Source organism: Pristiophorus japonicus, chromosome 9 (genome assembly GCF_044704955.1).
Source record: "Pristiophorus japonicus isolate sPriJap1 chromosome 9, sPriJap1.hap1, whole genome shotgun sequence".
Lineage (NCBI taxonomy): Eukaryota > Metazoa > Chordata > Chondrichthyes > Pristiophoridae > Pristiophorus > Pristiophorus japonicus.
Window position 1 is genome coordinate 221,071,566 of NC_091985.1, and position 72,089 is coordinate 221,143,654.

Here is a 72,089-nt window from a genome sequence, read left to right on the forward strand (position 1 = left end):
TGATCTTGATCCTTTATTCCAAACTTCAGAGTGAGGCAGCCGCATGGTCACTCTGCTTTTATACGGCCCCTGCCACCAGAGTAGGAAACCCCGGTCTCCACCAATTGCACCCTCTAGTGGTGCCAGCATAGTATGTACACATTGTAAACCTTATTGACAGTACATCAGGTAAACAAGTCTCCATCTTATGCAACTATACAGTGACTACACAGAGAGTAAATCTATAGTGTGCATATATAACATCATTCTCCCCCAAGTCCTTTCTGCCAATTACCTTTGCACTGTGTGCTCTGGCTTAGCTCTCCCCAGACTTAAGTGCCAGTAGCCCTTGCACCTTGGCTGTGCTTTGGCTTGGCTCTCGCCCTGTTAACCCCCAAGTCCTTTTGCCACAACTTTGGGTAGTGGTTACCAGTTTGGATGGTCTGATGATGCAGTGGTGATTCCAGTGGGTTGTGTGTGTGATCCATGTGTGTGTCCAAACATCCATTCCCCACCCCCGCCCCGCCGCCCCCCCCGCCCCCCACAGCGAGATCATGCAGCTGGCCCATTACATTAACATATAGGATTAGACACAGTGAAAGTACAAAGAAAGGTTTTTACAGAAAAGTTTTTTAATTGGTTCAGGGACTTACATTAGTTACGTTTTACGGTCATGCGCCAGGATTGGGTAGATTGCATTCATGGTTCAGTCATGGTCAGTACTCAGGTAGCAGTACAGGTATGCAAGGACGCTGGTTCCAGAGAAACTGGATGGGGTCCTGGTCGTCTGATGGCGGCGCTGCACCCCCTGCTACTGGGGTGGGCTTGGTTCGCTCACTTTGCCAGGACTCTGGGCCTTTGCCATTGCCTAATGGTGGGCAGAGCCACAGATGTGTATGGCCTTCCTGTCCTCCTTTGAGGGCTGCAGAATCTTCTGCCTGCTCTCTAATGGTGTTTTGAACCTGGCTGTTCCAGTTCCCATTCGGGGAACTCGTTGGTTCTGACCTTTCGCTCCCGGACATGGCCGAGGTAGCGACTGGGTCTGGGGGCTGCGCCGTCTCCACCCGAGTGGTGGGCAATGGCGGCTGACTGCGCGTATTGGCGCCATTTCCGTTTCCAGGTCCGTGACGAATAGTGCCATTTGGGGTGCCTGCAGCATGGGATAGACCTGGGGCAGGGTATCAGCGTCTTTACCCTCCCGAATTCGCTCGTTTGCTACTTTTGGGGACACTCTATTCCCGATATTTTGCAACATTTTGTTCAAAATCTTAATCAGTTCGTTACATTGATTACCATGCATGCAATGTCTCTTTAAGTTCAGTTGGTTGCAGGTCTCCTTTAAGAGAACCCTGTTGGCTTTACCCCAATCAAGTCCTCGTGGTATGGCCATGGCCTTCTTTTTTTTCAGCCATGCTGCACCTCACTGCAGCAAGGACGCCATCTTGCCTCTGTCCTCAAGGTCAACTGCCTTGATCCTTCTCTCCCGCGATTCTGCCACAAAAGCTGGAAGAGTGCCTGTAAATTCGATCTTCCTCCCCAGGAGTCCTGCCACTGGAGCCGGGAAGGTGCTTTTAGATCGTTCTGGTCGGATCATTGTCACACAGTCTTGATGGATGGTCTGTGCCTCAGGCGCTGCGCTGGTCTGTTCTCTGGTGCCTGGCCCGAGCGACAGTGAGGTTTTGCTCTGCCTCTGAGCACGGGGGACATCGATTGCCGGAGTGAAGAGGTCTTCCCATTTCCACTGTATCTTCCCCATCCACCTTCTTTTGAGTAGTGTTGGACCATCACCTGCAACAATCCACAGAGGTAACTTGTGCACCACGCCATTATGGATTACCTTTACAACCGCACTACCAAGGACTGGGATCAGCTCCTTGGTGTAGGTGCGCAACTTTTCCTGTAATGAAACCAGCTCGGGTCGTTTTTTGTTCCATAACTCTCAAAGGCATCCTGGCTCATCACCGACTGGCTTGCTCCGAAGACTGGAACGCCATTCATCGCGACTTCTATTTTCACTGGAGGACAATTGGTGGTGCAGGTATACACTTCATACACTTCTTCTTGGGGTTGAGCTGCCACTCTGGCCAAATTATCATATGCCCACTGAGTAAGTCGTATTTCTTTTACACATACACTGGAGGTGGCCCTTCGTGATACAGGCTTTGCATACGTACTCAGCAAACCGACACTGGTTAGCCCTATGGTTTCCTCCGCAATGCTAGCATGATGCTACTCGATTAGCACCCCTTGGCGGACTCTGAGTTCTGGAACCCTGAGGTCTGTGCTCTCTGCCCTGGGCAGAGCCACATTCTACAGTCTTGCCTGTGAAAGGCGCAATTCTGTGTACAGTACTTGTCGGGTTTGAGTCCACAGGATGAATAATTTGCTTGGTGCTGCAGGTCGAGGTCATGAACGCCTGACTGATGCTGATGGCCCTCTGCAGGTCTACTGTGGTGTCGGCCGATAATAGCTTTTGAAGGAGGTCCTCGTGGCCAATTCCCATAACGAAGATGTCTCGCAATGCTTCGTTGAGGTGCGTGCTAAAATCACATGGTGCCGCAAGTCTCCTGAGGTCCGCAGCATATTTTGCAATCTCCTGGCCCTCAGGTCTGTGGTGAGAGTAGAATCTGTGCCTGGCCGTGAGGATGCTCTCCTTTGGTTTTAGTTGGTCGCGAATTAGTTCACTCAGCTCATCGTATGTCTTATCCTTGGCCTTCGTGGGTGCCAGCAAGTCCCTGACGAGGCGGGAGACCTCGGGCCCACAACTGGTCAGCAGTATAGCCTTGCGCTTCTCCGCCAATGAGTACACATCCCCTGCCAAGTCGTTTGCCACGAAATAATGCTCGAGTCTTTCCGTGAAGGCATCCCAATCATCACCCTCTCAGTGTGCCAAAGATAGCCATAATCGCATGAAAGTCTGTATACTCGTCATCAGTTATTATGTTTGTAATGCACTTATGAATGACTCCACGAGGCAATGTGTTGTACTCAAACTGTAGTGACGTTGGTCCTTTATTCCAAACTGCAGAGTGAGGCAGTTGCATGGTGGCTCTGCTTTTATACAGCCCCTGCCACCAGGGCAGGAAACCCTGGTCTCCACCAGTTGCACCTTCTAGTGGTGTCAGCATAGTATGTACACAGTGTAAACCTTATTGACAGTACATCAGGTAAAGTCTCCAACTTATGCAACTATACAGTGACTACACAGAGAGTATATCTATAGTCTACATATATAACAGGTTTGCCCAGTCTATATGCAGATTAAAGTCCCCCATGATAATTGTATTACCTTTGTTACATGCACCTCTAATTTCCTGATTTATACTGTGCCCTACATTACCACTGCGGTTTGGGGGCCTATAAACAACTCCCACCAATGTTTTCTGCCCCTTGCTGTTTCTTAGCTTCACCCAAACTGATTCTACTTCTTGATTTTACGAGCTAAGATCGTTTTCCTCTACCGTCTTTAGCCCATCCTTTATTATCAGGGCTACCCCTCCTCCTTTTCCATTTCTTCTAAAAGTTCCATATCCTGGAATATTTAGTTTCCAACTGTGGTCACTTTGCAACCATGTCTCCATAATGGCTATTAGATTAAACCTATTAATTTTTATCAGCGCTATTAATTTATCTATTCTGTTGCGAATGCTTTGTACATTCAGATAGAGTGCCTTTAGTTTTGGCTTTTTTCTATTTTTCTCTGATGTCTCCTCAGTCAGTAATGCCTCTCTGTCCATTCCTGACCCACTCTGTTTGTTTTTACCCAAAACTCTGCTCTGCTCTTGAGTCTTGGCATGTCTTTTGTTGCTTTTTCTCTATCTAAACCGTGCTGTACTTTCCTGGATCTCCCTGCCCCACCTTCATTAGTTTAAAGCCCTGTTTACTGCCCTAGTTATTCGATTCGCCAGGACACTGGTTCCTACCCAGTTCATGTCAAGCCCATCCTAGTGGAACAGCTCCCTCTTTGCCAATGCTGGTGCCAGTGCCCGTAAAGCAAACCCATGCCTCCCACACCACTCTTTGAGCCACGCATTTACTTTCTAATCTGCTTATCCTTACACCATTTGGCGTGTGGCTCAGGTAACAATCCAGAGATTATTACCTTTGCGGTTCAGCGTTTTCATTTAGACCCCAATTCCTCCAATTCTTTGAGCAGAACCTCATTTCTAGTCCTACCTATGTTGTGGGTTCCTACATCGTCCACAAAAACTGGATCCTCCCCTCCAAGTTCTGACTCTGATCTGCCCCAGGGAGAGGGCAGTGTGTGATGTCCCTGTGGGGTTCAGTATGTTCAGTGTCTGATCCTGAGCTGCCCCAGGGAGGGGGCAGTGTGTGATGTCCCTGTGGGGTGCAGTATGTTCAATGTCTGATCCTGAGCTGCCCCAGGGAGAGGGCAATGTGTGATGTCCCTGTGGGGAGAGTGAGATCAGTGTCTGACTCTGAGCTGCCCCAGGGAGGGGGCAGTGTGTGATGTTACTGTGGGGAGAGTGAGATCAGTGTCTGACTCTGAGCTGCCCCAGGGAGGGGGGCAGTGTGTGATGTTACTGTGGGGGTGCAGTATGTTCAGTGTCTGACGCTGAGCTGCCCCAAGGAAGGGGCAGTGTGTGATGTCCCTGTGGGATGCAGTATGTTCAGTGTCTGATCCTGAGCTGCCCCAGGGAGGGGGCAGTGTGTGATGTCCCTGTGGGATGCAGTATGTTCAGTGTCCGATCCTGAGCTGCCCCAGGGAGGGGGCAGTGTGTGATGTCCCTGTGGGGAGAGTGAGATCAGTGTCTGATCCTGAGCTGCCCCAGGGAGGGGGGCAGTGTGTGATGTTACTGTGGGGGTGCAGTATGTTCAGTGTCTGACTCTGAGCTGCCCCAGGGAGGGAGCAGTGTGTGATGTCCCTGTGGGGAGAGTGAGATCAGTGTCTGACTCTGAGCTGCCCCAGGGAGGGGGGCAGTGTGTGATGTTACTGTGGGGGTGCAGTATGTTCAGTGTCTGACGCTGAGCTGCCGTCATTCCTCCTGCTCTAGGGGGCAGTCACGCTCCTCTCAGTCGAGGTTAATTGGAGGGACAGCGTCATCTACTGGACACCGGCGGTATTTCAAGGCACATCATGTCCAGCTCCATCCCAGAGAAATTCAAAACCAACCAGCAGATTCAATTCATTTTATCATCAATTGTTCAACAAAGTTTAGCTCCATTTGTTGCAGCTTTCAGTATTTGAAGAAAGCTGTTTAAACAGTTAAACAGGATGCAAACACAATCAGCATTATTTTTATCTGACCCATTTCCCATTGATTAATTGGTCAAATATCCAGAATATTAAACTCCAGCCCAGTTATAGGGGTAATCAGTATCAGCAGAAAGAAACCCCAATTGTCAGAATGGACACGATTCAGTCTGGGATAACAGCAGAATCCAAACACTGCAGTCACTTGTGAACTCGCTGGTGTCTCAGCAGGTTGGATGATTGAGTGAATCCCTTCCCACACACGGAGCAGGTGAATGGCCTCTCTCCAGTGTGAACTCGCTGGTGTATCAGCAGGCGGGATGACACAGTGAATCCCTTCCCACACTCAGAGCAGGTGAATGGCCTCTCCCCAGTGTGAACTCGCTGGTGTATCAGCAGGTAGGATGACTGAGTGAAGCCCTTCCCACACTCAGAGCAGATGAATGATCTCTTCCCAGTGTGTACTCGCTGGTGTGTCAACAGGTTGGATAACTGAGTGAAGCCCTTCCCACACTCAGAGCAGATGAACGGTCTCTCCCCAGTGTGAACTCGCTGGTGTCTCAGCAGGTGGGATAACTGAGTGAATCTCTTCCCACAAATGGAGCAGGTGAACGGCCTCTCCCCGGTGTGAACTCGCTGGTGTACCAGCAAGAAGGATGACCGAATGAATCCCTTCCCACACTCAGGGCAGGTGAATGGTCTCTCCCCAGTGTGAACTCGCTGGTGAACCAGCAGGTCGGATGAGGTAGTGAATCCCTTCCCACACTCAGAGCAGGTGAACGGTCTCTCCCCGGTATGAACTCGCTGGTGTACCAGCAGGTCGGATGAGGTAGTGAATCCTTTCCCACACACTGAGCAGGTGAATGGCCTCTCCCCAGTGTGACTGCGCCGATGAACTTCCAGATCAGACGGGCAAATTAATCTCTTCCCACAGTCCCCACATTCCCACGGTTTCTCCGTGGTGCGGGTGTCCTTGTGTCTCTCCAGGTTGGATGATCAGTTGAAGCCTCGTCCACACACAGAACACGTATACAGTTTCTCCCCGCTGTGAATGGTGCGATGTTTTTTCAGGCTGTGTAACTGGTTGAAGCTCTTTCCACAGTCAGTGCACTGGTACACTCTCACTCGGCTGTGTGTGTCTCGGTGCTTTTCCAATCACACTGATGTTTGAAATCTGTTCTCACAGACAGAACAGACAAACATTTCTCCTTCCACATTCAAAGGCCGATGATATTCAGGTCCTGAGGAATCGAGTGATTCAGTCAGAACTTGATGCGAAGTTTGGTTTGAGTTTCCCGTCTGCAAATCCTTCCCTTCTAATACCATGGAAAAGGAGTTTACAAAAACCATTACTGCAATTACAGGACAGAAATTCAGAACAGACAATTCTAGATTCTATGAAACATTCTTGCCTCTCTTGTTCCTCCAAAGCTGTAAATCCCCTATCCCATACACTCTCCGTCCTCCCTGTGCTGAAATTCAAACACATCGCACGTCTGAAGACAGCTTGTCCTCCACTCCCAGTTTTCACCATCTACTTTGTCAGGGTTCTAAACTCTCCGGTTCACCGCTTTCTCCTTTCCTGAAGGTGCTGACTCTGGCTGGGTTCAGTTCTACACTCACTGGTTCCCCTCTCCCTCCCCTGAAGGTGCTGACTCTGGCTGGGTTCAGTGCTACACTCACTGGTTCCCCTCTCCCTCCCCTGAAGGTGCTGACTCTGGCTGGGTTCAGTTCGACACTCACTGGTTTCCCGTTCCCTCCCCTGAAGGTGCTGACTCTGGCTGGGTTCAGTTCTGCACTCACTGGTTCCCCTCTCCCTCCCCTGAAGGTGCTGACTCTGGCTGGGTTCAGTTCTACACTCACTGGTTCCCCTCCTTCTCCTCCCCTGAAGGTGCTGACTCTGGCTGGGTTCAGTTCTACACTCACTGGTTCCCCTCTCCCTCCCCTGAAGGTACTGACTCTGGCTGGGTTCAGTTCCACACTCACTGGTTCCCCTCTCCCTCCCCTGAAGGTGCTGACTCTGGCTGGGTTCAGTTCTACACTCACTGGTTCCCCTCTCCCTCACCTGAAGGTGCTGACCCTGGCTGGGTTCACTGGGACCCTGTAGCCCTGCCCACACTTTGCTCCTCTGCAAAGATGGCCACACATGCACTCTACATCTCGATGAATCTTGGTGGCAGCGCACAAACCTGCAGCTTTCCATTATTATTAAATAAACTTTTATTTATATAGCACCTTTAATGTAGTACAACATCCCAAGGTGCTTCACAACAGAGTCAGAAGACCAGTTAGCCTAACATCTGTAGCACGACATTTGAAAAAGCATAATTCAGTCAAGCAGCGTCAGCATGGTTTTTCTCCTGCTATGGCCCAGTTTCGGATACACTCTTATGTCCTTTCCTGTCATGCTTTGGTTTTTGTTTCCCCCAATGCTACCCTGCTCTATTGCCTTCATCTTGTTCTTTGAGCTTTTAGGTTTCTGCTCACCTGAAACCTCCACCCCCACAACTGATTAGTTAAAGCTCTCTCGGCAAACCTAGTTATTCGATTCACCAGGACCCTAGCCTCAGCACGTTCCAAGTGGAGTCCGTCCCAAATATAATGTGGGAGAGTGTGAGGTTGTCCACTTTGGCAAAATAATAAAAAAGCAGATTATTTAAATGGAGAAAAATTGCAAAGTGCTGCAGTACAGAGGGACCTGCGTGTCCTTGTGCATGAAACACAAAAACTTAGTATGCAGGTACAGCAAGTAATCAGGAAGGCAAATGGAACGTTGGTGTTTATTGCAAAGGGGGATGGAGTATAAAAGCAAAGAAGTCCTGCTATAACTGTACTGGGTATTGTTGAGACCACACCTGGAGTGCTGCGTACAGTTTTGGACTCCGTATTTAAGGAAGAATATACTTGAATTAGAGGCTGTTCGGAGAAGGTTCACTTGGTTGATTCCGGAGATGAGGAGGTTGACTTATGAAGAGAGGTTGAGTAGGTTCGGCCTATACTCATTGGAGTTCAGAAGAATGAGAGGCGGGTCTTATTGAAACATAAAAGATAATGAGGGGGTTCGACAAGGTGGATGCAATGAGGCTATTTCCACTCATAGGGGAAACTAGAACTTTGGGACATAGTCTCAGAATAAGGGGTTGCCCATTTAAAACTGAAATGAGGAGGAATTTATTCTCTCATGTGGTTGTAGATCTGTGGAATTCTCTGCCCCAGGGAGCTGTGGCGACTGGGCCATTTAATATATTTAAGGCGGAGATGGACAGATATTTGAGCGATAAGGGAATAAAGGGTTATGAGGAGCGGGCAGGGAAGTGGAGGTGAGTCTATGATCAGATCAGACATGTGCTTACTAAATGGCGGAGCAGGGTCGAGGGGCCAAATGGCCTACTCCTGCTCCTATTTCTTATGTTTTTATGTTCTCATTACACAGTACCAGATCTAAGCCTGCTCCCTAGTTGGTTCCGCAACGTACTGTTCAAGGAAACTATCCCGGATACATACGATGAACTCTTCCTCAAGGCTACCTTGGCCTATTTGATTTGTTCAATCAATATGAAGATTAAAATTGCCCATGATTATTCTCGTTCCTTTTTTACAAGCCTCCATTATTTCTTGATTTATACTCCATCAAACAGTGTAGCTACTGTTCGGGGGCCTGTAGACTATGCCCACCAGTGAGTGTAGTATTTATTCTGTATCTGTCAGTCTCTGGTTAGCGAGTGTGGCTTTTCCTTTATACCTGTAAGTTTATGGTATGGAAGAGAGGTTTTCACTCTGTACCTGTCAATTACTGGTAAGTGAGTGTGGGTTTCATTCTGTGTCTTACATTCTCTGGTATGTGAGTGTCAGATTTACACAGTCCCTGTCATTTTCTGATCTGTGAATGTGGGTTTTATTCTGTATCTATCGGTCTCTGGAATATGAGTGTGGGTATTACTCTATCTATCGGTCTCTGGAATGTGAGTGTGAGTATTTGTCTGTAGCTGTAAGGGCCTGGTATGGGAATGTGGGTTTCACTATCAGTCAGTCAGTCAATCTCAGGTACTGGAGGTGATTGTGATTCTCTCTCAATCTGTCATTCAATGTGTCTGAGTGTATCATTATGTTTCTCTCAGTCTCTGGTACTGAGTGTGAGTGTGGGATTGATTATGTATCTGTTAGACTGGTGATATGTGAGAGTGTGGGATTGATTATGTATCTGTTAGACTGGTGATGTGTGTGAATGTGAGATTCATTATGTAATTGATAGTCTCTTGTACTGAGCTATTCTTGCTCTGTGTGACTGTTGGATTTAGTTCCTTCTCCACCTGCTGTAGGCGGATGATAGTTTGCGATTATTGATGACTGTCTCAGGAGGAGTTTTGGTTCAATCCATTTCGTCCATTTCTCTTCTCTTGTATGTTAGCTGTTGGGTTTGAGAGTCATTGTACAGACATCAATATGGATTGACATTGTGTCAGAGTCTATCTGTTCATGTGTGTGAGTAAGGGAGTGAAATTGGATCTGCCGTTCAGTGCAATATGATTGGACTTTGAAACAACACATTATTGTACTGCTCCAAGTGACTGGGATTCATAACATAACTCTGGAAATTTGGATTACTGTGGGACTGACAGCTTCTGCTGCCTGTGACAATATGATTGAGATCAGTTCTGTGTCTCTGCGCTCTGTGAGTGATAATGTACTTACTGTGTGTGAGAAGGAGCTGCCTGCACTGTTCCTTGTGTTCCGGGTGGAGGAAAGATCACATTTATTCTGGCTTGGTGAAGTATTTTGCTCTGAGAATAATAATAGGAGAACACTATTAGTTATGATATGGACAGGTGATGGAGAGAATATAAAAATAAAGTTGTAATGAATGTATATGTTTATAATAAAGTAAAGTATCTGGAGAGAGGAATCCGTGATACAAACAGTGTCATTGTCTGACCTCACTGCAGTACAGCGACACTCAGGTTCACCACATCAGGTGTGTAGGACGGTTCTATCGTAAGTTATCAGCATCCAGACACAACCCAAACCCAGCACTGGTCCATGAATGGGAACACCCGATTGGCACAGTCCAGGTTTATATCTCCCACTCCCATGGGATTACCTGTAAAATTCTGAATCGCTTCCTGGAATATAACCACAGGTACCTGGGCTGTACAACAATTGTTCTCAGTCTATTGGAATCGAGTTAAGGGCCTGTGTCATTAACAGAATGTCACAGTGACCGAATCCTGATGTTTCTGAGGGGGCGACAATGTATCTCTCGATCACCTTCAACACGATTCTGGAGAATTCAACGCACCAAAACAAAATAACCCATTTTTGAAATGTCTCCTGTCACATTCCTCTTCTGGTGCCTGCAATAGATGCACTTTGTGAAACTCCTCACATCCTCACTCTCAGGCTGTGTTTCCACTGTTCAATGTCCAAGAACAACAGACACTGAGATTGGAACTGAATCAGGAACATTCATTACTGATTTGGGGAAAGAAAGCAGCAATGATTTGAAAGAGCGAGGTGATTTACTTTCTCTGTTACCTTACACTGTACACACGGCCCGAGAATGGGCTCCCACTTCCCCCACTCACTCCATGTTCCAGAACTAGTTCCTGCTCCACTCCACCTCTTACAAACAGCCCCCGACTGCCGCTGAACTTACCCCGACTCAAAGCCCATCTGCGGACATAATCCCAATGCGATGAGCTGCTGTAAGAAGGCTGCTGTTTGCTCCCTTACTCGGGCCTGGGATATCTGAGTTAAATGATCATCAGCCCAGCACAGAGGAAACGGCAGCGACTGACAGAGCTGGGGGAGGGGAGCTCACATGGGCCCTTCCCGTCGGTTTAAACACTGTGTGGGGAGGGGAGGGGAGGAGCAGCATGTATTTAGCGCATGCTCAGACCATCTTTTTGTCACAAATTAAATTAGCAAAAATAGGATTATTTCACAAGTTGCTTTTATCACTAATTTAATGGGCCACCTTGAGAACATGTTAGTTATCATCCGAATAACTGAAATAACGATTGTGTGAGTCTGACACTGGGGTACGAGTGCCTAAACTGTTTTACTCATTCCGTCAGCCTCTGGCGTGTGTGTTTCCCTGTCAGTTTCCGACAGGAGTGTATGGGTTTTACTTGCATATTATTGTTCAGATACATGGGTGTGGGTTTCATACTCTACCTGTCAGTTTTTGTGAAGTGAATGTGAGATTTATTCTGTACCTGTCAGTCTCTGCTATGTGAGTTGGGATTTATTTTGTACCTGTCAAGTTTTGATATGTGAGTGTGGGTTTTATTCTGTACCTGTCAGTTTCTGATATATGAGTGTAGGTTTTATTCTGTACCTGTCAGTTTCTGGTACATCAGTGTGTACTTTAAACTAGATTGTCAGCTTCTGGTATGTGAGTGTTGGATATTGACCAGTATCTGTCAGTTTTTCCGATCGGAGTATGGATTTTATTCTGTATCTGTCAGATTCCGGTATGGGAGTATGGGATTTAATCGGCACCTGTCAGTTTCTGATATGTGACTGTATTTTTAATCTGAATCGGTCACTTTCTGTTATCTAAGTGTGGATTGCATTCTGTACCTGTCAGTTTCTGCTATGTGAATGTGGGTTTTATTTTGTACTTGTCAGTTACTGCTGTGTGAGTGTAGGAATTAATATGTACCTGTCAGTTTCTGGGATGTGATTGTGTTTTTTTTCTGTACCATCAGTTTGTGGTAGATGTGTGGGGTGTCAAGTTTCTGGTATCTGCGTGTGGATTTTTACCTTTATATGTCAGTTTGTGCTATGTGAATGTGAGATTCATTCTGTATCTCTCAATCTGGGGTGAGTGAGTGTGTGTTTCCTCTGTACCTGTCAGTTTCTGGTATGTGAGTGTGTGTTTTATTCTGTATCTCTCATTCTGGAGTAAGTGAGTGCGGGATTTATTCTGTACCTGTCAGTTTCTGGTATGTGAGTGCGGGATTTATTCTGTATCTGTCAGTTTCTGGTATGTGAGAGTCTGTTACATAAGGAACAGGAGACCATTCAGTCCCTCGAGTCTGTTACATTGGAACAGGAGGAGGTCATTCAGTCCCACGAGCCTGTTACATAAGGAACAGGGGGAGGCCATTCAGTCCCTTGAGTCTGTTACATAAGGAACAGGGGGAGGCCATTCAGTCCCTCGAGTCTGTTAGGGGAACCAGTGGATGTGGTATATTTGGACTTCCAGAAGGCATTTAACAAGGTGCCACATAAAAGGTTACTGCACAAGATAAAAGTTCAGAGGGTTGGGAGTAATATATTAGCATGGATAGAGGATTGGCTAATGAACAGAAAACAGAGAGTAGGGATAAATGGTTCATTCTCGGGTTGGCAAGCAGTAACCAGTGGGGTGCCATAGGGATCAGTGCTGGGACCCCAACTATTTACAATCTATATTGACGACTTGGAGGAAGTGACCAAGTGTAACGTAGCCAAGTTTGCTGATGATACAAAGATGGGAGGAAAAGCAATGTGTGAGGAGGAGACGAAAAATCTGCAAAAGGACATAGACAGGCTAAGTGAGTGGGCAAAAATTTGGCAGATGGAGTATAATGTTGGAAAGTGTGAGGTCATGCACTTTGGCAGAAAAAAATCAAAGAGCAAATTATTATTTAAATGGAGAAAGATTGCAAAGTGCTGCAATACAGCGGAACCTGGGGGTACTTGTGCATTAAACACAAAAGGTTATTATCCAGGTAGAGCAAGTGATCAGAAAGGCCAGTGGAATCTTGGCCTTTATTGCAAAGGGGATGGAGTATAAAATCAGGGAAGTCTTGCTGCAGTTGTACAGGGTATTGGTGAGGCCACACCTGGAATACTGCATGCAGTTTTGGTTTCCATATTTACGAAAGGATATATTTGATTTGGAGGCAGTTCGAAGAAGGTTCACAAGGTTGATTCCGGAGATGAGAGGGTTGACTTATGAGGGATGGTTGAGTAAATTGGGCCTCTGCTCATTGGAATTCAGAAGAATGAGAGCTGATCTTATCGAAACGTATAAGATTATGAGGGGGCTTGACACGGCTTCTGCTTTGATTGAAAAATAACCTGCCCCTGTTATTCCAGTTCTAGTGCATGCCTCTATTATTATAACTGTTGTTATGTTCAGGTCTCCAGTCGCCCTGGTTCAATCCTTGTCACTGGATAAAGGCTTAGCTCTGTTAAGCCCGTGTGGTAGCTGATGTGCAATGGTCACCACACATTTAAAAAAATCCACGCACAGGCATCTCCCACCCTTCAATTGGAGTTCAGGACTGGAATATCGGGTCCTTCATTCAAACATCTGTGAACTCTTGTGGAAGCAAGGCATCCTCGTTCGAGGGACCGCCTATGATGAATAACAGGCAGACTCGAGTGTTACACTGAACACAATGCTGGATCTAGTGTGATGGTCACACAGGCAGTATCTAGTGCAACAAAACAAAGATTGGGTTTCATCTTATAGTGCGTGCAAATCAGGGCCTATTGTTATAACTGCAAATGGTTTGCCGAGTGTCTAATAACAGAGTGAAGGCCCACTGCAGTATGAATGGGTGGGGTTAGTGTAATAACACAGGCACGGTCCAGTGTAATGGGAACAGGGAACAGTTTGTGTCAGCCTTGGCTCAGTGGTAGCACTCTCGCCCCTGGGTCAGAGGGATCGTGGGTTCAATTCCCATCCAGAGTCCTGAGCCCATAACCTAGGCCGAAACTCCGTGAGTGCTGAGGGTGTGCTGCACTAGTGTCATCTTTCCGATGAGGTGTTGAACCAAGGCGTCCTCTGCATCCATTTAACCTGCACCCAAATTAACTAAAAACTGATTATCTTGTCATCTCACATTGCCCTTTGTGTGATCTTACTGTGGAAAAAAAATTTCTGCTAAGTTTCTACATTACAACAGTGACTTCACTTCATTGGATGTAAAGGTGCGGACATTCCATGTTAATGTACAATGTTGGTTGCAGCCCCTCTTCCAATATTTGAAGGGGCTGCTCCTCAAATTCTGGTTGCATTTCAGTCCCACACTCCTGATCTTTGGGCACCCTGTGCGGAGGGGAGTGGGTAGGTCGCAGGGCCTCCTCGTAGGACTGCTGCTGGGCGTGGCCATCAACCGGTCCAGGCAGCGGGTGGTCGAGGGAGTCGTTCAGCCTCTCTTCCGTGGTTACATCCGAGCCAGGGTGTCCCTGGAGATGGAGCATGCAGTGTCCACCGGTATGCTTACAGCCTTCCGCAAGAGGTGGGCACTGGAGTGCATCATCACCCCCAGCAACCAAATTTTAATTTGATTTAAGTTTACCGTCCAAAGTTCAATTGGTTTATTTTGTCGGTTTTAGTGCCTCTACCCCCCTTTAATCAGGGGTCACTTGATTAATATTTACAACAAAAATAGTTGTAAAGGTGCAGAGGTTATGATAGGTGTTGTACAAATGCAAGTCTTTCTGTTTGTCCAATAACTATAGATGTGTGGTTGGCTTGCATTCTCTGGAATATAGAAGGTGGTTTGACGGAGATTTTTAGCATTTTGAAAGGAATTGATAGGGCAGAGAGAAACCTTTTCTGTTGGTGGGAGAGTCTAGAACAAGGGGACCTAGCCTTAAAATCAGAGCCTGGTCATTCAGGGGAGAAGTTAGGGAACACTTATTCATACCAAGGGTGGTAGAAGCGTCAAGTCGCTGGAGAAATATCACCAACGATGTCTCCGCAAGATCCTGCAAATCCCCTGGGAGGACAGACGCACCAACATTAGCGTCCTCGACTAGGCCAACATCCCCAGCATTGATGTACTGACCACACTTGATCAGCTCCGCTGGGCAGGCCACATCGTCCACATGCCAGACACGAGACTCCCAAAGCAAGTGCTCTACTCGGAACTCCTTCACGGCAAACAAGCCAAAGGTGGGCAGAGGAGACGTTACAAGGACACCCTCAAAGCCTCCCTGATAAAGTTCAACATCCCCACTGACACCTGGGAGTCCCTGGCCCAAGACCGCCCTAAGTAGAGGAAGTGCATCCAGGAGGGCGCTGAGCACCTTGAGTCTCATCGCCGAGAGCATTCAGAAAACAAGCGCAGGCAGCGGAAAGAGCGTGCGGCAAACCAGTCCCACCCACCCTTTCCCTCACCGGCTATCTGTCCCACCTGTGACAGGGACTGTGGTTCTCGTATTGGACTGTTCAGCCACCTAAGAACTCATTTTAAGAGTGGAAGCAAGTCTTCCTCGATTCCGAGGGACTGCTTATGACGATATGGTAGAAGCGTGCAACTCCCTCACAGAAAGCCGTAGATACTCAATCAATCATTTTAAATCTGGGAGTGATAGATTTTTGCTAGTCAAGGGATTAAGGGATATGAAGCCAAGGAGGATAGATGGAGTTATGGAACAGATCAGCTATGATCTTATTGATTGGCGGAACAGGCTCGATGGGCTGAACAGGCTCTTCCTGTTCCTATACAATAGATGTGTGGTTGGTGTAATATTAACCAGGAGGGTGTGTAGTGTTACAAGAGTGGAAATGGGATCTGGTTGAAGAATAACATGGGGAAGTGGTAACAACAGAAGCGAGGTCTGGTGTAACAATAAAGGGGCTGAAGCGGACTGAAAGCTGAAAGTTGCCGTGAGCCCTGTTCAGGCCCTAAGTAAGGCCCCGGACCCTTTAGCAGATTCCAGGTCATTGATCCTGGGGCAGGATTACTGCCCGGGAGTGAAGGTGGAAATTACTCCCTGGGTTTTTAATGTCACTGCAACAAAGGGAGGTTCTGGTGTTAAAATAGACAGTTCATTGCCTTCTCCAGAAGGGACAGAAACTCTACTGGGAGTAAATACCTGTTTATTTTGCCCACTGTTTTCATACTGAAGCAAGGATGTTATTGCTAAAGCTTTATAATTCACAGATTAGGCCCCAGTTGGTGTATTCTGTCCAATGTTGCAGTCTCTGCCTCTATTTATGAAGCCCAGAAAGATGAAAAAGAGTGAAATAAATAGGGAAAGAGACTTAAAAGGGAAGGTGACACAAGGTGGTGAGAGACAGAATGATACATCACAGAAGGAGGCCATTCGGCCCATCGTGCCTGTACTGGCTCTGTGAAAGGACAATCCAATTACCCCACTGCCCTGATCATTCCCCATAGCACTGTCAGTTATTTTTCAGTCAAGTATATATACAATTCTCTTCTGAAAGTTATTATTGAATCTGCTTCCACCACCCTTTCTGGCAGTGCAATCCAGATCACAACTTGTTGCATAAAAAAAAATATCCTCATATAAACTGACAGGGAGCAAACTCCCATCTCCCGGCTTCAGAGAGCAGAGGGAGCTGAGTGACTGATCCACACACAGCGCCGGGAATGGAGACTCCAAACACAAACAATAGGCTCATTTACAAATGTCACCACAATGTGTGGCCAGATACAGGCGGCCTTCTCAGATGTTTCCACCAGATTGTGGTCCTTGGATTTATTTTCTGTCTCTCATCACCTTGTGTCTCCTTCACTTTTAAGTCTCTTTATTTCATTCTTTTTCATCATTCTGGACTTCATAAATAGATGCAGTTTGGAGCCGGCAGCAGGAAGTCGTGTTGCCTGAGAATGAAATAGCAGGCGTCAGTTTGATGTTATCGCCATGAACAGGCTTCCTGTCTGTGAGGGCAGTCTCACCCCGACAGCATCAAGACCCACACACAGGCCTCACCCTGACAGCACCAGGACCCACACACACAGGCCTCACCCTGACAGCACCAGGACCCACATACAGGCCTCACCCTGACAGCACCAAGACCCACACACAGGCCTCACCCTGACAGCACCAAGACCCACACACAGGTCTCACCCTGACAGCATCAAGACTCACACACAGGCCTCACCCTGACAGCACCAGGACCCACACACAGACCTCACCCTGACAGCACCAAGACCCACACACAGGTCTCACCCTGACAGCATCAAGACCCACACACAGGCCTCACCCTGACAGCACCAAGACCCACACACAGGCCTCACCCTGACAGCACCAGGACCCACACACAGGCCTCACCCTGACAGCATCAAGACCCACACACAGACCTCACCCTGACAGCACCAAGACCCACACACAGGCCTCACCCTGACAGCACCAAGACTCACACACAGGCCTCACCCTGACAGCACCAAGACTCACACACAGGCCTCACCCTGACAGCACCAAGACCCACACACAGGCCTCACCCTGACAGCACCAGGACCCACACACAGGCCTCACCCTGACAACACCAAGACCCACAAACAGGCCTCACCCTGACAGCACCAAGACCCACACACAGGCCTCACCCTGACAGCACCAAGAACTCAGCATCTCAATATGACTGTTCCCAATTCTCATTTTAAAGAATATTTGAGTTTTCACACGTTCACTAAGGAGGAGACGGACTGAGGGTTTATCACTGGGAGAAATGAGGGGAAGTAAAACTGTTATTTCTCCCAAAGAGGGAGATCAGAAAATAGAAGGATTTAAGTGAGTTAGGTACTGTCTGAGACAGAAAGAGAAGAGAGGTGAAGTGAGTTAGGTTGCAGTTTTGTGACATAGACCATTACATCTTTTAAGGGACCATTGGAACAAGGCAAGGATGATACAGAGCTATGCGGAGAGAGCGGACCAGTGCAATTAGCTTTAGTTTCTTCCAGCACAGATCCAGCACGGATGATGGGCCTATTGGCCTCTTTCTGTGCAGTGAACTACTAAGATTCTGTGGTACCATTAGAGGAAGGGAAGGGACTTATTCACACATCCTGGTTAACACCATTCTCTCAACCATCGCAAACTCATTTATTTCACTGCCCTGTCAAAAACCTGACTGCCCCTTTTGTTGATTAGTAACATTTCAAAGCCATTCATTGTGTGTGGAGCACATTGTTGTGTGTCTGTTTCTCTCCATGTGCGTCATATTTCTCCTTCTTAGGCATGGAAATGCATCATTCGAGCATCATTCCAAACAAATCTCATCCATCAATAAGAAGGAAGGAAAGTCTTGCATTTCTATAGCGCCTTTCACCACCTGAGAGGTCACAAAGTGCTGCACAGCCAATGAAGTTCTTTGAAATGTAATCACTGTTGTAATGTAGGAAATGCGGCAGCCATATTGGGCACAATATCCAACAATCAGCAATGTGATGAATGAGCAGTAAATGTTGGTCCCCTAGAGGATGAGACTGGGGAATTAATAATGGGGAACAAGGAAATGGCAGACATTTTGAACAAATCTTTTGTATCGGTCTTCACGTACAAGACACTAGAAGCATCCCAATAGCGGATAATCAAGGGGCTATAGGGAGGGAGGAACTTAATACAATCACTATCACTGAAGAAGTAGTACTCGGTGAAATAATGGGATTAAAAGCGGACAAATCCCCTGGACCTGATGGCTTGCATCTTAGGGTCCTTAAAGAAGTGGCTGCAAAGATAGTGGATGCATTGGTTGTAATTTACCAAAATTCCCTGGATTCTGGGGAGGTCCCAGCAGATTGGAAAACCACAAATGTAACGCCCCTGTTTAAAAAAAGAGGCAGACAGAAAGCAGGAAACTATAGACCGGTTAGCCTAAAATCTGTCGTTGGGAAAAGGAAGCAGTAGCAGGACATTTGGAAAAGCATAATTCAATCAAGCAGAGTCAGCATGGTTTTACAAAAGGGAAATCATGTTTGACAAATTTGCTGGAGTTCTTCAAGGATGGAACGAGCAGGGTAGATAAGGGAGAGCCAGTGGATGTGGTATATTTGGATTTCCAGAAGGCATTGATAAGGTGCCACATAAAAGGTTACTGCACAAAATAAAAGTTCACCAGGTTGGGGGTAATATATTAGCATGGATAGAGGATGGGCTAACTAACAGAAAACAGAGAATCAGGATAAATGGGTCATTTTCCGGTTGGCAAACAGTGACTAGTGGACACAGGGATCGGTGCTGGGACCTCAACTATTTACAATCTATATTAATGACTTGGATGAAGGGACCGAATGTAATGTTACCAAGTTTGCTGATGACACAAAGATGGGTGGGAAAGCAAATTGTGAGGACACAAAAAATCAGCAAAGGGATATAGACAGGCTAAGTGAGTGAGCAAAAAATTGGCAGATGGAGTATAATGTAGGAAAATGTGAGGTTATCCACTTTGTCAGAAAAAATAGAAAAGCAAATTATAATTTAAATGGAGAAAAATTGCAAGGTGCTTCAGTACAGAGGGGGTCCTTGTGCATGAAACACAAAAAGTTAGTATGCAGGTACAGCAAGTAATCAGGAAGGCAAATGGAATCTTTGCCTTTATTGCAAGATGGATAGAGTATAAAAGCAGAAAAGTCCTGCTATAACTGCACAGGGTCATAATCACTCTCATAGGCAGTCCCTCAAAATCGAGGAAAACATAGAAACATAGAAAATAGGTGCAGGAGCAGGCCATTCAGCCCTTCTAGCCTGCACCGCCATTCAATGAGTTCATGGCTGAACATGAAACTTCAGTACCCACTTCCTGCTTTCACGCCATACCCCTTGATCCCCCGAGTAGTAAGGACTTCATCTAACTCCCTTTTGAATATATTTAGTGAATTGGCCTCAACTACTTCCTGTGGTAGAGAATTCCACAGGTTCACCACTCTCTGGGTGAAGAAGTTTCTCCTTATCTCGGTCCTAAATGGCTTACCCCTTATCCTTAGACTGTGACCCCTGGTTCTGGACTTCCCCAACATTGGGAACATTCTTCCTGCATCCAACCTGTCCAAACCCGTCAGAATTTTAAACGTTTCTATGAGGTCCCCTCTCACTCTTCTGAACTCCAGTGAATACAAGCCCAGTTGATCCAGTCTTTCTTGATAGGTCAGTCCCACCATCCCGGGAATCAGTCTGGTGAATCTTCGCTGCACTCCCTCAATAGCAAGAATGTCCTTCCTCAAGTTAGGAGACCAAAACTGTACACAATACTCCAGATGTGGCCTCACCAATGCCCTGTACAACTGTAGCAACACCTCCCTGCCCCTGTACTCAAATCCCCTCGCTATGAAGGCCAACATGCCATTTGCTTTCTTAACCGCCTGCTGTACCTGCATGCCAACCTTCAATGACTGATGTACCATGACACCCAGGTCTCGTTGCACCTTCCCTTTTCCTAATCTGTCACCATTCAGATAATAGTCTGTCTCTCTGTTTTTACCACCAAAGTGGATAACCTCACATTTATCCACATTATACTTCATCTGCCACGCATTTGCCCACTCACCTAACCTATCCAAGTCACTCTGTAGCCTCATAGCATCCTCCTCGCAGCTCACACTGCCACCCAACTTAGTGTCATCCGCAAAGACTTGCTTCCACCCTAAAAGCGAGTTCTTAGGTGACTGAACAGTCCAATATGGGAATTACAGTCTCTGTCACAGGTGGGACAGACAGTCATTGAAGGAAAGGGTGGGTGGGACTGGTTTGCCGCACACTCTTTCCGCTGCCTGTGCTTGCTTTCTGCATGCTCTCGGTGATGAGACTCGAGGTACTCAGCGCCCTCCCGGATGCACTTCCTCCAATTAGGGTGGTCTTTGGCCAGCGATTCCCAGGTGTCAGTGGGGATGTTGCATTTTATCAAGGAGGCTTTGAGGGTGCTCTTGAAACATTTCCTCTGCCCACCTGGGGCTCGCTTGCCGTGTATGATTTCCAAGTAGAGCGCTTGCTTTGGGAGTCTTGTGTCAGGCATGCGAACAACGTGGGCCCGCCCAACGGAGCTGGTCGAGTGTGGTTAGTGCTTCGATGCTGGGAATGTTGGCCTGATCGAGGACGCTGACGTTGGTGCATCTGTCCTCACAGGGGATTTGCAGGATCTTGCGGAGACATACTTGGTGGTATTTCTCCAGCGATTTGAGGTGTCTACTGTACATGGTCCACGTCGCTGAGCCATACAGGAGGGCGTATATCACTACAGCCCTGTAGACCATGAGCTTGGTGGCAGATTTGAGGGCCTGACCTTCGAACACTCTCTCAAGCAGCCGAAGGCTGCACTGGCGCACTGGAGGCGGTGTTGAACCTCGTCGTTGATGTCTGCCCTTGCTGATAATAGGCTCCCGAGGTATGGAAAGTGGCTCACGTTGTCCACGCCGTGGATCTTGATGGCTGGGGGGCAGTGCTGTGTGGTGGGGTCAGGTTGGTGGAGGACCTTTGTCTTACAGATGTTTAGTGTAAGGCCCATGCTGTCGTACGCCTCAGTGAAGATGTTGACTATGACTTGCCGTTCAGTCTCTGAATGTGCGCAGATGCAAGCATCGTTCGCATACTGTAGTTCAACGATAGAGGTTGGGATTGTCTGGGATCTGGTCTGGAGACGCTGACGGTCGAATAGGTTCCCACTGGTTCTGGAGTTTAGTTCCACTCCAGCGGGGAGCTTGTTGAGTGTGAGGTGGAGCATGACAGCGAGAAAGATCGATGTCGCAGCCCTGTTTGACCCCGGTCTGGACGTGGATTGGGTCTGTAATGGATCCATTGGTCAGGATCACAGTTTGCATGTTGTCGTGGAGCAGGTGGAGGATGGTGACAAACTTTTGGGGGCAGCCGAAACGGAGGAGGACACTCCATAGTCCCTCGCGGTTGACAGTGTCAAAGGCTTTTGTAAGGTCAAAGAGGGACATGTACAAGGATTGGTGCTGTTTCCTGCATTTTTCTTGCAGCTGTCGCGCCGTAAAGATCATGTCCATTGTATCCCGTAATGGATGAAATCCAGATTGTGACTCCAGGAGGAGCTCCTCAGCCACAGGAAGAAGACGGTTGAGGAGGACTCTAGCGATAACTTTCCCAGTGGCTGATAAAAGGGAGATTCCTCAGTAGTTGCCGCAGTCAGACTTGTCCCCTTTTTTTAAAGATGGTCATGATTACTGCATCTCCGAGATCTCCAGGCATGCTCTCCTCCTTCCAGATTTGAGAGAGATGAAGTCATGCATTCATGCCAATAGTGCCTCTCCGCCATACTTTAGTGCCGCAGTGGGGATTCCATCCGCTCCCGTTGCCTTGTTGTCCTTGAGCTGGTGCATGGCCTTTTCTACCACGTGCAGGGCTGGGGTTTTGCTGAGATGGTGGGGTGTAGCATGCTGCGGGGACACTCGAGTCAAAGACAGTGTCGGTTAAGGAGATCTTCGAAGTGGATCCTGACTGCCTCGGTGTCCTTGATGAGTATCTCCCCATTCCTGGCCAGCAGTGGGGTGGGGCCTTGGATGCATGGGCAGTAGGTAGCCTCGACTGCGGTGAAGAATTCTTGCACATCATGGCTGTTGGCCAGCTGCTGAATCTCCTGTGCTTTCTCCACCTACCATCTGTTCTTGAGCTCGCGGGTTTTTTGTTGGACATCGGCCTTAAGCCGTCTGCAATGCTGCTTTGCTGCTTCCGAGTTGGGTTGTTGTTTTAGGTTCAGAAATGCCCTGCACTTGCGATTTATTACCTCTTGGATCTCCTGGTCATTCTCATCAAACCAATCCTGGTGTTTCCTGGTTGAGTGACCGAGCGTCTCTTCTCAGGCACTGGTTATGGTGGCCTGGATGGCAGACCAAGCGCTGTGGGCATTCTGCATCTCAGGGTCATCAAGGATCATCAGGTTAGCAGTGAGGCGCTGGTTGTATACAGCAAGGCCTTTATTGCAAGGGGGATAGAGTATAAAAGCAGAGAAGTCCTGCTACAACTGCACGGGATATTGGTGAGGCCACACCTGGAGTACTGTGTGCGGTTTTGGTCTCTGTATTTAAGAAAGGATATACTTGAATTGGAGGCTGTTCAAAAAAGGTTCACTAGGTTGATTCCTGAAATGAGGGGGTTGACTTATTAAGATAGTTTGAGTAGGTTGGGTCTATACTCATTGGAGTTCAGAAGAATGAGAGGTGATCTTATCGAAAATATAAAATAATGAGGGGGCTTGACAAGGTGGATGCAATGAGGATATTTCCACTCATAGGGGGAATCTAGAACTAGGGCTCATAGTCTCAGAATAAGAGGCTGCCCATTTAAAACCGAGATGAGGAGGAATTTTTTCTCAGAGGGTTGTAAATCTGTGGAATTCTCTGCCTGAGAGAGCTGTGGAGGTTGGGTCTTTGAATATATTTAAGGCGGGGATAGACAGATTTTTGAGTGATAAGGGAATAAAGGGTTACGGGGAGCGGACAGGGAAGTGGAACTGAGTCCATGATTAGATCACCCATCATCTTATTAAACAGCGGAGCAGGTTCGAGGGGTCAAATGGCTTACTCCTGCTCCTATTTCTTGTGTTAGTGTTATTGGTTGAGGGATAATTATTGGCCCAAACACTGGGGACCAATCCCCCTGCTCTTCTTCAAAATCATGCCATGGCATGTTTATGTTCACCTGAGGGGCCAGGCGGGGCCTTGGCTTATCTTCTCAATGGAAAGAGTAGCTCTGACAGTGCAGCACTCCATCAGGACTGCATGGAGAGACAAGGTCTAGTGTAATATAAACAGAGACAGGGTCTCGTGTAATATAAACAGAGACAGAGTCTAGTGTAATATAAACAGGGACAGGGTCTAGTGTAATATAAACAGAGACAGGGTCTAGTGTAATATAAACCGAGACAGGGTCTAGTGTAATATAAACAGAGACAGGGTCTAGTGTAATATAAACAAAGACAGGGTCTAGTGTAATATAAACAGAGACAGGGTCTAGTGTAATATAAACAAAAAAAACAAGTCTGAAAGCTCTGTGTCTCAACGCATTTAGCATTCGTAATAAGGTGGATGAATTAACTGCACAGACAGCTGTTAATGGATATGATGTAATTGGGAGTATGGAGACATGGCTCCAAGGTGACTAAGGCTGGGAACTCAAAATCCAGGGGTATTCAATATTCAGGAAGGATAGACAGAAAGGAAAAGGAGGTGGGGTAGCGTTGCTGGTTAAAGAGGAGATTAATGCAATAGTAAGGATGGACATTAGCTTGGATGATGTGGAATCTGTATGGGTAGAGCTGCGGAACACCAAAGGGCTGAAAACGCGAGTGGGAGTTGTGTGCAGACCACCAAATAGTAGTCATGATGTTGGGGACAGCATCAAACAGGAAATTAGGGACGCGTGCAACAAAGGTACAGCAGTTATCACGGGTGATTTTAATCTACATATAGATTGGGCTGACCAAATTGGTAGCAATACGGTGGAGGATTATTTCCTGGAGTGTATAAGGGATGGTTTTCGAGACCAATATGTCGAGGAACCAACTAGAGAGCTGGCCATCCAAGACTGGGTGTTGTGTAATAAGAGAGGATTAATTAGCAATCTTGTTTGCGAGGCCCTTTAGGGAAGAATGACCATAATATGGTAGAATTCTTCATTAAGATGGAGAGTGACACAGTTAATTCAGAGACTAGAGTCCTGAACTTAAAGAAAGGTAACTTTGATGGTATGAGACATGAATTGGTTAGGGTAGACTGGCAAATGATACTTAAAGGGTTGACGGTGGATAGGCAATGGCAGACATTTAAAGATCACATGGATGAACTTCAACAATTGTACATCCAGTCTGGCGTGAAAATAAAACGGGGAAGGTGGCCCAATTGTCGCTAACAAGGTAAATTAAGGATAGTGTTAAATCCAAGGAAGAGGCATATAAATTGGCCAGAAAAAGCAGCAAACCTGAGGACTAGGAGAAATTTAGAATTCAGCAGAGGAGGACAAAGGATTTAATTAGGAGGGGTAAAATAGAGCATGAGAGTAAGCTTGCAGGGAACATAAAAACTGATTGCAAAAGCATCGATAGATATGTGAAGAGAAAAAGATAAGTGAAGACAAATGTAGGTCCCTTACAGTCAGAATAAGGTGAATTTATAATGGGGAACAAAGAATTGGCAGACCAGTTGAACAAATACTTTGGTTGTGTCTTCATTAAGGAAGACACAAACCAACATTCCGGAAATACTAGGGGACCGAGGGTCTAGCAAGAAGGAGGAACTGAAGGAAATCCTTATTAGTCAGGAAATTGTGTTAGGGAAATTGATGGGATTAAAGGCCGATAAATCCCCAGGGCCAGATAGTCTGCATCCCAGAGTACTTAAGGAAGTAGCCCTAGAAATAATGGATGCATCGGTGGTCATTTTCCAACATTCTATAGACTCTGGATCAGTTCCAATGGATTGGGGGGGTAGCTAATGTAACACCACTTTTTTTAAAAGGAGGGAGAGAGAAAACAGGGAATTATAGACCGGTTAGCCTGACATTGGTAGTGGGGAAAATGTTGGAATCAATTATTAAAGATGTAAAAGCAGCGCATTTGGAAAGCAGTGACAGGATCGGTCCAAGTCAGCATGCATTTATGAAAGGGAAATCATGCTTGACAAATCTTCTAGAATTTTTTTGAGGATGTAACTAGTAGAGTGGACAAGGGAGAATCAGTGGATGTGGTGTATTTAAAATTTCAAAAGGCTTTTGACAAGGCCCCACACAAGAGATTGGTGTGCAAAAATGAAAGCACATGGTATTGGGGGTAATATATTGACGTGGGTAGAGAACTGGTTGGCAGACAGGAACCGAAGAGTAGGAATAAACGGGTCCTTTTCAGAATGGCAGGTAGTGACTAGTGCGGTGCCACAAGGTTCAGTGCTGGGACCCCAGCTATTTACAATATATATTAATGATTTAGACGAAGGAATTGAATGTAATATCTCCAAGTTTGCAGATGACACTAAGCTGGCTGGCAGTGTGAGCTGTGAGGAGGATGCTAAGAGGCTACAGAGTGACTTGGACAGATTAGGTGAGTGGGCAAATGCATGGCAGATGTAGTATAGTGTAGATAAATGTGAGATTATCCACTTTGGTGGCAAAAACATGAAGACAGACTATTATCTGAATGGTGACAGATTACGAAAAGGGGAGGTGCAACGAGACCTGGGTGTCATGGTACATCAGTCATTGAAAGTTGGCATACACGTACAGCAGGTGGTGAAGGCGGCAAATGGCATGTTGGCCTTCATAGCTAGGGGAATTGAGTATAGGAGCAGGGAGGTCTTACTACAGTTGTTCAGGGCCTTGGTGAGGCCTCACCTGGAATATTGTGCACAGTTTTGGTCTCCTAATCTGAGGAAGGACATTCTTGCTATTGAGAGAGTGCAGCGAAGGTTCACCAAACTGATTCCCGGGATGGCAGGACTGACATATGAAGAAAGACTGGATCGACTAGGCTTATATTCACTGGAATTTAGAAGAATGAGAGGGGATCTCATAGAAACATATAAAATTCTAACGGGATTGGACAGGTTAGATGCAGGAACAATGTGTCCGATGTTGGGGAAGTCCAGAACCAGGGGTCACTGTCTAAGGATAAGGAGTAAGCCATTTAGGACCGAGATGAGGAGAAACTTCTTCACTCAGAGAATTGTGAACCTGTGGAATTCTCTACCACAGAAAGTTGTTGAGGCCAGTTCATTAGATATATTCAAAAGAGAGTTAGATGTGGCTCTTACGGCTAAAGGGATCAAGGGGTATGGAGAGAAAGCAGGAATGGGGTACTGAAGTTGCATGATCAGCCATGATCATATTGAATGGTGGTGCAGGCTCGAAGGGCCGAATGGCCTACTCCTGCATCTATTTTCTGTGTTTCTATGAGACAGGGTCTAGTGTAATATAAACAGAGTCATGGTCTAGTGTAATATAAACAGAGACAGAAACGGAGACACTTCCTGAATTGATTCAAATTTAAATTGAAACCAGGTTTGCAGGCGTGATGCTCTATTCACACATCGAAGGTGAGAGATGCTGTGGGACACACGCTAAGCCCAGTCGCTGAAAGTGATTAACAGACTGGGTTTTGTGTTCAGTGATCCCGGGCGTGTTACCGATACCTTCGCTGGATACCAAGGCTAGGAGAGGCACTCTGGAAGGTATGGGGAAGTGGGACTTTTCCCTGAGAGTAACTGAAGGTCTGAGAACTGAAATAATCTCGAGTTAGAAAGGAGAAAAGGCCCAAAAATGAAGCAGTCGATAACAGGACATCAATTAGTCTCCTCTTATCTTGGAGACATCAAATATCCACACTGTGTTATTTGAAATATCAAAATATTAAACTCCAGCCCAGTTATAGGGGTTATTAACATCAGCAGAAAAAAACTCCAACTGACAGAATGAACACGATTCAGTCCGGGATGTGATTAACAGCAGCAATAAGCAGAATCCAAATCTTGCATCACTTGTGAACTCGCTGGTGTCTCAGCAAGGTGAATGACTGAGTGAATACCTTCCCACACATAGAGCAGGTGAACGGCCTCTCGCCAGTGTGAACTCGCTGGTGTCTTAGCAGATGTGATGACCGAGTAAATCCCATCCCACACTCAGAGCAGGTGAACGGCCTCTCCCCAGTGTGAACTCGCTGGTGTGCTAGCAGGTTGAATGAGTTAGAGAATCCCTTCCCACACTCGGAGCAGGTGAATGGTCTCTCCCCAATGTGAACTCGCTGGTGTCTCAGCAGGGTGGAAGACTGAGTGAATCCCTTTCCACACTCAGGGCAGGTGAACGGCTTCTCACCGGTGTGGACTTGATGATGTGTCAGCAGGTTGGATGACCGAGTGAATCCCTTCCCACACTCAGAGCAGGTAAACGGCCTCTCCCCAGTGTGAACTCGCTGGTGTGTCAGCAGGGTGGATGACTGAGTGAATCCCTTCCCACACTCAGAGCAGGTGAATGGTCTCTCCCCAGTGTGAACTCGCTGATGTTTCAGCAGGTCGGATGACCGAGTGAACCCCTTCCCACACGTGGAGCAGATGAATGGCCTCTCCCCAGTGTGAACTCGCTGGTGTATCAGCAGTTGGGATGACTGAGTGAATCCCTTCCCACACACGGAGCAGGTGAACGGCCTCTCCATGGTGTGACTGCGCTTGTGTATTTCGAGATTGAAAGATCGGCTGAAGCCTTGTCCACACACAGAACACGCGTAGTTTTCCCCCCCACTGTGAACGGTGCTTTCTGCTTCTATATTCAAATGCCGATGATATTCTGGTCCTGATTAATCAAATGACTCCATTAGATCTTGATGTGATGTTTGGTTTGAGCTTCCAGTCTACAAATCCTCCCATTTTAACACACTGTAAAATGAATTACAAACAGGAAAAGGGGAGGGTGAGAGAGAAAAACACAAAGGCAGGTTGTGAAATTGAGCTGAACTAATCTGGTTATTTGTGCGGCTGGCATCAATAAAAAGTGACCATGAAAGCTGCTGTATTGTCATTAATACCCTACTGGTCACTAATGTCCTTCAGGGAAGGGAACCTACCACCCGGTCTGGGTCTACACAAGACTCTGGTCTCTATGGGAGGGGAGAGCGAGGTGGGCGGGGCAAAATGGAGGGATTTTATACATCTGCAACTTTACCAGAACTTTGACAGAACCTCCAAAACCTGCGACCTCCAGATGGATGGACCAGGACAGCAGGTGCATGGAAAAACCATCACCACCAAGTTCCCCTCTCTGTCTCACACCACCCTGACATGGATATATATCGTTTTTCCTTCATCGTCACTGGGTGAAAGTCCTGGAACTCCTTTCCTGACATTCATAGAATCACAGAAATTTACAGCACGGAAGGAGGCCATTTCAGCCCATCGTGTCCATGCCGGCCAAACAAGAGCTATCCAGCCTAATCCCACTTTCCAGCTCTTGGTCCATAGCCCTGTAGGTTACGGCACTTTAAGTGCACATCCAATTATTTTTTAAATGTGGTGAGGTTTCTACCTCTACCACCCTTTCAGGCAGCGAGTTCCAGACCCCAGTAAAGAAATTTGCTCTCGTATCTCCTCTATACCTCCCCCCAATTACTTTAAATCTGTGCCCCCTGGTTGTTGACCCCTCTGCCAAGGGAAACAGGTCCTTCCTATTGACTCTATCCAGGCCCCTCATAATTTTATACACCTCAATCAGGTCTCCCCTCAGCCTCCTTTGTTCCAAAGAAAACAGACCCAGCATCTCCAATCTTTCCTCATAACCAAAATTCTCCAGTCTACGCAACATTCTTGTAAATCTCCTCTGCACCTTTCCAGTGCAATTACATCTTTCCTGTAATGTGGTGACCAGAACTGCACATAGTACTCCAGCTGCAGCCTAGCCAGTGTTTTTTACAGTTCAAGCATAACCTCCTTGCTCTTGTATTCCATGCTTCGATTAATAAAGGTAAGTATTCCATATGCCTTTTTAACCACCTTATCTACCTGGCCTGCTCCCTTCAGGAATCTGTGGACATGCACTCCAAGGTCCCTTTGTTCCTTTACACTTTTCAGTGTCGTACCATTTAATGTGTATCCCCTTGCCTTGTTAGACCTCCCCAAATGCGTTACCTCACACGTATCTGGATTGAATTCCATTGGTTCCTGTTCCGCCCACCTGACCAGTACATTGATATCTTCCTGCAATCCGCAGCTTTCTTCTTCATTATCAACCACACAGCCTATTTTTGTATCATCTGCAAACTTCTTAATCATACCTCCAACATTCAAGTGCAAGTCATTGATATATACCATAAAAAGCAAGGGATCCAGCACTGAGCCCTGCGGAACGCCACTGGATACAGCCGTCCAGTCAAAAAAACACCCATCAACCATAATCCTTTGCTTCTTGCCTCTGAGCCAATTTTGCACGTAACTTGCCATTTCGCCCTGGATTCCATGGGCAATTACTTTCGTGACCAGTCTGCCTGGATCTCATGGGCTATTACTTTCGTGACCAGTCTGCCATGTGGGACCTTATCAAAAGCTTTGCTAAAATGCACATACACTATATTATACGCACTGCCCTCACCTACCCTCCTCGAAAAATTCATTGTGGGAGCACGTTCAGCACATGGACTGCAGCTGTTCGAGGTGGTGGCTCACCATCACCTTCTCAACGGGAAACTGGGAATTGGCAATATATGCTGGCCTTGCTAGCAATGCCCACATCGAATGAATTAAAAAAATCTGTATATATGTAAAATGGACTAAAGGTCTCGACAGAAATACTTGTTCCTAAAACAATACTCTTTTATATTGTGTGGACAGTGTCTGTTTAACAATCTAATCTCCCCCAGAACCCAACACCCCGACAGTCCCACATGGGGAATTGTTGGTCCCACTGGGCCCAGAAATACTGGGGGTTAAACCCAGCAGCTTCTCCTCCATCCCCACTCCAGCTCAAACAGACCCACACAGGAGGCCCGGGACCAACTTCCACATCCAGCGCCCACCCCGATAGTGGCGGCCCGGAATTGCTGGGCCTGCTGTATAAATGCAAGTTGTTGTTGTCCTTGTGTGGGGGAGGCTCTCGCTGTCCCAGGGTTTCCTGGTATCGGGGCCCTGGCCACACGTCCGCCGGCTCTGACTCGGGGTCTGAGACCCGCACTTGGTGTTGCTGAGGCCGCGTTCGCTCTGCTCAGTCTCCCGGAGCCGCACCAGGCATGCTTGCTGCAGGAAGGCGGTCCCAAGGGACCAGCCCTTCCCGAGAGCCTGCGTGCTGCCCCCCTACTGATGGAGATAGGGCGTATTCCAATGTACGGAGCACTCTGGGTAAGAGCATCCGCCATTTTCTGCATTGTGTTTCCCTGGAGTTCCTATTCTGAGTTTCAGACACTCAATGCCAAGTGGACCAGGCGTTTAAAGATCATTCATTTCCCTCGTCCCATGTTGCTGTTAATTTAAGGTACAGAGATTGGTTTCCCTCACTATGCATCTGTTTGTGATATTTAGAGAAGGAAAGACTTGTATTTATAGAGCACCTTTCATGGCCATCTGGACGTCCCAAATGCTTTACAGCCAAGGAAGTACTTTTTGAAGTGTAGTCACAGTTGTAATGTAAGAAATGCGGCAGTCATTTTATGCACAACAAGATCCCATTAACAGCAATGTGATGATGGCCAGATAATGTTTATTTAGTGATGTTGATTAATGGATGAATAAGAACATAAAAACATAACAAATAGGAGCAGGCTAATCAAAGTTTTGGCCAGGACACAGGGATATACTTGCTTTGGAGGCAGTTCAGAGAAGGTTCACTAGGTTGATTCCGGAGATGTGGGGGTTGATTTATGAAGAAAGGTTGAGTAGGTTGAGTCTCTACCTCACTGGAATTGAGAAGAATGAGAGGTGATCTTATTGAAACGTATAAGATTATGAGGGGGCTTGACAGGATGGATGCAGAGAGGATGTTTCCACTGATAGGGGAGACTAGAACTAGAGGACATGATCTTAGAATAAGGGGCCGCCCATTTAAAACTGAGATGAGGAGAAATTTCTTCTCTCAGAGGGTTGTGGATTTGTGGAATTCGCTGCCTCAGAGAGCTGTGGAAGCTGGGACAGTGAATAAATTTAAGACAGAAATAGACAATTTCTTAAACGTTAAGGGAATAAGGGGTTATGGAGAGCGGGCAGGGAAGTGGAGCTGAGTCCATGATCGGATCAGCCATGATCTTGTTGAATGGTGGGGCAGGCCTGAGGGGCCGTACGGCCTACTCCTGCTCCTATTTCTTATGTTCTGATAACTCCCCTGCTCTTCTTCGAAGTAGATCTTTTACCTCCACCTGAGCAAGCACATGGGACTTCAGTTTAACGTCTTATCAGCACCTCCGACAGTGCAGCGCTCCCTCAGCCTAGATTTTTGTGCTGACATCTCTGGAGTGGGACTTAAACCAACAACCCTTCTGACTCAGGCGAAGGTGTTACCAACTGAGCCACAGACTGACACATGGACAATGTCACACCTTTCTGCACCTTTAGTAGTTAAAGTAACATCCTTCCTATTAATACTGAGTCACATTCTCTGGGGAGACTGCTTTCTATTTTGGTGGCTTCAGCCTTTAAAATTCTCATCCTCCAGCCTTGCAACCCTCTGGGACCCTGCGCTCCTCTAACTCCGGCCTCTTGTGCAACTCCCACTTCCCTCGCTCCACCATTTCCGGCTGTATCTTCAATTGCCGAGGCCCTTAGATCTTTGGCCAAGCTTTTGGTCACCTGTCCTAATGTCTCCTTCTTTGGCTCGATGTCAGTATTTGACTGATTACACTCTTGTGTACATCATAACTCTTCCCTCTAACACCATGGATCGGAGCTTGTTGCTTTCGTCTGGATTGCCGGTAAGACCTGGATGGCTCCCAGAATATCCCGGTGACCAGGACTACATGCAGCATACCAAGTGCAATGTGACCAGGCAGCTTCGGCATTACCTCTGGGTATTGGAACTGAACTGATTTGACAATATGATCCAACATGCTACTTCCTTTGTTTATTGATGAGCCACACCTTTTAGGATTGATGAGTGGTGACTCAACTAACACTCTTCCCACTTGTCGAGTTCTTTCACACACATTTCTATTTTTCCCTGAGTTTTCTATAGAGTTTCATCTGCCATTTCATTCTTTGAAAACTTCCTTTGTAAGATCCTAGTTGCCTCATCTGAATTCACATTCTTTCCTAGCTTGGTGTCGTCTCCAAATTTAACTTTTATATTATGATTATGAGTCAAGGTCACTTTTGTCGACCAAGACCGGGAGGGATTTCCAGCATGGACCCCTGGGGTAACCCACTCAGTATTCTCCCTTTGCAACCTAGCTTCACATCGACAGTAATTAATCAAGATGATGTTTCACCGTGTAAACTACTGACCTTAGTTTGTAAAGAAGTCTCTCAAGCAATACTTTATCAAAGGCCTTTGGATGTCCAGGTACAATGCTCCATTTAATTTGGGATATGCCCCGATTAACTTGGATTATCTAAAAAGAAGGTTTAAGAAGTTGTTTATACAAGATCTGTCTATTAAATCTGATTCTCTCTCCACAGATGCTGTCTGACCTGCTGAGTATTTCCTGTTTTTATTTATAATAGAGAAGGTTGGCGGGAGCAGGGTTGGGAGATTAATAAACTGCGGGTAGGCCGCGCCGCACAGTTTATAAAGCCGGAGAACGGCCTAAGGGCTCAAATGTGATCCAGCGGCCCGATCTGTGTTCTGCCAGATGGCGGCTGTGAGGCCTTTTCTCGGTGAAAGGCCCGGGTTACGCGCCAGCATCTTGGTGGAGGAAAGATAGAATGATTCCCCGTGCAGCACGGCGCATGCGCGGCCATCTTGGTGCAGGAGCAGTAGAGTGGGTGGGGCTTCAGGGTTCCAGTGACCAAGAGAGAAAATCATTGACTGATCGATTTTATTCTCACTCTGCACACAGCAGGTGTAAAACTGAACCCAACCAGAGCAGAGGGAGAGAGAAAACTGGGAGTGGAGGAAAGAAATGTTGGAGATGTGCGATGGGTCTGGATTTCAGCACAGGGAGGAGGGAGAGTGTGTGGGACAGGGATTTACAGCTTGAGGGGAACGAGAGAGGAAAGAATGTTCCATAGCAACTAGAATTGTCTGTTCTGAATTTCTGTCCTGTACTTACAGTGCTGACTTTTGTAGAATCCTTTTACAGGATGTTAGGAGAGGATTTACAGACGGGAATCTTAACCCAAACATCACGTCAACATCTGACAGTCACTCGATTCACCAGGACCTGAATATCATTGGCCTTTGAATGTGAAAGGACAATTGATTGTCTGTTCTGTCTGTGGGAAAAGATTTCAAACATCAGTGTGACTGACAAAGCACCGAGACACACACACCCGAGTGAGAGTGTTCCAGTGCATTGACTGTGGAAAGAGCTTTAACCAGTTACACAGCCTGAAAAAACATTGTTCCATTCACAGCGGGGAGACACTGTACACTTGTTCTGTGTGTGGACGAGGCTTCAACTGATCGTCCAACCTGGAGAGACACAAGGACACCCGCACCACGGAGAAACCGTGGGAATGTGGGAAGGGATTCAATTATCTGTCTGATCTGGAAATTCATTGACGCAGTCACACTGGGGAGAGGCCGTTCACCTGCCCAGTGTGTGAGAAGGAATTCACTCGGCCATTTCACCTCACTGAACACAAGTGAGTTCACACTGATAAGAGACTTTTTAAATGCTCTGACTGTGAGAAGAGCTTTAAAAGCAGAAATAATCTGCTTGCACACCAACACACTCACACTGGGGAGAGGCTGTTCAACTGCCCCGTGTGTGGGAAGAGATTCACTCAGTTATCCACCTTGCGGAAATACCAGCGAGTTCACACTGGGGAAAGAGCTTTTAAATGCTCAGATGAGCTGAGTAAACACCAGCTTATTCACACTGATAAAAGATCATTCAGGTGCTCGCACTGTGGGAAGAGCTTCAGGCAGTCATCAACCCTCATTGTACACCAGTGGAGGCATACAACTCCAGGAGCATGGCGAGCTGGTGCAGGAGGGCGACGGCAGCGAAGAGTGACATCATCAAGGTCCAGGTCAGTGATTGGAGCGTGGGCAGATACAGCAGGAGCGGCGAGGTCGGGGTGAAGGAGTGGCAAGAGACTGTAGAGGGATGTGATCAGGGCCCAAGGGGAGGAGTGAGTTCGGGGCCAGGGGCAGCACGGACCAGCCCACACTACAATATGTGTGCATACTAGGTCCGTGCAGCAGAGCTGGTCTCCAGTCGTCTTGGGTAATCCTTGTCACTGGAACAAGACCTAGCTGTCAAGCCCATGTTGTGGCTGGTGTGCAACAGCCACCACACGTAAAAAAAATCCACGCACAGGCATCTTCCACCTTAAGGATGTAGTTCGGGTGCTTCATTAAAACACCTGTGAACTCATCCTTTTTTTGGCATGGAAGCAAGTCATCCTCGTTTCGAGGAACCGCCTATGATGATGCTGACACCAGTGAGTTCACACTGGGGAGAGGCTGTTCACCTGCTCTGTGTGTCGGAAGGGATTCACTCAGTCATCCTACCTCACTGAACACAGGCGAGTTCACCGTGATAATAGACCGTTTAAATGTTCTGACTGTGAAAAGAACTTCAAAAGGTCACAAGATCTGCGGAACCACCAGCGAGTTCACACTGGGAGAGGCCGTTCACCTGCTCAGTGTGTGCGAAGGGATTCACTCGATCATCCCGCCTTCTGATCCAACAGTGAGTTCACATGTGACTGCAGGGGTTGGATTCTGCTGTTAACCACATCCAGGACTGAACCATGTTCATTCTGGCAGTTGGAGTTTGTTTCTGCTGATGTTAATAACTTTTATAGCTGGGCTAGTTTAATATTCTGTTCAAATGGCAAATAAATCAGCTTTCCTTCAAACACGAGATAAGAGGAGACTAATTAATGTCCTCTTACTGACTCTTCCATTTTTGGGCATTTTCTCCTTTCTAGCTCTAGACTATTTCAGTTTTGATACCTTCGGTTACTCTCATGGACAAGTCCCAGCTTCCCATACCTTCCAGAGCTTTGGTATCCCGGGACGGTATGGGTAACACGCCCGGGATCACTAAACACAAAACCCAGTCTGTTAATCACTTTCAGTTACTGTACTTTGCATGTGCCCCACAGCCCTTTAGCTGCTTCTTTTAGTGAGTTCCTAGTTCTAGTTAACCCTCCCCTGACAAGCAGAAGCTCACCTTGTGACGCATTCCTTCCACCTGCAGTTCATTGTAAAATCTCGGCAATACCGACAGGCCAAACACTGTTTTATCCACTCAATCTGCCCAAGCACACCGGATACAAAGTGACTAATTCGATAACACCTGGAGGCAAACTCAGCTCTCGGGAGATTTTAAAAGGGCACTGCACAGATACACTGTGCACAGCTCTGATCTCCGTATCACAAAAAGGCAAGAGAGACAGTGGGGAAAGTGCAACAAAAGATTCACAAGGATGATACCGGAACCAAGAGATTATAATCAGGAAAGGCTGAACAAGCTGGGAGACGGCTGAGGGGTGACCTGATGGAGATCTTTAAGATGTTTTCACTTGTGGGGGAATCCAAAACTAGGGGTCATAAATATAAGATAGTCATTAATAAATCCAATAGGGAACTCGGGAGAAATGTCTTTACGCAGAGAGTGCTAAGAATGTGGAGGAGTTGAGGCAAGTAGCATAGATGCATAGTTTAAAGGGAAGCTAGATAAACACAAGAGGGAGAAAGGAATAAAAGGCTATGCTGATAGGGTTAGATGAAGTGGGGTGGGAGGAGGCTTGTGTGGATCATAAACACTGACATAGACCAGTTGGGCTGAATGGCCTGTTTCTGTGCTGTAAATTCTCTGTAATCTCTCCCACCTTCCATGTGTGAATAGAGCATCACGCCTGCAAACCTGTTTAAATTTGCCCTTTCCCGGGGATTTCCCCGAGCATGTGCTGGGGCCCAGTGGGCTTTCACTGCCCCGGGATATTTCCGGGTGTGTCTGCACTGCCCCTGGAATTCCCAAACATTGCCCCCTGGGTGTGGTTTCTTCCCATTGTCCCATTGCTTGTTCCCTTCCCTGTGTTCACCTCCAGCCCTTGAACCTGAATCAGGTGTAAGAAGGACACCCTCTGTATAAAGAGACACCTTGTGTTTTCTCCCACCACTCAAATCCCTCTTATTCCTCAATTCTAACCAGAGAGTATCCGCTGAGTGCTTCCCCCGCACCAATATCCTCTCTCTCTCATGTTGCAATAGTACCTTTAATCAATAAAGATATTCCCCCCATCTCTTACAGTTTCCCTATCCTTTCTAAAGACCTTATAACCTGGAATATGTAACTCTCAACCGTGACCAGCTTGCAGCCATGTCTCAGTAATGGCCACCATGTTGTACCCTCTACGCTGTGTTTGAGCCTCCAATTCACACCATTTATTTCTTGTACTCTGTCGTTAGTATATAAAACTCTATTTGGGCAAGAGACCCTAACCTGTCCCTCTGCCCTGAAGCTGTCTTTCTCTCTCCGTTTAACTTAACACCTTTCTTATTTGTCACCCATACTGCAACTGCTTCAGTTATTGTAGTATTCCCTTCACCCGGAGAATCTATATCACGGTTTGTGAGTGAACTCTGCTCTTATCCCTTTTTTATATTTAAACTATGATTTCTAGTAGTGTAAAGTCCTTTTACCTTCCTAATTACCCTTTCCGCTCGGATCTTGGTCCCAGCCTGTCCCAACGATACAGCTCCCTCCTGTTCCAGTACTGGTGCCAGTCTCATAAGAAGTAGGAGCAGGAGTCAGCCACTTGGCTCCTCGAGCCTGCTCCGCCATTCAATAAGATCATGGCTGATCTGATCCTGGCCTCAACTCCACTTCCCCACCCGCTCCTCATAACCCTTCACTCCCTTATCTTTCAAAAATCTGTCTATTTCCACCTTAAATACATTCAATGATCCAGCCTCCACAGCTCTCTGGGGCAGAGAATTCCAAAGCTTCATGACCCTCAGAGAAGGAATTCCTCCTTATTTCCCTTTTAAATGAGCGACCCCTTATTCTGAAACTATGCCCCCTAGTGCTCGATTCCCCCACGAGGGGAAACATCCTCTCTGTATCTACCCTGTCAAGCCCTCTCAGAATCTTATACGTTTTAAAAAGATCACCTCTCATTCTTCTCAACTCCAATGCATATAGGCTGAACCTGCTCAATCTTTCTTCATATGACAACCCCTTCATCTCAGGAATCAACCTCGCTAACCTTCTCTGAACTGCCTCCAAGTATATCCCTCCTTAAATAAGGAGACCAAAACTGTACGCAGTATTATCGGTGTGGTCTTACAGTTGTAGCAGGACTTCCCTACTTTTATACTCCATCCCCTTGCAATAAAGGCCAACATTCCATTTGCCTTCCTGATCACTTGCTGTACCTGGGAGTGTTGGATGGGACAGTGTAGAGGGTGCTTTACTCTGTATCTAACTCATGTTGTGCCTGGCCTGGGAATGTCTGGTGGAACCCCCGAGAGTGCTTCACTGGGCTGTTTAGAGAGAGATTTACCCTTTATCTAAATTATGCTGTACCTGCCCTGGGAGTGTTTGTTGGGACAGTGTAGAGGGAGCTTTACTCTGTACCTAACCCATGCTGTACCTGCCCTAGGAGTGTTTGTTGGGACAGTGTAAAGGGAGCTTTACTCTGCAACTAACCCATGCTGTACCTGCCCTAGGAGTGTTTGATGGGACAGTGTAGAGGGAGCTTTACTCTGTAACTAACCCATGCTGTACCTGCCCTAGGAGTGTTTGTTGGGACAGTGTAGAGGGAGCTTTACTCTGCAACTAACCCATGCTGTACCTGCCCTAGGAGTGTTTGATGGGACAGTGTAGAGGGAGCTTTACTCTGCAACTAACCCATGCTGTACCTGCCATAGGAGTGTTTGATGGGACAGTGGAGAGGGAGCTTTACTCTGTATCTAACCCACGCTGTAACTGGCATCTAGGAAGGCGCTGAACACCTCGAGTTTCTTCGCCGAGAGCAAGCTGAAGCCAAGCGTTGACAGTGGAAGGAGCGCAGGGCAACCCAGGCACCCCACCCACCCATTCTTCAACCACCCTCTGCCCCATCTGTGACAGGGACTGTAGGTCCCGCATTGGACGCTTCAGTCACCTGAGAACTCATTTTTAGTGTGGAAGCAGTTCATCCTCTACTCCGAGGGACTGCCTGTGATGATGACATGATGATCTAACCCGTGCTGTACCTGCCCTTGGTCTGTTTACGGGCAATGTAGAGGGAGATTTAGTCTGTATCTAACCCGTGCTGTACCTGCCCTAGGATTGTTTAATGGGCAATATAGAGGGAGATTTACTGTGAATCTAATTTGTGCTGTCATCATCATCATCATGGGCAGTCCCTCAGAATCGAGGACGACTTGCTTCCACTCTTAGCATGGGTTCTTAGGTGGCTGTACAGTCCAATACGAGGACCACAGTCTCTGTCACAGGCGGGACAGACAGTGGTTGAGGGGAAGAGTGGGCAGGGAGCCTGGTTTGCCGCACACTCTTTCCGCTGCCTGCGCTTGGTTTCTGCATGCTCTCGGCTACGAAACTTGAGGAGCTCAGCGCCCTCCCGGATGCACTTCCTCCACTTCGGGTGGTCTTTAGCCAGGGAAACCCAGGTGTCAGTGGGGATGTCGCACTTTATCAGGGAGGCTTTGAGGGTGTCCTTGTAACCTTTCCTCTGCCCGCCATTGGTTCGTTTGCCGTGGACGAGTTCCGGGTAGAGCGCTTGCTTTGGGAATCTCGTGTCTAGCATAGAAACATAGAAAATAGGTGCAGGAGTAGGCCATTCGTCCCTTCCAGCCTGCACCGCCATTCAATGAGTTCATGGCTGAACATGCAACTTCAGTACCCCATTCCTGCCTTCTCGCCATACCCCTTGATCCCCCTAGTAGTAAGGACTTCATCTAACTCCCTTTTGAATATATTTAGTGAATTGGCCTCAACAACTTTCTGTGGTAGAGAATTCCACAGGTTCACCACTCTCTGGGTGAAGAAGTTTCTCCTCATCTCGGTCCTAAATGGCTTACCCCTTATCCTTAGACTGTGACCCCTGGTTCTGGACTTCCCCCATTGGGAACATTGTTCCTGCATCTAACCTGTCTAAACCCATCAGAATTTTAAACGTTTCTATGAGGTTCCCTCTCATTCATCTGAACTCCAGTGAATACAAGCCCAGTTGATCCAGTCTTTCTTGATAGGTCAGTCCCACCATCCCGGGAATCAGTTTGGTGAATCTTCACTGCACTCCCTCAATAGCAAGAATGTCCTTCCTCAGGTTAGGAGACCAAAACTGTACACAATACTCCAGGTGTGGCCTCCCCAAGGCCCTGTACAACTGGAGCAACACCCCCCTGCCCCTGTACTCAAGTCCCCTCGCTATGAAGGCCAACATGCCATTTGCTTTCTTAACCGCCTGCTGTACCTGCATGCCAACCTTCAATGACTGATGTACCATGACACTCGGGTCTCGTTGCACCTCCCCTTTTCCTAATCTGTCACAATTCAGGTAATAGTCTGTCTCTCTGTTTTTACCACCAAAGTGGATAACCTCACATTTATCCACATTATACTTCATCTGCCATGGATTTGCCCACTCACCTAACCTATCCAAGTTGCTCTGCAGCCTCAAAGCATCCTCCTCGCAGCTCACACTGCCACCCAACTTAGTGTCATCCGCAAATTTGGAGATACTACATTTAATCCCCTCGTCTAAATCATTAATGTACAGTGTAAACAGCTGGGGCCCCAGCACAGAACCTTGCGGTACCCCACTAGTCACTGCCTGCCATTCTGAAACGTCCCCATTTACTCCTACTCTTTTCTTCCTGTCTGACAACCAGTTCTCAATCCATGTCAGCACACTACCCCCAATCCCATGTGCTTTAACTTTGCACATTAATCTCTTGTGTGGGACCTTGTCGAAAGCCTTCTGAAAGTCCAAATATACCACATCCACGGGTTCTCCCTTGTCCACTCTACTTGAAACATCCTCAAAAAATTCCAGAAGATTTGTCAAGCATGATTTCCCTTTCACAAATCCATGCTGACTTGGACCTATCATGTCACCTCTTTCCAAATGCACTGCTATGACATCCTTAATAATTGATTCCATCATTTTACCCACTACCGATGTCAGGCTGACCGGTCTATAATTCCCTGTTTTGTCTCTCCCTCCTTTTTTAAAAAGTGGGGTTACATGCGAACTAGGTGGCCTGCCCAGCGGAGCTAATCAAGTGTGGTCAGTGCTTCGATGCTGGGGATGTTGACCTGGACGAGGACGCTAATGTTTGTGCGTCTGTCCTCCCAGGGGATTTGTAGGATCTTGGAGACATCGTTGGTGGTATATCTCCAGCCACTTGAGGTGTCTACTGTACATGGTCCACGTCTCTGAGCCATACAGGAGGGCGGGTATTACTACGACCCTGTAGACCATGAGCTTGGTGACAGTTTTGAGGGCCTGGTCTTCAAACACTCTTTTCCTCAGGCGGCCGAAGGCTGTACTGGAGGCGGTGCTGGATCTCGTCGTCAATGCCTGCTCTTGTTGATAGGAGACTCCCGAGATAAGGGACGTTGTCCAGGGCCGCGCCGTAGATCTTGATGTCTGGGGGGCAGTGCTGTGCGGCGAGGACAGGCTGGTGGAGGATCTTTGTCTTACTGATGTGCTGTACCTGCCTTGGGAATATACAGTGAGACAGCGTAGAGGGAGCTTTAACCTGTAACCCGTGCTGTACCTGCCCTGGGAGTGTTTGATGGGACAGTGTAGAGGGAGCTTTACTCTGTATGTAACCCATGCTGTTACTGACCTGAGACAGTGTAGAGGGAGCCTTACTGTGTATCTAACCTGAGCTGTACCTGCCCTGGGAGTGTTTGATAGGACAGTGTAGAGGAAGCTTTACACTCTATCTAACCCAAGCTGTAACTGGCCCGTGACTCTTTGATGGGACAGTGAAGAGAGAGAAATTACTCTGTATCTAACACATACTTTCCCTGCCCTGGGATTGTTTGAAGGTATAGCGTAGAGGGAGCTTTACTCTGTATCGAACCCGTGCTGTACCTGGCCTGGGAGTGTTTGATGGGTTCGTGTAGAGGGAGATTTACTCTGTATCTAACCCAAGCTGTAACTGGCTCGTGACCCTGTGATGGGACAGTGAGAGAGAGAAATTACTCTGTATCTAACCTGTACTTTCCCTGCCCCTCATAATTTTATACACCTCAATGAGGTCTCCTCTCAGCCTCCTCTGTTCCAAGGAAAACAAATCCAGCCTATCCAATCTGTCCTTATAGCTAAGATTCTCCACTCCCGGCAACATCCTCGTAAATCTCCTCTGTACCCTCTCCAATGCAATCACATTCTTCCTGTAATGCGTTGACCAGAACTGCACGTAGTACTCTAACTGTGGCCTAACCAGTGTTTTATACAGCACAAGTATAAACCCCCTGCTCTTGTATTCTATGTGTCGGCTAATAAAGGTAAGCATTCCGTATTCCTACTTAACCACCTTATCCACCTGGCCTGCTACCTTCAGGGATCTGTGGACATACACTCCAAGGTCACTTTGTTCCTCTACACTTCTCAGTGCCCTACCATTTAAGGTGTATTCCCTTTCCTTGTTAGCCCTCCCCAAATGCATTACCTCGCACTTCTCTGGACTAAATGCCATTTGCCACTGTTCTGCCCACTTGACCAGTTAACATAAGAACATAAGAAATATGAGGAGTAGGCCATTTGGCCCCTCGAGCCTGCTCCACCATTCAATGGTTAATCTGATCATGGACTCAGCTCCACTTCTATGCCCGCTCCCCATATCCCTTTACACCCTTATCGCTCAAAAATCTGTCTATCTCTGCCTTAAAAATATTCAATGACCCAGCCTCCACTGCTCTCTGGGGCAGAGAATTCCACAGATTTACAACCCTCAGAGAAGAAAGTTCTCCTCATCTCAGTTTTAAATGGGCGGCCCCTTATTCTGAGACTATGTCCCCTAGTTTTTGTTTCCCCGATGAGTGGAAATATCCTCTCTGTATCCACCTTGTCGAGCCCCCTCATTATCTTATGTTTCAATAAGATCACCTCTCATTCTTCTGAACTACAATGTGTATAGGCCCAACCTACTCAGCCTATCCTCATAAGTCAACCCCCTCATCTCCAGAATCAACCAATGGGAACCTTCTCTGAACAGCCTCCAATGCAAGTATATCCTTCCTTAAATATAGAAACCAAAACTCTACGCAGTACTCCAGGTGTGGCCTCACCAATACCCTGTACAGTTGTAGCAGGACCTCTCTGCTTTTGAACTCTATACCCCTTGCAATAAAGGCCAACATTCCATTTGCCTTCCTGATTACTTGCTGTACCTGCATACTAACTTTTTGTGTTTCATGCACAAGGATCCCCAGGTCTCTCCGTACTGCAGCACTTTACAATTTTTCTCCATTTAAATTATAATTTGCTTTTCTATTATTTCTGCCGAAGTGGATAACCTCACATTTTCCCACATTATACTCCATCTGCCAAATTTGTTTGACATCTTAATGAAGAAGAAAGCTGAGTACTGCAGCATCAACCGCACAGCCGATTTTAGTATCTTCTGCAAACTTCTTAATCATACCCCCTATATTCAAATCTCGATCATTAATGTATATCACAAAAAGCAAGCGACCTAGTACAAAGTCCTGCGGAACCCCACTGGAAACATCCTTCCAGTCACAAAAACACCCATAAACCATTACTCTTTGCTTCCTGCCTCTGAGCCAATTTTGGATCCAACTTGCCACTTTGTGCTGGACCCCATGGGCTTTTACTTTTGTGACCAGTCTGCCACGTGGGACCTTATCAAAAGCTTTGCTAAAATCCATATACACTACATCATACACACTGCCCCCATCGACCCTCCTGGTTACCTCCTCGAGGGAGATATACTCTGAATCTGAACCATGCTATACCTGTCCTGGGAGTGATTGATGGGACATTCAAGAAGGAGTTTTACTCTGTACCTAACTTGTACGATACCTGGCCTGGAAGTGTTTGATGGGATAGCTTAGAGGGAGCTTTACTCTGTATCTAATCCGTGCTGTACCTGTCCTGGGAGTGTTTGATGGGACAGTGTAGAGGGGTATGGAGAGAAAGCAGGAACAGGGTACAGAAGGAATGATCAGCCATGATCTTATTGAATGGTGGTGCAGGCTTGAAGGGCCGGTGGCCTACTCCTGCGCCTATTTTCTATGTTTCGATGATGGGGCAGTGTAGACGGAACTTTACACTGTATCTAACCCTTGCCGTACCTGCCCTGGGATTGTTTAAGACAGTGTAGAAGGAGATGTACTTCGTACCTAACCTGTGCTGAACCTGCCCTGGTAATGTTTGACGGGACAGTGTAGAGGGAGAAATTACATTGTATTTAAACCATGCTGTACCGGCCCAGTGACTCTTTGATGGGACAATATAGAGGGAGCTTTATTCTGTATCTAACCCATGCTGTGAAGAAGGCAGGAACTTGCATTTCTATAATGACTTTCCTGCCTTCAGGTCCTCTCAAAGTGCTTTACAATCAATGAAGTACTTTTGACGCGTAGTTACTATTGTAATATAGGAAATGTGGTTCACCAGCCCTGGGTGTGTTTGATGGGACAGTGCAGAGGGGACTTTACTCTGTATCTAACCCGGGCTGTACCTGGCCTGGGAGTTTTTAAATGGAACCACATAGAGGAAGCTTTACTCTGTGTCTAATCCGTGCTGTGAAGAAGGCAGGAACCACCTTCAGGTCCTCTCAAAGTACTTTAGAAACAATGAAGTACTTTTGAAGTGTAGTTACTATTTGCAATGGAGGAAATGTGGTACACCTGCCTGGAGTGTTTGGGACAGGGAGATTTACTCGGCATCTAACCTGTGCTGTAGGGTAGTCCTGACATCAGTAGCCAATGTAACCCCACTATTTAAGAAAGGAGGAAGAGAGAAAATATGGGAACTACAGACCAGTTAGCCTGACATCAGTAGTAGGGAAAATGCTAGAATTTATTATTCAGGATATAGTAACAGGGCACTTAGGAAGTGATAATAGAATTGGGCAGAGTCAACATGGATTTATGAAAGGGAAATCTTATTTGACAAATCTGTGAGCGTTTTCTGAGGTTGTAACTGGTGGAACAGATAAAGGGGGAACCAATGGATGTGGTGTATTTGGAGTTTCAGAAGGCATTCGATAAGGTGCCACACAAGAGATTATGAAACAAAATTAGGGCTCATGGGATTGGACATGGATTTAGGATTGGTTAACGGACAGAAAACAGAAAGTAGGAAGAAACGGGTTATTTTTGGGTTGGCAGGCTTTAACTAGTGGGGTACCAGAAGGATTGGTGCTTGGGCCTCAGCTAATTACAATCTATCTCAATGTTTTGGATGACGGGACCAAATGTAATTTTTCCATGCTTGCTAATGATATAAAGCTAGGTGGGAATGTAAATTGTGAGGAGGATGCAAATAGGCTGCAAGGAGATATAGACAGGCTAAGTGAGTGGACAAGAACATGTAAAATGGAATATAATGTAGGGAAATGTGAAGTTATCCACTTTGGTAGGAAAAATAGAAAAATAATGAGAGATTGGGAAATGTTGGTGTTCAGAGGGACCTGTGTGTCACTGTAAACGAATTACTGAACGGTAACATGCAGGTACAGCAAACAATTAGGAAAGGAAATAGTATGTTGGCCTTTATTACAAGAGAATTTCAGTATGAGAAATAAAAGCAGGAGTGGGCCAATCAGTCCCTCGAGCCTGCTGCGCAATTAAATAAGTTCAGGGCTGATCTTCTACCTCAACACTTTCCTGCACTATCCCCATATCCCTTGATTCCCCGTGTCCAAAGATCTATCGATGTCGGTCTTGAAAATACTCAACAACTGAGCATCTACAGCCCTCTGGGGTAGAGAATTCCAACGATTCGCCACCAACTGAGTTAAGAAGTTTCTCCTCATCTCAGTCCTAAATGGCAGACCCCTTATTCTGAGACTGTGACCCCTGGTTCTAGATTCTCCAGCCAGAGGAAACATCCTCCCTGCATCAACCCTGTCAAGCCCTGGAAGAATTTTGTATGTTTCAATGAGATCACCTCTCATTCTTCTAAACTCTGGAGAATATAGGCCTAATCTATTCAATCGCCCCTCAGAGGACAATCCCCCCATCCCAGGTATCAGTCTGGTGAATCTTCATTGTACTCCCCCTATGCCAAGTATATCCTTCCTTAGGTAAAGAGACCTAAACTATACACAATACTCCAGGTGTGGTCTCACCAGGGCCCTATATAATTGCAATACAAGAGTAAAGATGTCTTTAAGGAGGGGAAACAGTGAGTGTTAAACTGAACCCAGCCAGAGTCAGCACCTCCAGGGAAGGGAGAGGGAGAGGAACCAGTGAGTGTCGAACTGAACCCAACCAGAGTCAGCACCTTCAGGGGAGGAGAGGGAGGGGAACCAGTGAGTGTAGAACTGAACCCAGCCAGAGTCAGCACCTTCAGGGGAGGGAGAGGGAGAGGGAGCAGTGAGTGTAGAACAGAACCCAGACAGAGTCAGCACCTTCAGGGGAGGAGAACCAGTGAGTATAGAACTGAACCCAGCCAGGGGTATGTTGGCCTTTATTACAAAAGGATTTGAGTACAAGAGTAAGGACATCTTATTGCAATTATATCGGGCCCTGTTGAGACCGCACCTGGAGTATTGTGTACAGTTTTGGTCTCCTTACCCAAGGAAGGATAAACTTGCCACAGAGGGAGTGCAATGAAGGTTCACCAGACTGATTCCTGGGATGGGGAGGTTATCCTATGAGGATTGAGCAGACTAGGCCTATATACTCTGGATTTAAGAATGAATGAGAGGCGAGAGGCAATGACAACATTCCATGAACGAATAAAAGAAAAAGAATGTGTGAGCGAGGTGTTTAAATTTGATCAAGGACACCTGCCAAATTATTAGAGACACTCCCTGTCCTTCAGGACCTGTGTCCAGGGGAGAAGCTGATGGTTTATCTGATCAGCTTTGGGTTAAATGTTGTGCTCATCGAGCTGAGCACCCTGTGCCAGCATCAAACACTCTCCAGTCGGACACAGCACGGGTTAAATACAGAGTGAACCCATCGGTCTCTTCCCGACACAGATACTGAGGGACAGGGAGTGTCCGGGAGAATTACATTTCTCACTCAATAAGGTATAAATTGATCCTGTACCTCTCCCCATTAATCCTGGGCTTCACACGGGTCGAATCCTGCTCCTGTTTCTCTTCCTGTAACAGCACTGAGCTCAACCCAGCCCATAATGAGCAGGGCTCAGGGAGGTTAGCTGCTCGGCACTGCCATGGTGTTATAAAGCAGGGCCATTCAGCCCAGCGGGTCCTCTCCTTGTCCCTTTAAAGGTGGAGAGGTGAGACATCCTGTCTCAACACACATCCCCTTGTTCATACTGAGAATCCCCGGGGAAGGGCCAGGGCCCAGAGTGTGGAACACAACCAAGGGGGAAAGGGGAGGAGCGAAGGGGAGGTAAATCAAGGAGTAGGGACTGAGGGCCACCAAGCTTCAGTTTTAGAGCCTGTAGACCTCAGGAGGGGAAGACCGAGTTCAGTAGTTTTATGATCCAAGGAGAGAATAAGGAGCAGATGGGGGGACTGGTGTGGATTCCAGCATAGTGAGGATGTAGGGGGAAGGAGATTGTGTCGGGCCATGTATTCGGGTGTCGGAGGGACAAGAGAGGAAAGGTCAGAGGAGCAATTACTGCAGCAGTGTCCATAAATAGTGAGAGAGAAGGTGGGGGTTAGAGTGGACCATGGACAGTCTGTTACACTGTCTGTTTGCTGTGACCAGCTTTCCTTCTGTTAAAAATAGCCTCCTGTAGCCCAGTGACACAGACAGCCCATTAAACTCCACCAATGTCCTTTGGTCTGGTGAGGTGTACCTTTGTGAAACATGGGCTGTTGTTAAAGCTGCTGATTCTGACTCGCTCGCTGAGAAATAAGCTGCAGAACAGCCGACACCGTCAGCTTTCAGGAGACGTTTCACTTTGGAGATTGGATTGACCATTGAGTTTGACTAAATTGATAATAAAGTAACAATGCTGCTTTGCCCCGTGACAATAACAGATTAAATACAGTATTACAGGGACTCATTACCCTGGATGGTTGAAGTGGCCCATGTGATATAATACAATTTTCTGTCCTGTCAGATTTGGACATCTTGTAGATCCATCCTTTAAAAAGTTGTGGAAACTCAGTTCTCAGATAGATTCCACACAGTTTGTAACAAATGCCCAATCAGCTCATCTTATTCTCGAGACATCAAGGACCCGACACACTGCATGTGTGGGACACAAAGCTCATTTATTTTACGTTGATACGGATTAAACTCCAGCCCAGTTATAGGGTTACTAACAGCAGCATTAGCAAGCCTCAACAACCAGAATGAACATGGTTCAGTCCTGGATATGATTAACAGCAACAATAACAGCAGAATCCAACCCCTGTACTCACTTGTGAACTCGCTGGTGCCTCAGCAGGTTGGATAAATTAGTGAATCTCTTTGCACACTTGGGGCAGGTGAACGGCTCCCCAGTGTGAATTCGTTGGTGTGTCAGCAGATCCTTTGTGATTTTAAAGCACTTCTCAACATCAGAACATTTAAACGGTCTCTTTTCAGTGTGAACAAGCTGGAGTGTCCTGACTTTGGATGAATGAGTGAATCTCATCCCACACACGAAGCCTGAGAATGGCCTTTTCCCAGTGTGAACTCGTTGTGTGTCAGCAGGTTAGATGAACGAGTGAATCCTTCCCACATACAGAGTAGGTGAACGACCTCTCCCTGGTGTGCACTTGCTGGTGTTTCAATAGGTTTGACGAGTGAGCAAATGTCTTTGCAGTGAGAGCTCCTAAACAATCTCTCCGGAGTGTGAACTCGCTGGTGTGCCAGCAGGTGGTTGGATTGACAATATCCCTTCCCACACACTGCACAGGCGAACAGTCTCTTACTAGCATGAATTTGCTGGTGTTTCAGCAGGTTCGATGATTCTTTGAAAGTCTTTAGACAGTGAGAGCAACTGAATGGTCTCTCCCCGGTGTGAAGGTGTCGATGAGTTTCCAGCACACGGGTAATTGAATCTCTTCCCACAGTCCCCACATTTCTACGGTTTCTCCATGGTGCGGGTGTCCTTGTGTCTCTCCAGTTTGGATGATCAGTCGAAGCCTCGTCCACACACAGAACATGTGTACGTCCCTCCCCACTGTGAATGGTGCGATGTTTTTCAGGCTGTGTAACTGGTTAAAGCTCTTTCCACAGGAACACTCTCACTCAGGTGTGTGTGTGTCTCGGTGCTTTTCCAGTCACACTGAAGTTTGAAATCTTTTCCCATAGACAGAACAGACAAACATTTCTCCTTCCACATTGAAAGGCCGATGATATTGGGTCCCTGATGAATGGAGTGAGTGTGTCAGACCGGGATGTGATGTTGGGTGTGAGTTTGCGGCCTGTAAATGCTGCCCCCCTTCTCTCACAGCCTGGAACAGCAGTTTACAAAAGCCCTGACTGTGAGTCCAGGATAGAAATTCACAACATTCTCTCCTCCTGGTTCCTGGCCCAGGGAAAGGCCGCGCATGCGCCCTGCTGCCCCCTCAGCCTCCCAAGATGGCGGCCGTCCCCCCCGGGCCTGTCACCGGGAGAAAGACCCGCAGCTGCCACCCGGGGGCCCCGCTCGGTGAAAGGCCGGAGCCGCAGGTTCTTGTTCGGGGCCTGAGACCCGCACACGGTGTGTGTTAAGGCCGAGGCCTCCCGGGATTTATTAACCCTCTCCCTCCACCCACCGAACTCTCACCCGCTGTCGCCGCTCCGCCTCTCGCAATTCGCGCATGCTCAGCTCACACTGCCCGAGTGATTGACGGAAGCTCTCGACGAATAGAAAGAGCGAGGGCGTGGCTGGAGGACCGTGCGGGCGGTTGGTCCTCCAACCAATCAGAGTGCGAGGGGCGGGCCTTGCAGCACCTAGTGGGCGGGGCTGAGCCCGGGTCTCCCTCATTGGCTGAAACTCTGCCCCATTGTTAAAGCTGATTTCTCTCACACTCCAGGAGGAAACGGGACCTTCCTGTTGTGGCTAGTTCAACCTGACTGCCTGCCTCTCTTCCGCTCTTACATCCGGTCCAGAATGTCCTTGGAGATGGAGCACGCGGTGTCCACCGGTACGCTCGCGGCCTTCCGCGAGAGGTGGGCACCGGAGGGACTGGAGTGCATCATCACGCCCGGCAACCAGATTTTAATTTGATTTTACGTTTTAAAGTTTAATTTGTTTTAATTGCCGGTGCTTTTAGTGTCCCCCTTCCCTTTTATAGGGGGCACTGGGGAAAATTGTGATTTTAGTGCCCAAAAAAAAACCAAAAAAAAAAGAAAAACACAAAAAAAAAACCAAAAAAAAAAAAGGGGGGAAAAAAAGGGCCTTGAAAATGTCTGGAGTGTCACCCAGGTCGGGTGGCACCGTTTATTGTTTTTATGTTTTCACAGGTGAACTCAAAAGAGTTTCCTGTTGTGGCTAGTTCAACCTGACTGCCTGCCTCTCTTCCGCTCTTACATCCGGTCCAGGGTGTCCTTGGAGATGGAGCACGCGGTGTCCACCGGTACGCTCGCGGCCTTCCGCGAGAGGTGGGCACCGGAGGGACTGGAGTGCATCATCACGCCCGGCAACCAGATTTTAATTTGATTTTACGTTTTTAAGTTTAATTTGTTTTAATTGCCGGTGCTTTTAGTGTCCCCCTTCCCTTTTATAGGGGGCACTGGGGAAAATTGTGATTTTAGTGCCCAAAAAAAAAACCAAAAAAAGAAAAGAAAAAAAAAAAAGGGGGGGGAAAAAAAAAGGGCCTTGTAAATGTCTGGAGTGTCACCCAGGTCGGGTGGCACCGTTTAATGTTTTATGTTTTGCAGGTAAACTCAAAAGAGTTTCCTGTTGTGGCTAGGAGTGCATCATCACGCCCGGCAACCAAATTTTAATTTGATTTTACGTTTTAAAGTTTAATTTGTTTTAATTACCGGTGCTTTTAGTGTCCCCCTCCCCTTTTATAGGGGGCACTGGAAAAAAAAAATGTGATTTTAGTGCCCAAAAAAAAACCAAAAAAAGAAAAACACAAAAAAAAACACAAAAAAGGAAAAAAAGGGCCTTGTAAATGTCTGGTGTGTCATCCAGGTCGGGTGGCACGGATTAATGTTTTATGTTTTCAGATAAACTCCAAAAAGAGTTTCCTGTTGTGGCTATAAACAGATGGAACCCTGTGAGCTGGAGCAAACATTGCAGCATTTGGTAGTGAAATGGATTCATTCAGGACAGACAGCAGGGATTATTGCAGGAAATAACACAATGCAGTGAGAAAGGAAATGCCTTGTCTTATTAACTAGTAGGTTTGAGATTTCGGTGTTAGAACCTTTAATACCTTATTAAGAAATAGAAAATGAGCAGATTCTCGGTCCTCTACCGTACCTTATATTGATCCATCAATCAGAGTAAACATGCAAATCCCGCGTGTCCACAATAACTGACACGAGGTCAGCCCGCTGGATGGAACCTCGGGTGCCCTGAGCTAGATCTCCAATGTCTCCAGTCTCAACTATCCCCTTACATCAGTCATAGAAACATAGAAAATAGGTGCAGGAGTAGGCCATTCGTCCCTTCAAGCCTGCACCACCATTCAATAAGATCATGGCTGATCATTCACCTCAGTACCCCTTTCCTGCTTTCTCTCCATACCCCTTGATCCCTTTAGCTGTAAGAACCATATCCAACTCCATCTTGAATATATCTAACAAACTGGCATCAACAACTCTCTGCGGAAGAGAATTCCACAGGTTAACAATTCTCTGAGTGAAGAAGTTTCTCCTCATCTCAGTCCTAAATGGCTTACCCCTTATCCTTAGACTGTGACCCCTGGTTCTGGGCTCCCCCAACATCAGGAACATTCTTCCTGCATCTAACCTCTCCAGTCCCGTCAGAATTTTATATGTTTCTATGATATCCCCTCTCATTCTTCTAAACTCCAGTGAATACAGGCCCAGTCGATCCAGTCTCTCCTCATATGTCAGTCCTGCCATCCCGGGAATAAGTCTGGTGAAGCTTCGCTGCACTCCCTCAATAGCAAGAACGTCTTTCCTCAGATTAGGAGACCAAAACTGAACACAATATTCCAGGTAAGGCCTCACCAAGGCCCTGTACAACTGCAGTAAGACCTCCCTGCTACTATTCTCAAATCCCCTGGTTATGAAGGCCAACGTGCCATTTGCCTTCTTCACCGCCTGCTGTACCTGCATGCCAACTTTCAATGACTGATGTACCATGACACCCAGGTCTCGTTGCACCTCCCCTTTTCCTAATCTGCCACCATTCAGATAATATTCTGTCTTCCTGTTTTTACCACCAAAGTGGATAACCTCACATTTATCCACATTATACTGTATATGCCATGCATTTGCCCACTCACCTAACTTGTCCAAGTCATCCTGCAGCCTCTTAGCACCTTCCTCACAGCTCACACCGCCACCCAGTTTAGTGATATTACTCTCAATTCCTTCATCTAAATCATTGATATATATTGTAAATAGCTGGGGTCCCAGCACTGAGCCCTGCAGCACTCCACTACTCACTGCCTGCCATTCTGAAAAGAACCGGTTTATCCCGACTCTCTGCTTCCTGCCTGCCAGCCAGTTCTCTATACACGTCAATAAATTACCCCCAATATCATGTGCTTTAATTTTGCACACCAATCTCTTGTGTGGGACCTTGTCAAAAGCCTTTTGAAAGTCCAAATACACCACATCCACTGGTTCTCCCTTGTCCACTCTACTAGTTACATTCTCAAAAAATTCTAGAAGATTTGTCAAGCATGATTTCCTCTTCATAAATCCATGCTGTCTTGGACCGATCCTGTCACTGCTTTCCAAATGCGCTGCTATTTCATCTTTATCAATTGATTCCAACATTTTCCCCAGTACTGATGTCAGGCTAACCGGTCTATAATACCCCATTTTCTCTCTCCCTCCTTTCTTACATTAGCTACCCTCCAGTTTATAGGAACTGATCCAGAGTCGATAGATTGTTGGAAAATGATCACCAATGCATCCACTATTTCTAGGGCCACTTCCTGAAGTACTCTGGAATGCAGACTATCTGGCCCTGGGGATATATCGGCCTTCAATCGCATCAATTTCCCTAACACAATTTCCCGCCTAATAAGGATTTCCTTCAGTTCCTCCTTCTCGCTAGACCCTCGATCCCCTAGTATTTCCAGAACATTATGTGTCTTCCTTCATGAAGATAGAACCAAAGTATTTGTTCAATTGGTCTGCCATTTCTTTGTTACCCATTATAAATTCAACTGATTCTGACTGCAAGTGACCTACGTTTGTCTTCACTAATCTTTTTTTCTTCACATATCTATAGCAGCTTTTGCAGTCAGTGTTTATGTTCCCAGCAAGCTTCCTCTCATACTCTATTTCCCCCCTCCTAATTAAACCCTTTGTCCTCCTCTGCTGAATTCTAAATTTCTCCCAGTCCTCGGGTTTGCTGCTTCTTCTGGCTCATTTATATGCCTCTTCCTTGGATTTAACACTATCCCTAATTTCCCTTGTTAGCCACGGTTGAGCCACCTTCCCAGTTTTATTTTTACTCCAGACAGGGATGTACAATTGTTGAAGTTCATCCATGTGATCTTTAAATCTTTGCCATTGCCTATCTACTGTCAACCCTTTTAGTATCATTCGCCACTCTATTCTAGCCAATTCACATCTCATGCCATCGAAGTTACCTTTCCTTAAGTTCAGGACCCTAGTCTCTGAATGAACTGTGTCACTTTCCATCTTAATTATGAATTCTACCATATTATGGTCACTCTTCCCCAAGGGGCCTCACACAACAAGATTGCTAATTAGTCTCCCCTCACTTTTATACCCTGCAGTGATCCGTCTCTGGCACCAGTCTCTTCTTTGTCTTCTGGGTTTGGGCAGGAAGTGAGGAAAAGACAGCAGGAATTTCTCCAATCTGTGCTTTACAAGGAAACTTTCTCTGGATCCCAGCAGTTACTTTTCTTCAGAAATTTTCTCAATGTTGCTAAACTACCTGCTTACTGATAATTATGCTATTCCTTATAATTTCAAAATTAGAGGTATAAATATCACAAATTATAATCTAATCTATTCTATTACTCACTGCTTTAAGCTTATATTGTGCTTAGTAACAGACAAACCCTGTTCTTTTCCCTGATCTGATTAGAGCTTCCAACTACCCGGTTCAGTGACTGGAATGTCTTATTAGCTGTGGCGACCTGTCTGCAGTGAAGTGCCTGTTTGAGTTTCTAACTCAGGCTAAACTTCTCTTTCCCATAATACATATTATGTTAGACATTTTAAGTCAATGTGTTTTAGCCATGCAATGTTAATATCTCTAAAACCTCCAAGGGTTCATGTACACAACCTATAAAAGTGCAAGGGTAAGTTGAGAAAGTGGTTAAAAAGCACGTGATCCTAGGTAATATAAATAGGAGTGCAGAGTACAAAAGGGCAGAGATCATGTAAACCTGTACAAATCATTGGTTAGGCTGCAGTTAAAATATTGTGTCAAGTTTTGGGGATCTTACACCAGGAAGGATGTCAAGGCCATGGAGAGGGTGCAGAGAGATTCACTGAGATGATACCAGGGACAAGAGCCTTTAGTTATCAGGGGAGATTGGAGAAACTGGGGCTCTTTTCATTAGAACAAAAGGGAATTGGAGATCTGATGGAAGTGTTCAGAATGTGATCAAGTAAATGAGGAAAAACTATTTCCACCAGTCGGTGAGTCAGTAACTCGAGGGCATCAAATTCAAATCATCACCAAAAGGCTCAGACTCAGGGAGGAACTATCGAGCACACTGTACAACAATGTTCGGGACACTCACTGTCCCTCCGGATCTGTGTCGGGGAGGAACTGATGGGTTCCTCTTATCTTTGGGATTTTAGTGCCAGGTATTCTGAGCACCGAGTGTCTGCCATAAACTCTCTCCCGTCAGATAAAGCACACTATCCCATCAAACACTCCCAGGACAGGTACAGCACGGGTTAGGTACGGAGTAAAGCTCCCTCTACAGTGTCCCATCAAACACTCCAGGGCAATCCATCTTGATGAGCACAAAGATTCACCTAAAGAAGTTAACACAAACCCATCAGCTTCTCCCCCAGACACAGATACTGAGGGACAGGGAGTGTCTGGGACAATGACATTTCTCAGTCAGTCAGTTATAAATTGATCCTGTACCTCTCCCCATTAATCCTGGGCTCCACAGGGGTCGAATCCTGCTCCTGTTTCCCTTCCTATTGCAGCACTGAGCTAAACCCAGCCCATAATGAGCAGGGCTCAGGGAGGTTGATTGCTAGGCACTGCAGTGATGTCATAAAGCAGCGCCATTCAGCCCAGCTGGTCCTCTCCTTGTCCCTTTAAAGGAGGAGAGCTGGGAAATCTTGTCTCAACACACATCCCCCCTGTTCATACTGAGAATCCCCAGGGAAGGGCCAGGGCTCAGAGTGTGGAACGCAACCAAGGGGGAAAGAGGAGGAGAGAAGGGGAGGTAAGTCAAGGAGTAGGGACTGAGGGACACCAAGCTTCAGTTTTAGAGCCTGTAGACCTCAGGAGAGTAAGTCTGAGCTCAGTAGTTTCAGGATCCAGGGAGAGAACAAGGAGCAGATGGGGAGACTGGTGTGGATGCCAGCACAGTAAGGATGTAAGGGGAGGGAGATTGTGTGGGGCTGTGTATTTGGGTGTAGGAGGGACAAGAGAAGAAAGGTCAGAGGAGCAATTACTGCATCAGTGTCCATAAATAGTGAGAGAGAGAGAAGGTGGGGGTTAGAGTGGACCCTGGAAAAGCACCGAGACACACACACCGAGTGAGAGTGTTCCAGTGTACTGACTATGGAAGGAGCTTTAACCAGTTACACAGCCTGAAAAAACATCTTACCATTCACAGCGGGGAGAAACCGTACACATGTTGTGTGTATGGACAAGGCTTCAACTGACCATCCAACCTGGAGAGACACAAGGACACCTGCACCACAGAGAAACCATGGAAATGTGGAGACTGTGGGAAGAGATTCAGCTTCCCCTCCCAGCTGGAAATTCATCGACGCAGTCACACCGAGGAGAAGCCATTCACCCACTCTCGGGATTTACTTCTGCATCCAATCTAAGGATACACCGATCAGTTCACATTGGGGAGAAGTTCTTCACCAGCTCTGTGTGGGAAGGGATTCAGTCGATCATCTCACCTGCTGACACACCAGCATGTTCACAAGTGTCTTCGGAGGTTTCAATAACATACGTTGTTTCTGCTTGTGTTAACAACCCCTATCACTGGGCTGGATATCTGGGCAACCAGTTTTGGTGTAAAGACACACTCTGTTGAGAGGAGTGGATATAAAGAGTGGGAGAATTGGCTGAGAGGGGTGGATATGATGATCGGGAGAGCCTGCTTAAAGGAACGGATATAAAGACATCAATAGACTGCAGATAGGTGACTGGTTGGTGAGTACTACCATTTTGTAGCCTCTACAGTAGCTAAGAAACTGTAAATTACTATAACTACTTTATTAAATTAGTAACTAAACTAGATAAAGCAATTAAGTAATAAAACTAAAATAATAAATTATTAATTAACTAATCAAATAAATAAATACGGTTTGGTAGACATGGCAGGGCAGGCAGTGTTCTGTAACAGCAGTATGTGAGAGTTTGTGGAGAGCATGGCGATCCTGAGCACCCACATCTGCTGTAAGTGTCTGTAGCTCGAGGAACTTCCATCAGAGTTGTTGTGCTGGAGTACAAGGTGCAGACAATGCGGGGCATCAGGGAAGCGGAGAATTATTTGGATACTTTGTTTCAGGAGGCAGTCACAGTAGTGTTTTAGAATTTGTCACTAGTCAGGCACAGAAGGCAGGTATGGAGATCCAGGATATAGTGAAGGAGGAGCCTCAGCCCTTGACATTGTCCAACAGGTACGAAGTACTTGCTGCCTCTATGCATGAGGAAAAGGACTGCAGGGTGGATGTGCAAACTGCCCACGGCACAGTACAATCGTCCAGGAGGCCATTCAAGTGGTGGGAGTAAAAAGGAATGTGGTAATGGTAGGCGACAGTATAGTCATGGGGATAGATACTGCTCTGTGCAGCCGTGACAGGGAGTTCCGGAGGTTGTGTGCCCGCCCAGTGCCACTGTTAAGGATATCGCCTCGCACTGGGGAAGAAGTTGAAGTGGGAGGGGGAGGATCCAGTTCTCATGGTCCACGTAGGAACCAATGACATAGGTAGAACAAGGAATGAGGTTCTGCTGAGGGTGTTGGAGGAGCTAAGATCCAAATTAAGGAGCAGAACCTGAAAGCTAATAATCTCGGGATTGTTATCCGAGCCACACGCAAATTGGCATCGGGACAAACAGATTAGAGGTTTAAATGCGTGGCTCAAAGAGAGGTGGGGGAGGGAGAGGTTTTAGTTCATGGTACACTGGCACTAGTAGTGGGGAAAGAGCGAACTGTTCCATTGGGACAGGCTCCACTTAAACCAGGCTGGGGCCAGTGTCCTGCTCAACTGAATAACTAGGGCAATAAACAGGACTTTAAACTAATGAGCGGGGTGGGGGGGGGGGCACAATGGGAGGTTTCAGGAAAGAGTAAATTTAAAAGCAGCGCAAAATATCAAGGCTCTAGAGCAGAGCAGAGTAGAGTTTTGGGTAAATATAACAGAGTGCGTCAGATAGGGACAGAGAAATTAACAAAGGTAATAAGGCATCAGTGACTAAGGTGACATCAGGGAAGAATAGAAATGAGTCAGATCTAAAGGCACTATACGAGAAGCATTCACAACAAAATAGATGAAATAATAGCATGGATAGAACTGAATAGGTTTGATCTAATAGCCATGACGGAGACATGGTTGCAAAGTGGCCAAGGTTGGGAACTAAATATTCCAGGATACTTAACTTTTAGAAGAGATAGGCAAAATGGAAAAGGAGGAGGGGTAACCCTGATAATAAAGGATGGGCTAAAGACAGCAGAGGGAAAGGATCTTAGCTCTGAAAATCAAGAAGTAGAATCAGTTTGGGTGGAGCTAAGAATCAGCACGGGCCAGAAAACATTGGTGGGAGTTGTTTATAGTGCCCCAAACAGTAGTTGTAATGTAGGGCACAGTATAAATCAGGAAATTAGAAACGCATGTAATAACGGTAATACTGTAATCATGGGGGACTTTAATCTAAATATAGACTGGGCAAATCAAATATGCAGTAATAGTGTACAGGCTGATATTCTGGAATCAACTTGGTAACAGGTTATTTTAGGTCTAGTATTGTGCAATGAGAAAAATGTAATCAATAAGATTGTAGTAAAGGGGCATTTGGGGAACAATGGCCATAATATGATAGAATTTAAATTGAGTTTGAAAGTGATTTAGTTAAATCCGAAACTAGCGTCTTAAATCTAAAAGTAAGCTATGTAGATATGAGGGCCAAGTTGGCTAAGGTAGATTGGGAAACAATGAAACATACAAAAAATGACGGACAGGTAAAGCCTGTCCCACACAATTGCCTACATTAAAATGTATAGAAAGATAGAAATCTACAGCGCAGAAGGAGGCCATTTCGGCCCATCGTGTCTGCGCCGGCCGACAAAGAGCCACACGGTCCTCGGTCAGCAGCCCTGAAGGTTACATATAAACCTATAAACAATGAACTATGATAGTAGACAAGCAATGAATTTCAAGGATTAATTTACGACAAATATACATTCCTTTAAGGCATAAAAATCTCTCAGGAGAAGTGGTTCAATGGTGGCTAACAAGAGAAGTTAAAAATAGTATTAGATCAAAGGAAGAGGCTTATAATGTTGCCAAAGTAGTAGTAAGCCTGAGGATTAAGAGGATTTTAGCATTCAGCAAAAGAGGACCAAGAAATTGATAAAGAAAGGGGAATTAGAATATGGGAGTAAACTAGCGAGGGACATAACAACAGACTGTAAAAGCTTCTATGCGTATGTAAAAAATAAAGATTAGAGATGTAAATGTGGATCCCTTACAGGCTGACACCCGATTAAATTATAATGGGGAGCTAGGAAATGGCAGAGAAACAAATAATTTGTGTCTGTCTTCACAGAAGAAGAGCAAAAAACCTGCCAGAAATAGTGGAGAACCAAGGGTCTTGCGAGAATGAGGAACTGAAATAAATTAGTATTAGTTTAAAGATGGCCTACATCCTAGGTCTTTGATAGAGATGGCTATAGAAATAGTGGATGCATTGGTTGTCATCTTCCAAAATTCCATACATTATAGAACGGTTCCCGCGGATTGGAATGTAGCAAATGTAACGGCAATATTTATGAATGGAGGGAGAGAGAAAACGGGGAACTTCAGACCAGTTAGTCTGACATCAGTAGTATGGAAAATATGAGAATCTATTATCAAGGATATGGTAACAGGGTATAGGTACTTAGAAAATAATAATAATAAGATTGTGCAGAGCCAACATGGATTTATTAAAGGGAAATCACGTTTGACAAATTTATTAGAATTTTTTGAGGCTGTAACTAGCAGGGTAGATAAGGGGGGACCAGTGGATGTGGTGTATTTGGATGTTCTGAAGGCATTAGATAAGGTGCCACACAAAAGGTTAGTAAACAAGATTGGGGCTAATATACTAGCATAGATTGAGAATTGGTTAACGGACAGAAAACAGAGAGTAGGGATAAACTGGTCTTTTTCAGGTTGATAGGCTGTAACTAGTCGGGTGCTGCAGGGATCGGTGCTGGGGTCTCAGCTATTTACAATCCATATTAATAATTTGGATGAGGGGATCAAATGTAATATATCCAAGTTTTTTGATTATACAAAGCTAGGTAGGAATTTAAGTTGATGCAAAGAGGCTTCAAGGGGATATAGGCAGGTTAAGAGGGTGGGCAAGAACATGGCAAATGGAATATAATGTGGAGAAATGTGAAATTGTCCATTTTGGTAGTAAAAAAGAAAAGCAGAGTACTTTTTAAATGGTGAGAGATTGGGAAATGTTGGTGTTCAGAGGGACTTGGGTATCCTTGTACACAAATCACTAAAAGTTAACATGCAGGTACAGCAAGCAATTAAGAAAGGAAATGGTATGTTGGCCTTTATTACAAGAGGGTTTGAGTAAAAGAGTAAAGACATGGCAATTATGTAGGCTCTGATGAGACCACACCTGGTGTATTGTGTACAGTTTTAGTCTCCTTACCTAAGGAGGGATATACTTGCTAGACTGATTCCTGGGATGGGGGCAGGGATTGTGCTATGAGGAGAGATTGAGTAGACCAGACCTATATTCTTTAGAGTTTGGAAGAATGAGAGGTGAGCTCATTGAAAATACTCAGTTTGTACAAGGCTTGACAGGGAAGCAACTAGGGAACAGGTTCATTTAGATCTAGTATTGTGCAATGAGAAATGGTGCATTAATAAGCTTGTAGTAAAGGGGTCTTTAGGGAAGAGTGACCATAATATGATAACATTTTATATTGAGTTTGAAAGTGACTTAATTAAATCCGAAATGAGAGCCTTAAATCTAAAAGCAAATTGCATAGGTATGAGGGCCGAGTTAGCTTGGGAAACTCTTCTTCTCCTCTTTTTCTTAGGCAATCCCTCGGAGTTGAGGATGACTTGCTTCCACACTAGAAGTGAGTTCTCAGGTGAATGAAGAGTCCAATGCGGGACCCACAGTCTCTGTCACAGGTGGGCCAGATGGTGATTGAAGAAACAGGTGGGTGGGGAGCCTGGTTTGCTGCGCGCTCCTTCCGCAGCCTGCGCTTGGCTTCAGCTTGCTCTCGGCGATGAGACTCGAGGTGCTCAGCGCCTTCCCGGATGCTTCTCCTCCACTTAGGGCTGTCTTTGGCCAGGGATTCCCAGGTGTCGGTGGGGATGTTGCACTTTTTCAAGGAGGCTTTGAGGGTGTCCTTGAAGCGTTTCCTCTGCCCACCTGGAGCTCGCTTGCCATGTCGAAGCTCCGAGTAAAGCGCTTGCTTTGGGGGTCTCGTGTCAGGCATGCGGGTGATGTGACCCGCCCAGCGGTGCTGATCGAGCGTGGTCAGTGCTTCGATGCTGGAGATGTTGGCCTGAGCGAGAACAGTGACATTGGTACGTCTATCCTGCCAGTGGATTTGCAGCATCTTGCGGAGGCAGTACTGGTGGTACTTCTCCAGCGTTTTGAGGTATCTGCTTTACATTGTCCACGTCTCTGAGCCATATCGGAGGACGGGTATCACTACAGCCTTGTAGACCATAAGCTTGGTGCCGGGTTTGAGGTCCTGGTCTTCAAACACTCTCTTCCTCAGGTGACTGAAGGCTGCACTGGCGCACTGAAGGCGGTGTTAGACCTCACCGGCAATGTCTTCCCTTGTTGCCAGTAGGCTCCTGAGGTATGGAAAATGGTCCATGTTGACCAAGGCCGCGCCGTGGATTTTGATAACCGGGGGGCAGTGCTGTGTGGAGGTGTCAGAGTGTTAGAGGACCTTTGTCTTACGGATGTTTAGTGTAAGGCCCATGCTCTCGTATGCTTCGGTGAATGTGTTGACGTTGGCTTGGAATTCAGTCTCTGAATGTGCACAGACGCAAGCGTCGTCCACATACTGTAGTTTAATGACATAGGATTACATTAAGAAACTGCATTAAAAGGAGCAGGAGTAGGACATTTGGCCCCTCAAGCCTGCTCCACCATCCAATTAGATCATGGCTGATCTTCTATCTCAACTTCACTTGCCTACACGATATCCATATCCCTTGACACATCCCTCCCATATCAGAGACACATCCCTCCCATATCAGAGACACACCTATATTGTATTGTATCCTGGGAGTGCCCGATTCTGATATTGGGTTTAAAGTGGGGGTGCACTGTCAGGTTAATGTAGAAATGGAGCTCTGTATTGTTTCTGCTGTGGGAATGCTCGATGCTGACACTGGGTATAATGTGGGGTTACATTGTCAGGGTAATGTAGAGGGAGCTCTGTATTGTACCTACCTTGGAAGTGTTTGATGGGACAGTGGGGGTACACCATTAGGGTAATGTAGAGGGAGCTCTGTATTGTACCGGTTCTGCGTGTGTGCAATTCTGCCACTGGGTATAAAGTGGGAGTACACGGTCAGGGTAATGTAGAGGGAGCTCTGTATTGTACCTACCTTGGGAGTGCTTGATGCTGACTGTATACAAACTCGGAGTACACAGTCAGGGTAATGTATAGAGAGCTCAGTATTGTATCTGCCCTGGGAGTGCTCGATGCTGACACTGGGTATAAAGTGGGGGTACACCATTAGGGTAATATAGAGGGAGCACTGTACAATACCTGCTTTGGGAGTGTTTGATGGGACAGTGGGGGTACACTGTCAGGTTAATGTAGAGGGAGCTCCGTATTGTCCCTGCCCTGGGAGTGCTCAATGCTAACACTCAATGCTAACAACAACAACTTGTATTTATATAGCGTCCCAAGGCACTTCACAAGAGCGTTAGAGAACAAAACTTGACACCGAGCCACATAAGAAGTAGGTACATTAGGGTCGATGACCAAAACCTTTGTCAAAGAGGTAGGTTTTAATGAGCATCTTAACAGCGGAAAGAGAGGCAGAGAGGTTCAGGGTGGGGATTCCAGAGCTCAGGGCCCAGGCAGCTGAAGGCACGGCCACCAATGGTGGAGCGATTCAAATCGGGGATACTCAAGAGCCAGAATTAGAGGAGCGCAGAGATCTCGGAGGGATGTGGGGCTGGAGAAGATTACAGAAATTGTGAAACACGAGGACATGGAGAGATTTGAAAATACTGCAGCATTGCACACAATCTGTAATAATAACGATTAAAAGGGAGGTACCTTTATCATTAATAGAAATTCCTGTGATTTTTTTTTGTGCTCCAAAACTAAGAGTAATAGCCTCACAATTTGCTTTCTTACCAGTTTCTTAGAAGTGAAAATCTAAACACTGGGAGGCAGAGGATGTCCATGAAAGTGACAAGGATCCTTTCTTCGATCGGACAGAAGCTATCGAAAAGAAGAGGCTGAAGAGAATGAAGAAAGCTGGGAAAGTAGAGGAGAATGCTGAGACTTGCGACTCGCTGGTAAAAGTCTAGTGTCTTCCTTCAATGATGTGCTCCGCCCCAGAAAGAACATCATGCTGTAGGGAAGAGCCATAGGAGTGCTCCATGAAGAGCAGGTCCTTGGTGTTGGGGGGGGGGAAAGGAATCCTGGGGACCAGGTCATGTTGCACAACGTGTGGAACCTGGTTTAGTGTGGCAATAATGGAGACCCCCCTACCCCCAGGGGATAATACACCAGATAGATAGAAATGAAGACCTCCACTGATCTTAGTTCATTCATCCAGTCCGAAATGAGCCTTTCAATAGCTTCAATCTGTGCTCCTGTCAATCTAACACACAGAAGTATCAAGTGATGCATTTTGGTAGGAAGAACGAGGAGAGGAAATATAAACTAAACGGTACAATTTTAAAGGCATAGAATATAAAAGCAAGGAAGTTTTGCTGGATCTTTATAACACACTGGTTCGGCCACAGGAGTATTGTGGACAATTTTGGACACCATACTTTAGAAAGGATGTCAATGCCTGGGAGAGGGTGCAGAAGAGATTTACTAGAATGTCATTAGAGATGAAAGGCTTCAGTTAAGTGGATAAACTGGGGTTGTTCTCATTAGAGCAGAGAAAGGTAAGAGGAGATTTGATAGAGGTATTCAAAATCATGAATATTTTGATAAATAAGGAGAAGCTGTTTCCAGTGGCAGAAGGGTCGGTTTTCAGAGAACACAGACTTAAGGCTGACTGGCAAAAGAACCAGAACCGATAAGTAGGTTTTATTTTTACACAGGAAGGATGGAAGGTGGGAATTCGGTGCAGAGGGGGGAAAGAGCTGCTGAGTAATTGAAACCAAGGGGTAACAGTAAATTGATAAATAATCAGTGCATTGAGTTCGCTCTAAGGATAACTTCAAATTAACTAAATAGAAGATACCAACATTAACTGTCTCTGAATTGCATTAAATTAAAATCTGGTGTACAGAAATTATTAAATAATAAGTAGGAGTAAGAGGATACTAAAATAAACACATAGTTATAGACCATAAGCAGATAGACTTTGAAGTAAAATGATGGGACAGCAGAAACCTGTTGCCTGCCATTCCTGAGCCATGTGAGATCTCCAGGATGCTTCATCTGTCCGGGATAACCCCATGTGCAGGAAGTGCCTCCAGCTGATGGAACTCGAGCTCAGGTTTTCTGAGATTGAGCAGCGGCTGGAGTCACTGCAGGGCACAGGGGAGGCTGAGAATTTCCTGCAGCACACATTCCAGGAGCTGGTCACGCCACAGCTACAGAGAGTTCAGGAGGATCATAGGCAGTCCCTCGAAATGAGGAAGACTTGCTTCCTCGCCAAGAAAGGATGAGTTCACAGGTGTTTCTATGAAGGACCTGAACTACATCCTGAAGAGTGGAAGATGCCTGTGCGTGGATTTTTTTATCATGTGGTGTGGTGGCCGTTGCACACCAGCCACCGCACGGGCTTGACAGAGCTAGATCTTGGTCCAGTGGCAAGGATTACCCAAGACGACTGGAGACCTGCTCTGCTACATGGACCTAGTGCACACACATCATCATCATCATAGGCGGTCCCTTGAATGAGGATGACTTGCTTCCAAGACTTCACAGGTCTTTCAATGAAGGACCCGATGTTCCAGTCCTGAACTCCAATTGAGGGTGTGGAAGATGCCTGTGCGTGGATTTTTTTAACGTGTGGTGGCCGTTGCACATCAGCCACCACATGGACTTGACAGAGATAGGTCGTGGTCCAGTGGTAAGGGTTAAACAGGACGACTGGAGACCTGCTCTGCTGCACGGACCTAGCGCGCACACATATCGCAGTGTGGGCTGGCCCGTGCTGTCCCTGGCCCAGAACTCCTGCCTCTCCTGGACCCTGATCACATCCCTCCATAGTGTCTTGCCGCTCCTGCTGTATCTGCCCATGCTCCAATCACCGACCTGGACCTTGATGATGTCACTCTTTGCTGCCGTCACCCTCCTGCACCAGCTCGCGCTGCTCCCTGGAATAGTATGCCTCCGTGCTGCTCCGGGAGGCCTCCGCGCTGCTCCCTGGAATCGTATGCCTCCGCGCTGCTCCCTGGGGCCTGCTCCCCGAGGCCTCCGCGCTGCTCCCCAAGGCCTGTTCCCCGAGGCCTCCGCACTGCTCCCCGAGGCCTGCTCCCCGAGGCCTCCGCACTGCTCCCCGAGGCCTGCTCCCTGAGGCTTCCGCGCTGCTCCCCGAGGCCTCCGCGTTGCTCCCTGAGGCCTGCTCCCCGAGGCCTCCGCACTGCTCCCCGAGGCCTCCGCACTGCTCCCCGAGGCCTGCTCCCCGAGGCCTCCGCGCTGCTCCCCGAGGCCTGCTCCCCGAGGCTTCCGCGCTGCTCCCCGAGGCCTCCGCGTTGCTCCCTGAGGCCTGCTCCCCGAGGCTTCCGCGCTGCACCCCGAGGCCTCCGCACTGCTCCCCGAGGCCTGCTCCCCGAGGCCTCCGCGCTGCTCCCCGAGGCCTGCTCCCCGAGGCTTCCGCGCTGCTCCCCGAGGCCTCCCCGCTGCTCCCCGAGGCCTGCTCCCCGAGGCCTTCGCGCTGCTCCCCGAGGCCTGCTCCCCGAGGCTTCCGCGCTGCTCCCCGAGGCCTCCCCGCTGCTCCCCCAGGCCTGCTCCCCGAGGCTTCCGCGCTGCTCCCCGAGGCTTCCGCGCTGCTCCCCGAGGCTTCCGCGCTGCTCCCCGAGGCCTCCCCACTGCTCCCCCAGGCCTGCTCCCTGAGGCCTCGCGCTGCTCCCCCAGGCCGTCGCGCTGCTCCCCCAGGCCTCCTTTTATGGCCCCGACCTGCAGCTGGTGTTCAGGAGGAGAGTAAGTGGGTGGCTATCCAGCAGCGGAGGAGGAGGCGGCAGGTAGTGCAGGAATCCTCGGGAGTCTGGTATTCTCAAACCGGTTTCCAGTGCTGAACACCAGTGAGGATGACAGTGCCCCAGGGCACTGCAGTATGGAGCACATCTACAGCACAGCAAAGTGTAGAAATGCAGCGATCAGTGGGTATTCAATAGTCAGGGGAACAGACAGGGGTTTCTGCAACTGCTGACGTGAGTCCCGCATGGCGTGTCACCGCCCTGCTGCCAGGGTAAAGGACATCACTGAGCAGCTGCAGAACATGTTGAGAGGGGAAAGGCAACAGCCAGAATTCGTGGTCCATGTTGGAACCAATGAAGTAAGGAGGAAAATGGTTGACATCCTTCAGGCAGAGTTTCGGGAGCTAAGGATGAAGTTAATGAGCAGGACTTCAAAGGTCATAATCTCTGGTTTACTCCGAGTACCATGTGCTCGTAAGTGTAGGAACAGTAAGAATAGAGATGTTAACGTGTGGCTGGAGAAATGGTGCAGGAGAGAGGGTTTCAGATTCCTGGGGCACTGGGACCAGTTCTGGGGCAGGAGGGAGGGCTTCAGATTCCTGGGACACTGGGACCAGTTCTGGGGCAGGAGGGGCCTGTTCACAGCAGGCGGTTGCACCTGAACAGGGCTGGGACCAATGTCCTGACAGTTAATGAGTGCTGCGGGGAAGGGTTGAAATTAATTTGGCAGTGGGCTGGGCACCAGGATGAAGCATTGGAGAGGAGATACAAGGTGCACAGAGAACTGGGAGAGACAACTAACATTCGAGTAAAGAGTAGTTAGGAAGGATTAGACCGGGAGAAAGCGAGGCAGACTACGATAGGTTTGTAGTGAGTTATTGCATGGAGTGGGGCAAATAAGGTGCTGAGCTGCAGACACAAGTAGTCACATGGGATTATCTCATAGTTGAGATAACAGAGACAAGGCTCAAACAAGGGGAGGAACGCTCATTTAACATTCCTGGCTGCAATATATTCAGGAAAAGATAAGAGGGAATAAAAGGAGGGGTGGCAGTGTTGATCACAGCACTGGAAATGAAGAATATACTTGAAGTTAAAAGCCAAAATCTATTTGGTTATAATTAAGGAACAATCGATGAGCTATTACACTGCTGGGTAGGCCACCAAATAGTGGGAAGGAGATAGAAGAGCAAAGTTCAGGCAAATTGCAAGAATATGCAATAACTTTAGTGTAGTAATTCTCCTAATATAGACTGGGATAGTAAAAGTGTAAAGGTCAAAGATGGGGACGAATTCTTGAGATGTGTATAAGAGAATTTTCTTGATCCATGTGTTTCCAGCCCAACGAAGAAACATAGCAACATAGAAAATAAATGCAGGAGTAGGCCATTCGGCCCTTCGAGCCTGCACCACCATTCAATATGATCATGGCTGATCATTCTTTCAGTACCCCTTTCCTGCTTTCACTCCATACCCCTTGATCCCTTTAGCTGTAAGGGCCATATCTAACTCCCTGTTGAATATATCCAATGAACTGGCATCAACAAGTCTCTGCACTAGGGAATTCCACAGATTAACAACTCTCTGAGTGAAGAAGTTTCTCCACATCTCAGTCCTAAATGGCCTGTCCCATATCCCAAGACTGTGTCCCCTGGTTCTGGACTTCCCCAACATCGGGAACATTCTTCCCGCATCTAGCCTGTCCAGTCCAGTCAGAATTTTATATGTTTGTATGAGATCCCCTCTCATCCTTCGAAACTCCAGTGTATAAAGGCCCAGTTGATCCAGTCTCTCCTTACATGTCAGTCCAGCCATCCCTGGAATCAGTCTGGTGAACCTTCACTGCACTCCCTCAATAGCAAGAACATCCTTCCTCGGATTAGGAGACCAAAACTGAACACAATATTCCAGGTGAGGCTTCACTAAGGCCTTGTACAACTGCAGCAAGACTTCCCTGCTCCTATACTCAAATCCCCTTGCTATGAAGGCCAACATACCATTTGCCGCCTTCACTGCCTTCTGTACCTGCATGCCAACTTTCAATGACTGATAAACCATGACACCTAGGTCTCGTTGCACCTCCCCTTTTCCTAATCTGCCGCCATTCAGAGAAAGGAGGCGGAGAATGAAGTGGAGCAAGCAGAGAGTGTTTCAGTGGGGGAGCAATCGGGGAACAGTGATCAAAATATAATTATGTTTAGAGTAGTTATGGTAAAGGGCAAGGAACACGCAACTGGAGGAGGGCTAATTGCAGTGAGTTGAAAAGGGATCTGGGCCAGGTGGATTGGAATCAAAGTTTGGCAGGTAAAACAGTAAATGATCAATGGGAGGCCTTCAAAGAAGAGATAGTTCGGGTTCAGACCAGACACATTCTCACGATGGGTAAAGGAAGTACGTCCAAAGCTAGAGCTCCCTGGTCGAGGAAAGATTGGGAGTAATTGAAGGAGTTAGAGGAGGCTTATAACAATTGTAAGGTTCATAATTCAGTGGAGAACAAAGCTGAATACAAAGTTACAGGGGAGAACTAAAAAAGGAAATACGAGAGGGAAAAGAGAATAGATTAGTGGGTAACATAAAAGGTAATTCAAAAGTCTTTTATAAACATATAAATAGCAAAAGGGTAGTCAAAGCAAAGGTGGAGCCAATTAGGGACCAAAGAGGAGAGACGGGGCATGTTTGAGGTACGAAATGAATACTTTGCATCTGTCTTCACTGAAGAAGAGAATGCCAATGTCACAGTAAAGGACAAGGTAGGAGAGGAATTGGATGGGATAACAAAAGAAAAAGCGGAGGTACTAGAAAGGTTGACGGGCTGAAAGTAGAAAAGTCACCCAGTCCGGATGGGATGCATCCTAGATTGCTGTGGGAAGTAAGGGTTGAAATTGTGGAGCGTCTGGTCTCAATCTTCCAATACTCCTTGGATATGTGAGTGGTGCCAGAGGATGGGAGGATTGTAAATGTTACACCCTGTTCAATAAACAGGAGAGGGATAAATCTGACAGCTACGGGCCAGTCACCCAGTCGGTAGGGGTGGAACTTTGAGACATGAATGCGGGAAAAGTTATTTGGCACTTGGAAAAATATGGGTTAATAAATGAAAGCTAGCATGGATTTGTTAATGGCAAATCACGTTTGACTATCTGAATTGAGTTCTTTGCTGAAGTAACGAAGAGGGTGGATGAGGGTAGTGACGTTGATGTTGTGTATATGGACTTTCCAAAGGCGTTTGATAAAGTAGCACACAATAGACTTGTTAGCAAAAGTTAAAGGGGCAGTGGCTGCATGGATACAACATTGGCTGAGACAGAAAGCAGACAGTAATAGTGAATGCTTGTTTTTCAGACTGGAGGGAAGTGTGCAGTGGTGTCCTCCCAGGGTCGGTGTTGGGACCACTGCTCTTTCTGATTTATATGAATGACGTGTACTTGGGTATCACGACACCATTTCAAAGTTTGCAGATGACACGAAACTCAGAAATATAGTAGATTATGAGGAGAGTAGTAACAGGCTTCAAGAGGACATAGACAGGCTGGAGAAATGGGCAGACACAGGCCAGATAACATTTAACAGAGAGAAGTAGGGGGGAGGAACTTAATACAATCACAATCACTAAGGATGTGGTACTCAGTAAGATAATGGGTCTAAAGGCAGATAAATCCCCTGGACCTGATGGTTTGCATCCTAGGGTCTTAAGAGAATTAGCGGCAGGGATTATGGATGCATTGGTTGTAATTTATCAAAATTCCCTGAATTCTGGGGAGGTCCCAGCAGATTGGAAAACTGCAATTGTGACGCCCCTATTTAAAAAAGGAGGCAGACAAAAAGCAGGAAACTATAGATAAATATAAAAAAATAAAAGCAGTTAGCCTAACATCTGTGGTTGGGAAAATGTTGGAGTCCATTACTAAAGAAACAGTAGCAGGACATTTGGAAATAAAAATTCGGTCAGGCAGAGTCAGCATGGATTTATGAAGGGGAAATCATGTTTGACAAATTTGCTGGAATTCCTTGAGGATGGATAAAGGGGAATCAGTGGATATGGCGTATTTGTACTTCCAGAAGGCATTTGACAAGTTGCCACATAAAAGGTTACTACACAAGATAAAAGTTCATGGGGTTGGGTGTAATATTAGCATGGATAGAGGATTGGCAAACTAACAGAAAACAGAGAGTTCATTCTCTGGTTGGCAACCAGTAATTAGGGGGTGCCGCAGGGATCAGTGCTGGGATCCCAACTATTTACAATCTATATTAATGACTTGGAAGAAAGGACCAAGTGTAACGTAGCCAAGTTTGCTGATGATACAAAGATGGGAGGAAAAGCAATATGTCAGGAGGACACAAAAAATCTGCAAAAGAACATAGACAGGCTAAGTGAGTGGGCAAAAATTTGATGGATCGAGTATAATGTTGGAAAGTGTGAGGTCATGCACTTTGGCAGAAAAAAAATCAAAGAGCAAGTTATTATTTAAATGGAGAAAGATTGCAAAGTGCTGCAGTACAGCGGGACCTGGGGGTACTTGTGCATGAAACACAAAATGATAGTATGCAGGTACAGCAAGTGACTAGGAAGGCCAATGGGATCTTGGCCTTTATTGCAAAGGGGATGGAGTATAAAAGCAGGGAAGTCTTGTGACAGCTATACAGGATACTGGTGAGGCCACACCTGGAATATTGCGTACAGTTTTGGTTTCCATGTTTATGAAAGGATATACTTGCTTTGGAGGCAGTTCAGAGAAGGTTCACTAGGTTGATTCTGAAGATGAGGGGGTTGACTTGTAGGTAAAGGTTGAGTAAGGTTGGGCCTCTACTCATTGGAATTCAGAAGAATGAGAGGTGATCTTATCGAAACGTATAAGATTATGAGGGGGCTTGACAAGGTGGATGCAGAGAGAATGTTTCCACTGATGGGGGAGACTAGAACTAGAAGGCATAGAATAAGGGGCCGCCCATTTAAAACTGAGATGAGGAGAAATTTCTTCTCTCTGAGGATTGCAAATCTGTGAAATTCGCTGCCCCAGAGAGCTGTGGAAGCTGGGACATTGAATAAATTTAAGACAGAAATAGACAGTTGCTTAAATGATAAGGGAATAAGGAGTTATGGGGAGCAGGCAGGGAGGTGGAGCTGAGTCCATGATCAGATCAGTCATGACCTTATTGAATGGCAGAGCAGGCTCGAGGGGCCGTATGGCCTACTCCTGTTCTTAAGTGTGAAGTGATTAATTTGCTAGGAAGAATAAGGAGAGGCAATATAAACAAAATGGTAGAATTTTAGTCCCCAAGTTTCCACACGCAGCGAAAAAGGCGCACCTCAGAGCTGGGCGCTTGTTTTTCACGCCGAAAACGGCGCCGGAAAAACAGTGCGGTATTCTCGAGCTCCTTGGAGCTCGATGTCTGCTTGGCGTGGCGCACAGGGGGCGGAGCCTACCACTCGCGCCGATTTTGTAAGTAGGAGGGGGCGGGTACAATTGAAATGAGGCTTCTTGGTGCCGGCAACCCTGCGCGTGCGCGTTGGAGCATTCGCGTACGCGCAGTCTGAAGTAAACATTGGCACTCGGCCATTTTTAAAAGTGCTGCAGAAAAAGTGAAGATTTGTTTCTTGGACCCCTGCAAAGGCTTGTATTTTAATTTTCTTGATATTTCTGTGTGTGAGGGAGTGCTTTTAGCAGCACTGCTGAATAAATCACCTGCTGAAATCAGTGAGTTCAGCTTTTCACTGCTAAACTTGCAGAACCGGTGCCTGCAAATTAAGGACTGTGTGTTTGGAGAAATAAAAGTGCCAATTCAAGTTTGCAATGGATCAACTTCCACCAAGAACAAAGAATTTCTTGCATGAGGAAGCAAACCATTGCATAATATGTGGTGCACCCATTCTGCAAATTTAAATATAAAGATGTCGATGTGGCTGCCTCTCCCTGTCCAAATGGCCTCAGTCAGTCCCCCTCACAGCTCGAAAGCTGCTGCTGTTCTTTCTTCTGTTCTGACGCCGCTGCAATCCCATGGCCGAATGGCCTCATGTCCGCTCCTGATTCTTCGGCTACCTTTGAGCCACTGACGCCGCCCCATAAGCGTGGCCAAACGGCCTAAAGAATTTTAAATCTGCAGCTGCGTGTGTCCTGTGTTCTTTCTTCGGCTCCCGGCCAGCCACTGACGGCGCTGCAATCCCATGGCCGAATGGCCTCAAGTCCGTCCGGGTGCTGCATCTTCGCGGGGAATGAAGGCCTGCCTCAAGCACCGCAGCTCAGCTCGAAGGCTGCTTGCTGCCTGCCGCTGCCGTCGAGACACTGACACCACACCCCTGCCTGAAAGGCCTGCCTGAAGCACTTTCACACAGGTAGGCACATGGTTTATTTAATCTTTTCTTTGCTTATAGATTTTTATTCAGGTTGGATTTATTTGTCTAATATTTGTATAAGTATAACTAAGGATTGATTGTAGAATTTAATGACTTCCCTTCCCCCCCTCCCCCCCGCCCCCACCTCATTCCCTACGCCTAATTTTTAACCTGCGCCTGATTTTTTAAATGTAGACAAGGTTTTTTCAAGCATACAAAAATCTTCACTTACTCCATTCTAAGTTAGTTTGGAGTACGTTTTCACTGTGGAAACTTTCAAATCAGGCGTCAGTGGCTGAACACGCCCCCTTTTGAAAAAAAAATTCTGTTCCAAAGTGAAACT

At 46.8% G+C, this 72,089-nt stretch overlaps 1 protein-coding gene across 1 annotated transcript; it reads right to left on the bottom strand.

The window, feature by feature from the left end:
• Nucleotides 1–612: 612 nt before the first annotated feature.
• Nucleotides 613–49,300, bottom strand: LOC139274154 (zinc finger protein 229-like). The gene is made up of 6 exons (XM_070891194.1): nucleotides 47,975–49,300; nucleotides 33,561–33,723; nucleotides 32,794–32,900; nucleotides 27,411–28,254; nucleotides 16,670–16,773; nucleotides 613–6,185 (listed from the first exon to the last, which is right to left on the bottom strand). Exons 4-6 carry the CDS (start codon nucleotides 28,032–28,034, stop codon nucleotides 5,396–5,398), a joined length of 1,518 nt encoding a protein of 505 aa, XP_070747295.1. The 5' UTR covers nucleotides 28,035–28,254; nucleotides 32,794–32,900; nucleotides 33,561–33,723; nucleotides 47,975–49,300; the 3' UTR covers nucleotides 613–5,395.
• Between the last annotated feature and the right edge of the window lie 22,789 nt (nucleotides 49,301–72,089).

Coding starts and splice junctions, on each gene's coding strand:
- LOC139274154 (XM_070891194.1), bottom strand. CDS start 28,034: ATGGAGAGGCCGTTCACCTGCTCCGTGTGTGGGAAGGGATTCACTCAG. Junction 16,774..27,410: donor CCTGCTCTATGTGTGGGAAG/GTATTCACTCAG, acceptor TTTCATTCTCAG/GCAACACGACTTCCTGCTGC. Junction 6,186..16,669: donor AAAAGTGAAGGAGACACAAG/GTGATGAGAGAC, acceptor CAACTGATCATC/CAACCTGGAGAGACACAAGG.